General features: G+C 43.1%; 2 protein-coding genes across 3 annotated transcripts; both read right to left on the bottom strand.

Moving 5' to 3' along the window:
- Positions 1 to 2,278: 2,278 nt before the first annotated feature.
- LOC106612727 (transmembrane protease serine 4-like) lies at positions 2,279 to 21,027 on the bottom strand. 2 transcript variants are annotated; one of them, XM_014214185.2, is made up of 13 exons: positions 20,658 to 21,027; positions 10,198 to 10,252; positions 9,893 to 10,036; positions 9,353 to 9,505; positions 8,976 to 9,102; positions 8,718 to 8,837; positions 7,757 to 7,800; positions 5,419 to 5,581; positions 4,881 to 5,047; positions 4,365 to 4,460; positions 4,076 to 4,218; positions 3,715 to 3,864; positions 2,279 to 3,429 (listed from the first exon to the last, which is right to left on the bottom strand). In XM_014214185.2, exons 3-13 carry the CDS (start codon positions 10,002 to 10,004, stop codon positions 3,418 to 3,420), a joined length of 1,287 nt encoding a protein of 428 aa, XP_014069660.1. In that variant the 5' UTR covers positions 10,005 to 10,036; positions 10,198 to 10,252; positions 20,658 to 21,027; the 3' UTR covers positions 2,279 to 3,417. The 2 variants fall into 2 exon arrangements, with proteins under 2 accessions (XP_014069660.1, XP_014069659.1); XM_014214184.2 differs by lacking the exon at positions 20,658 to 21,027 and adding an exon at positions 16,737 to 17,358.
- Positions 21,028 to 47,335: 26,308 nt separating this feature from the next.
- Positions 47,336 to 51,451, bottom strand: LOC106612744 (uncharacterized). The gene is made up of 7 exons (XM_014214201.2): positions 51,110 to 51,451; positions 50,338 to 50,458; positions 49,945 to 50,120; positions 49,655 to 49,800; positions 49,333 to 49,501; positions 49,092 to 49,210; positions 47,336 to 48,730 (listed from the first exon to the last, which is right to left on the bottom strand). The coding sequence occupies exons 1-7, from the start codon at positions 51,162 to 51,164 to the stop codon at positions 47,771 to 47,773; spliced, it is 1,746 nt and encodes a 581-aa protein (XP_014069676.1). The 5' UTR covers positions 51,165 to 51,451; the 3' UTR covers positions 47,336 to 47,770.
- Between the last annotated feature and the right edge of the window lie 9,497 nt (positions 51,452 to 60,948).

The raw sequence follows: 60,948 nt of genomic DNA, 5'->3' as shown, positions 1-60,948 counted from the left end.
AAAACCAGAAACACACAGAGTCATGCACACACACACACACACACACACACACACACACACACACACACACTCACTCACTCACTCACTCACTCACTCACTCACTCACTCACTCACTCACTCACTCACTCACTCACTCACTCACTCACTCACTCACTCACACACACACAATATTGGTTCCACATGAAGTCTGTGAACCGTTACTCCTTTCACATTGGAGGAAAAGCACCAAAGCCTGCCTCTGGGAGAAAAGCAATACTGTTCAGTTGATCCTTGTCTGTCAGTGTCTTTATATTATAATAATAATATGCCTCTGTGGATGTATTCAGAAGGATCATGTCGATGAAGAAAATGAGGCTAGTTACTGTGTTTGTATCTTGTTTTTAGCAGATTTATTTTCCCTTCTGTAACTTTAATCAGATCTGAGAATGTCCAGAAATACCATCGGTATTTCATGTGTTGTGTGTTACTAAGTACAGAGTTATCGTTCACAGTTTCAGTATCTCTAGAAGAACACTGTCTGTTCAAGCCCCTCAGTATGTTCAGTTCCGCAAGCTCTGCGCTCGACTAGCCATGTCTGAGTTGAGATCCACAAGCTCTGAGCTTGACAGTGCATGCCTGAGCTGTGGGGTGCAGCAGTGAGCATGCCCAATGTAGTGCTGCTCTAGAGGCAGTCGCATAGCCGCAGTGATGCATTGTGGATCGCATGTTATGATAGACTAAAAGCTGCAATCAGCTCAAGTCTGCATCAGCGTGGCAGATCCACATGACTCACCCTGAGAGCCAATGTCTCAGGCAACACAGACTAACAGCATGGTTGGTAGTATTATGAGTACTGTTATAGCACAGTCTTATTAAGCAGCATTTGATACACTCTCATCACACTTGCACAACCTTGAAATTAAACAAATTATGTTATATGATTATTCTGCAGCTCAAAAAAGAACACTCCAATTTCTAACAAAGCATTGTAGATTACATTGCCACAAGGTATATTTATCCAATATAAAGATCGACAATGACAGTCAGGGGACAGAAATAGAAATATATCCACTCAGTCCTAACATTGTCTGCTTCGTATATAGTAGATGTAATAATCATCTGATTTGATACTAATATGGGTTTCCTGCGGCCCACTGCCGGAGCGACTCCTACTCACACTGCCAAGCCAAGAGTTTGTGAAGTCTGCTCTCTGCTTGCCACATTCCAAATGCAGTGAACACCCCCTGCTCCAACCTGCAGCATACTGTACAGAACAGTACAGTACAGGCATTTTAAAACTCCTTTTCTATAGGCTATGTTGTGCACTGTTTGAGCCCACCAAGGCCAAGTGAAACAAAGCAAAAAAAGTATATATTTGAATCCTTCTTACGATGGGTGTGCATGTGCATTTGTAGCCAACTCAAGCTACCCACAGCACAGTTTACTCTATATTTAAATAGATTGGACTTTTACTCTGAGCTCACAGGTAGCCAGGTTACTGCCTGATAGAATCACAACACACACCTATAGGTGTACACAGTTTTTACCCATCATCCTCTACTCCAAGGAGCTGTCCAGGGTTCTGAGGAGGGGCTATTTTCACTCCCTCGCTGGCCTCACCCACGGCGTTACTGTCTGTGGGTAGTAGTCACTAGACGGCCAGGCTTGGATGGACTCAAGTGGCAATATCATCCTAACTGATGACTAAGTACAGTACATTTGCTATTTGTTATTGGGATTAAAGAGTGCTGTACTTCCATAATGTCTTGCTAAATTGTAACGACCACTGTCAAGCCCAAGCTGAGAATGAGGGCTAACGTGGCTCGTGCTGAAGAAAACAGCTCGCCCTCTTACCCACCAAACATACTCACCCACTTACTGTGAGGCAGTCAATGACTGACCCAACTCAACTCCCTCGGTCTCCAACACGATGCTTCGTTTAACTATAAAGTGAATGTGCAACTCCCCTTACTATGTCTCTGTACTAATGTCCCACATTCTCCCCTCTCATAACTATGCACCTCAATCGTTTTTTCTCTGGATTGTAGAAAACAAGTATATATATATATATATATATATATATATATATATATATATATATATATATATATATATGAAATAAAGGTTTGCATAAAAGGAGTTATTGTAGTATTTGTGTCTGTTTGTTGCTGAGGCTGTGGAGTAACTTTACTGTCACTACTGTCTTTAACTTCCCCATATAGCCAACTGGATGACTCAGGCTTGCACATCATGAATACAGGGTTTAGGCATTACAATCAGACACTTCCGAGACATCCGATTACTCAAAGTTCATCCCAATCTGATCATTTATTTAACACAGGCATCCCTTTATAAAACATACCAACAACACGTGCAATACAGACATTCTGATCTTACACAACAACTTCTGCGTAGTATACAATATGTACAGCTATACAAAGAAACGAAATGTTCACAACGTCAAAAAAAAAAGCACACACGTCATTAATCAGAACCTTGCACATGTGCATATCGTAGGGATTATTCCAGTTGCACACTGGAAATCTATTGGCACATCGTGAAGAGGTCTGACCACCTGAAAGTGCACAAGTGAATCCATGATGGGATTTACAGCACGGTATTTCGAGGAGACTAATGGCCCCTCCATTGACATATAATATGAAGAGAGGTTCACGTCACGTCACAGCGCGATACTCATTTAACATTTGGTAAAAATGCCACTTTAAACTGCATGGCACATATACTTTATGGACGTATATTTTCATGGAGACATTTCACCCATGGACAGTTGGGTGAACATGTTGAACACTGTGGAATGCGTTTCGATACTCACGTAAAGACGTGGTCACATTACCACGTTACATTTATAAACGTGGTCAGGCACAGTGTGCATGGCTGTCTTCTCGCAACCTCATTGACATAAAAGACAGCAGAGGCCCTTGGTGAGAGTTCTGTCTCAAGCGCTCAGCCATGTGAAAAACCCAGGCTTCGACCCAAACGGCCCCCTATTCCCTTGATAGTGCACCACTTTCACCCGCAGGGTTCTGATCAAAAGTCGTGCACTATAAAAGGCAATAGGGTGCCATTTGGGACGCGGGCCCAGACCGACTGTCGTCTTAAGCGACCGTTTTACATTGCCACGTCAGTGGTCCCTGACATACCTAAAAATGGCACAAGCCACACCGTGAATAACCTGTTATAGTAAAGAAGGAGTGCTGTGTGTGTCCGTGTGTGTTTGCGTCCGTGCACTTTTGTGCCTATCTTAGTGTGCGGGCATGTGTGTGCGTGTTAGTTTGAGTTATGTATTGTTGTAGGGGTTTTAAATTGCACTTTGAAGAGGATTCCTCTTCAATTCCCATAACAGAGCTCTATGTAGATCCGCCGAAATCCATTCGAATAGCCCAACCCAATAGGGCATTTTGGTCACGGTTTGAGGCTTCAAGGGTTTTTCTAGAACAATAAAGTACACATGGTCAAACCATTATATAGTGTAAAACACACTATTATTAGTCTTAGTTTTCAGGGCAGCGACATACAACATCTAGACATTACATAGAACAAAGTGCAAAGAAACACTATTAAAATGCACTAGCTCCTTGCCTCTCCTGTGTGAGCAGACATACATACATACATACATACATACATACATACATACATACATACATACATACATACATACATACATACATACATACATACATACATACATACATACATACATACATACATACATACCTCCAGGACAGTGTGGATCCAGTTGAGCATATCGTCCACGTTACAGTAGACCCCTGGTTTACCCTCTCTGCCACAGCCGATCCCCCAGCTCACCACCCCCACCAGCTGCCATTGTTCTGACAGGTACACAAGAGGACCACCACTGTCTCCCTACAACACATGACCCAACAATGGCATTAGGTACACCGGAATTACGCACTATACACCTATGGCAACTGCCAAAGTTGAGGGTGGATACTCGATAGAGTGTCATAAGGTCTTCCCGTTTGTTTTCTTAAGGACGAGTCGTTGAACGTGTTCACGCCAAAATCTATCTTAGTTTCTCTTCTGTTTTTCTCAAAGCAAACATTCCACTTCGTACCTGACATGCGTCCACTTTGCCCTTCAGGTAACCAGCGCAAAGCATCCTGGGAGTAATTGAGGAACCGTAGACAGTGAGACTGGAGCACTGATCACTGTCTATAAGGGGAAGGGTAGCCTTCTGGAGGACAGGAGACACTTGCCCTGAGAGAGAAAAGGTGACAGTGGGATGAGAAGGAGAAGAGGAGAAAGTGACTATTAACATGTGAGAATAATTTTGAGTATATGTGCTTGTTGGACAGAGATGAAGAGGGTGAGAGAAAGGCAAGTTTTGTTTGCTGTATGCTCACCCTTCTCCTCCCGGTAGCCCCAGCCTGTCACCGTCATAGTGTCTCCTGACTTCAGGCCCAGGTTATTAGGGGGCAAACACACGGGCCGACGAGAGTCTGGTGGAGGAAACAGAACTTTATTGACATGTACTTCTTCATAAATAAATCACAGCCTACTCTCATTACAATCTAAATATACAGTAATTCCCTCCAGGGATGTCCCATGTTGCAAGACTCATTGAAATTGACAGTTTGATAAATTGGCCACTAGAGGTCAGAATCTACCATGAATGCGTTCACGCTTCCTTGAATCAAACTGTTTTGACAAGTAGATATTTCCATATCATTATGTAGTGCTTTAGCATTCATTTTTGAGAGTGCTGAGAAATGTTCTTCATGGTAAGTCAATTCAAAACCAGAATAGGTGGATGTGGGGCTTTTGTTATGTCTAGCCTTTGAGAAACCTGGAACTGTCCAGCAAATTCAGTACCACAGTCTGTGCGTTGCTAAAATGTCACGTTGGGGGAAGTGACATACTTCCTACAGTGATGGGTTTGGTCAGCCTCATCATGGCCAGGTCGTAGTCATTGCGGGCTGCGTTGTAGTGTCCGTTCAGTATGATCCTGTCTACATACGAGCCTCCCATGGTGCCCATGTAGGTCCTTCCAGACACCACCTGCCAGCGACTCAGCTCCTTCTTGCTACTGTAGGACCAGGAGAGGGAAGAGGTACAGGGGTTAGCAGCAGGACCTCTGTCTCTAGATGTTTAAGCATAGTATACGATTGCATACTTTATGGGAGGTACACATTGGATGGTCAGAGTTAAATCGTTTGTCTGGTTAAGCCAGCTGTAGATATCCAGAGTAGATACACACACATTCTACAGTGTATATGATTTTACATTTTTGTAATTTAGCAGACAGCAATTAGGGTTAAGTGCCTTGCTCAAGAGCACATCAACACATTTTTCACCTAGTTGGCTCGGGGATTCGAACCAGCAACTTTCCAGTTACTGGCCCAACGCTCTTAACCGCTAGGCTACCCACCCCCCTGTTGGATGTCCAGTGGTACTGACCCAGAGAAGCAGTGCGCTGCTGTGACGACCCAGCGTGGTGACACCAGTGACCCTCCACAGGTGTGTTGTCCGTTCTGCTGCAGGCTCACCTGCCACGGCCACTCTTCTATAGACGCATCCACCCCCCCCACGATACGGTCAGATCGACCCCGCTCTCCACAGTCTGACACACACAGGGGAAAGACAGTTTAGTCCACTGAAGAGTTTTGTTAAGTACTAAAGGTAGCATCACAGGAGTTGCCTTGTACGCGAAGGTAGTTTGACGAGTAAATGTAGAATTAGCAGTGGGGTATAACGCAAATTAGAACTTTGGCAGTTAGCATTACTACCTGTCAGTTAAGTAACACACTCAATCTAGCACTGACCCTTTACAAAGTGGCTTGTTGCCTGGATCCTGTCATGTTTGCCTGCACTCTCCATCACTGTCAGAGATGGAGATTGTAGTCCGAACCTGTCTGTCTGTCTCTGTGTCTCAGTCTTTCTGTCTCGATCTCTTGTATAACTCAACTCCTAGAGAACTTGGATGATGCATATCACTCAAGTCTTTTCCCAATGACCAGTCGGGGGGAAAGAGTGGGGGAGTCCAGTAGAGTGGGAGAGGGAGGTGACAGAAGGTGCATTCGGAAAGTATTACGACCCCTTGACTTTTTCCACATTTTGTTACGTTACAGCCTTATTCTAAAATGGATGAAATAGTTTATTTTCCTCATCAATCTACACACAATATTCCATAATGACGAAGCAAAAACAGTTTTTTTTACAAATGTATTACAAATAATAAACAGAAATATCACATTTACAGAAGTATTCAGCCCCTTTACTCAGTACTTTGTTGAAACACCTTCTTGGGTATGACGCTACAAGCTTGGCACACCTGTATTTGGGGAGTTCCTCCCATTCTTCTCTGCATATTGATCGGGTTCAAGTCCGGGCTCTGGCTGGGCCACTCGAGGACATTCAGAGACTTGTCCTGAAGCCACTCCTGCGTTGTCTTGGCTGTGTGCTTATGGTTGTTGTCCTGTTGGATGGTGAACCTTTGCTCCAGTCTGAGGTCCTGAGAGCTCTGGACCAGGTTTTCATCAAGGATCTCTCTGTACTTTGTGCAGTTCATCTTTTCCTCGATCCTGACTAGTCTCCCAGTCCCGCAGCTGAAAAACATCCCCACAGCATAATGCTGCCACCGCCATGCTTCACCGTAGGAATGGTGTCAGGTTTCCTCCAGACGTGTCGCTTGGCATTCAGTCCAGAGTTCAATCTTGGTTTCATCAGACCAGAGAATCTTGCTTTTCCATGTTCTGAGAGTCCTTTAGGTGCCTTCTGGCAAACTCCAAGCGGGATGTGGTGTGCCTTTTACTGAGGAGTGGCTTCCATCTGGTCACTCTACCATAAAGGCCTGATTGGTGAAATGCTGCAGAGATTGTTGTCCTACTGGAAGTTTCTCCCATCTCCACAGAGGAACTCTGGAGCTCTGTCAGAGTGACCATCGACTTCTTGGTGATCTCTCTGACCAAGACCCTTCTCCCCTGATTTCTCAGTTTGTCCAGGCGGCCAGCTCCAGGAAGAGTGTTGGTGGTTCCGTTTCTGTTCCATTTAAGAATGATGGAGCCCACTGTGTTCTTGGGGACCTTCAATGCTGCAGAAATTCCATGGTACCCTTTCCCAGATCTGTGCCTCGACACAATCTATGGACAATTCCTTCAACCTCATGGCTTAGGTTTTGCTCTGACATGCACTGTCAACTGTGGGACCTTATATAGACAGGTGTGTGCCTTTCCAAATCATGTCCAATCAATTGAATTTACCACAAGTGGACTCCAATCAAGTTGTAGAAACATCTCAAGGATGATCAATGGAAACAGGATGCACCTGAACTCCATTTTCAGTCTCATAGCAAAGGGTCTGAATACTTATGTAAATAAGGTATTTGTTTTTTATTTTTAATAAATGTGCAATAATGTCTACAAACCTGTTTTCTCTTTGTTGTTATGGAGTATTGTGTGTAGATTGTTGAGGAATTATTTCATTCAATCCATTTTAGAATATTGCTGTAACGCAGGGGTGGTCAACTCCAGTTCTCGAGGGCCTGAGAGGTGTCACTTTTTCTCCATCCCTAGCAAACACAGCTGATTAATCAAATTGCATTCTAAACTGAAAATCATGACTAGGTGATTATTGGAGTCAGGTGTGTGAGCTGGGGCAAAACTATGACACCAATCAGGCCCTCGAGGACTGGAATTGCCCACCCTTGCTCTAAAGTAACATAAAGCCAAGGGGTCTGACTACTTTCCGAATGCACTGCAGTGTGAGGCTGGGTATCAGAGGCAGAGGCAAGGCTTACCGGAGCAGGTCAGGGAGATCACGGATCCTGAGTTACACACCTGGCTGGAATCAAACAGAGAGGGGAATTCAACACACAGTACATACACACATCACATGTGGTATGCATAGAAACACATTCAAAACGCAATTACCAAATGTCATAGGTAGACAGTCAGATTCCAGAGTTAATCTTCAGTGTTGGTTTAGTGTCAGTCTGACATAACATACTCGTTCTTCTTGTTTCCTCTAATTACGGAAACAAGGATGGGGAAAGAACAGAAACTCCTAAATTGTTTGTGTCAGAAAACAGAGAGTATTGCACAGTCAGAGACACACATCGAGAGAGAGAGAGAGAGAGAGAGAGAGAGAGAGAGAGAGAGAGAGAGAGAGAGAGAGAGAGAGAATGACTGTAACGTGTACGCTGGGAGTCGTAGAGGGAGTATACGTAACAATGACGCAGTTGTACGCATCACAAGTAGAGAGAGACAAGAAAAGGAATCAGAAGGAAAGAAGAGGACCTGTTTTTCCAGTTCCTTTGGCTGTTTTAGAGTAAACAGACAGGGTGGTGTAACACTGCATAGTGAACAGTGTAACAGTGATGCAGGCATAGCTGCATGGTCAATATAGTCATTTACTTTTATTTAACCTTTATTTTACAAGGCAGTTCAATAAAGAACAAATGACTGTTTACAATTGTGGTCTGGCGAAAATAAGCCAAGTACCATAAGAGAAGTACAGACAGAAGTACCCAAAGTGGGGAACATTAATTTAGACCTGTTTCAATTCTCCATTTACTGCCCTGATGAAGATAATTATCCAACCGTATTTGATACCAAGGAACTGTGTGTATTTTAACTGATCCGTTCTCCTTTCTGTTGAAACTTAATCTCATAGCTGGAAAGTGTCCGAGTGAGCGCCAGAACACAGTAGAGTCACACCACGGTAACAGGCTGAATTACGACCCATCTTCTAATGCTTACCGGTCAATGACAGTCTGGTAAATGGGGGTGGTTTCGGCTGCGACCCTGACCCCTGAGAACGGTCCTGTCTTCAGGGACGAGGACAAGTTCCGCACTGAGATGGTACTACTGACGGGTTTACTGTGGGAACGAGTGGAGACGGAGAGACATTTTAAAGACATTGAAGAGAAACGGAATATGTAAAGGGGGAAACTGTAGCTAAGTTGCCCAGTGATCAGTGGTGAGTGGGTGAGTTAGGGAGGGAGGGAGGAGACCCACTAGGTGTAGCCCAGCTGCTGACAGGCTTTCTCTGTGTGCTGCTGGGTCCAGTCCTCACTACACACACTCCTCCATCCTGTCCCGGCACTGTAGATCTGGAGAATACTCTGCTTAGAGACCAGACGCACTGCACAGAGAGAGAAAGAGAAGAGAGAGAGAGAGAGAGAGAGAGAGAATTAGAATGAGAGGAAACATATAGAAGTGACACAGAGACAGATGTATAAAGATGTATAGATGGATTGGTGTGTGTGAGTACCTGTCCGTGTGTGTGTGTGTGTGTGTGTGTGTGTGTGTGTGTGTGTGTGTGTGTGTGTGTGTGGTTTGTACACATATGCATGCTTGTGTGTTTGTGCATGTGTATGTGTGTGTGTGTTTACCTGGAAAGGTAGTGTTGACCGTCATGTTGGTCACACAGGTGAGCTCGTCTTCTCCTCCTGAACAGTCCGCCTTCCCATCACACGCTTTGTCCAGGGGAATGAACTTCACCGACCGGGAGCAGAAGAAGTACTTACTGTTGATCAGCTGCGTGACTAGGGACAGAAAGGAAGGGGGGATGAAAGGAGAAGAGAGTACAGAAGACAGAGAAAGGTTCTAAAAATGTATTGTTTGGCGACTGAAATTAAACATTCACAAAAGTTTTGTGGAATCAAATTGCATAATGTTGCTACAGTTTGATTGTGAATCACTGAGCATTTGCACAGGGGGGATAAGTACTAGCATGTCTTGTGTTAGCGAAGGTTAGGAGAGGGTGCAGAGATGGTTGAGCGTCCCAAACGGCACCCTATTCCCTACATATTGCACTACTTTTGACTGCGCTACTCTTGATCCCTATGGGCGCTGTTCAAAAGTGGTTCACTATGTAGGGAATAGGGCGCCGTTTGGGATGCAGATATGATGGGTGTTGAAGCTGGACTCACTGAAGTAGCCAGCCGTGACCAGGATCCCCAGCACTACCAGTACCATCAACACGGTGATCAGGACCCTCTTCCTCGACGAGGACTTCCCTTTCTGGGAGTTCGGAGCCGTCATTGGTTTTCTTTTTCGACCAGGCCGCACTACAACTGAGAGAGAGGAAGATAGAGACAGAGCAATCAGCATTTTGTAGCCATTTCAAACATAGACACGTGCAACTAAAGCATAATTGGACAGTATGACATTGCATATTATTCAATACTTGTGCAATATCATTTCAAAATGTATCAATTCCACAACAATGGCTTACCTTGTTGTCTAGGATTTAATGGCCTATTGCTTTCTTCAGCGAGCCAGGTGTCAGTCTGGAGAGAGAGAGAGAGAGAGGAGAGTGAATGAGACAAAGGGGATCTGACTGTGCTCAGTGCAGAATGTGTGACAGTGTGCAAGAGTGTGAGGTTCTAGGGTCGAGAGAAGGGGAGGAATGACAGATTGGATCAGGAGCACACGCACGAAACACAGAGTGCCTCCCATCACAAAGTTGTGTTTGACTGTCACTCCTAGTGCTGTGGGCACAATTCCAAGGCCCGGTCCGACACAGAGACAGAGATAGTCATATGACAAAGGCTCAGGTGTGGTTCTCTGCTCTGTATGTCGTTGCTTTACGATGTTCAATTCCACTCCGTTTAAGGACAATAGATCTTAAATGGTGGAGCAGGTTATATACACAGTACTATGATGAGTCAAGCTATACATTACTTAATTCAAGTTATGTAATTGACAGCTCTGCCCCAGCTTTACAAATATATTGTGTTATAAAATATATACTTAGTTAACTGTTCTCTATATGCCATTGTGTTCATGATTATAGAATCGTTCAGTTGTACAGCAACGCAAGTACCTGCCATCATAACTGTCATGAGTCATAAGTCATTGCCTCGGTGGATGAAACCTGCTGACTGGTGAAACAACCGTCACGACCCGAAAGCAACAACATCCCAAAAGACCAATGACTAGCCTCTCAAGCAGTCTGTTAGGTATCTACAGTACTGGCTGTTTTGTCCGATCTCTCCAACTGGCAGCACAAATACTGTACAAATCTGTCACCAGACTAATACACTATGTGTACAGTCTACGGCCTGTCACCTGGTCTTTCCTGACACGCTGAGCAACTGTGAACCCAAGTCCTGCTGAGACTGAGGCTGTCCTAATATGGACGCCCCCATACAATACACCATCCCGCAGATATGGAGGGTCATACTGTACGGAGGGACAAGGAAGGTGGTTGCTATAGGGAGGGCTTTTAGTGGCTGGGTAAACACAGTGCTTAACTGCTGCTGTTCTTCTGTATTTAAAGTTCTGTGCTTTTGTTTACAGATTTTACCATTAAACCCCAAATCCAAAAATACTTATTTTAGTTTTTCTAGTTTTTTTATCGGTACTGTGGCTTGCGAAAGTATTCACTCCCCTTGGCATTTTTTCTTATTTTGTTGCCTTACAACCTGGAATTACAATTTTTGGGGGGGTTGTATCATTTGATTTACACAACATGCCTACCAGTTTGAAGATGCAAAATATTTTTATTGAGAAACAAACAATAAGACAAAAAAAATACGGAAAACTTGAGCGTGCATAACTATTCACTCCCCCAAAGTAAATACTTTGTAGAGCCACATTTTGCAGCAATTACAGCTGCAAGTCTCTTGGGGTATGTCTCTATAAGCTTGGCACATCTAGCCACTGGGATTTTTGCCTGTTCTTCAAGGCAAAACTGCTCCAGCTCCTTCAAGTTGGATGGGTTCTGCTGGTGTACAGCAACCTTTAAGTTATACCACAGATTCTCAATAGGATTGAGGTCTGGGCTTTGACTTGGCCATTCCAAGACATTTAAATGTTTCCCCTTAAACCACTCGAGTGTTGCTTTAGCAGTATGCTTAGTGTCATTGTCCTGCTGGAAGGTGAACCTCCGTCCCAGTCTCAAATCTCTGGAAGAGTGAAACAGGTTTCCCTCAAGAATTTCCCTGTATTTAGCGCCATCCATCATTCCTTCAATTCTGACCAGTTTCCCAGTCCCTGCCGATGAAAAACATCCCCACAACATGCTTCACTATGGGGATGATGTTCTTGGGGTGATGAGAGGTGTTGGGTTTGCTCCAGACATAGCATTTTCCTTGATGGCTAAAAAGCTCACTTTTAGTCTCTTCTGACCAGAGTACTGTCTTCCATATACATGCCTTTGGCGAACACCAAACATGTTTGCTTATTTTTTTCTTGCCACTCTTCCGTAAAGCCCAGCTCTGTGGAGTTTATGGCTTAAAGTGGTCCTATGGAAAGAAACTCCAGTCTCCGCTGTGGAGCTTTGCAGCTCCTTCAGGGTTGTCTTTGGTTTCTTTGTTGCCTCTCTGAATAATGCCCTCCTTGCCTGGTCCATGAGTTTTGGTGGGCAGTCCTCTCTTGGCAGGTTTGTTGTGGTGCCGTGTTCTTTCCATTTTTTAATGATTTAATGGTGCTCCGTGGGATGTTCAAAGTTTCAGACATTTTTTTATAACCCAACCCTGATCTGTACTTTTCCACAACTTTGTCCCTGACCTGTTTGGAGAGCTCCTTGGTCTTCATGGTGCCGCTTGCTTGGTGGTGCCTCTTGCGTAGTGTTGTTGCAGACTCTGGAGCCTTTCAGAACAGGTGTATATATAAATATATACTGAGATCATGTGAGAGATCATGTGACACTTAGATTGCACACAGGTGGACTTTATTTGACTAATTATGTGACTATTGAAGGTAATTGGTTGCATCAGTTCTTCTTTAGGGGCTTCATAGCAAAGGGGGTGAATACATATGCACGCACCACTTTTCCGTTTTTAATTTTTTCAGCATTTTTTGAAACTAGTAATTTTTTTCATTTCACTTCACCAATTTGGACTATTTTGTATATGTCCATTCCATGAAATCCAAATAAAAAATACATTTAAATTACAGGTTGTAATGAAACAAAATAGAAAAAATGCCAAGGGGTGAATACTTTTGTGCTGTATGTGTTGACATCAAGCAGCAAGGTAGTGAGCCATTCTCAAGTGGTATTAATATACAGTGTCCCCTATTTAAACAAATCAGTTTCCAGTGAAATCCCATCATTTGCATCAAGTCTTCCTGTCTATTCTCCATGGAGACTGGTCTAAAATTGGAAACTAAAACAGAGGGATTTACCAACAGAGGAGAAGAACAGCAAAGCAACCACAACTTAGGAGAAAAAGAGCAGTCAGATATACATTGCGTTCAGAAACATTACAGCCTTATTCTGAAATGGATTAAATTGTTTTTCCCCCCTTCTCAATCTACAAACCCATAATGACAAAGCAAAAACAGTTTTTTAGAAATGTTTGCAAATGTATTACAAATAAAAACTGAAATATTACATTTACAACATAAGTATACAGACAGTTTACTCAGTACTTTGAAACACCTTTGGCAGCGATTGCAGTCTTGAGTCTTCTAGGGTATGACGCTACAAGCTTGCCACACCTGTATTTGGGGAGTTTCTCCCATTCGTCTCTGCAGACATACTCAAGCTATGTCTGGTTAGATGGGGAGTGTCGCTGCAAAGCTATTTTCAGGTCTTTCCAGAGATGTTTGATCGGGTTCAAATCCGGGTTCTGGCTGGGCCACTCAAGGACATTCAGAGACTTGTCCAGAAGCCACTCCTGCGTTGTCTTGGCTGTGTGCTTAGGGTTGTTGTCCTGTTGGAAAATGAACCTTCGCCCCGGTCTGAGGTCCTGTGAGCTCTGGACCAGGTTTTCATCAAAGATCCCTCTGTACTTTGCTCCATTCATTTTTCACTCGATCCTGACTAGTCTCCCAGTCCTGACTGCTAAAAAACATCCCCACAGCATGATGCTGCCACCACCATGCTTCATAGAGATGGTGCCAATTTTCCTCCAATCTTGATTTCATCACACCAGAGAATATTGTTTCTCATGGTCTGAGAGTCCTTTAGGTGCCTTCTGGCAAACTCCAAGCAGGCTGTCCTGTGCCTTTAACTGAGGAGTGGCTTCCGTTTCTGCTGAAGAGATGGTTGTCCTACTGGAAGGTTCTCCCATCTCCACAGAGGAACTCTGGAGCTTTTTCATTGTGACCATCGCGTTCTTGGTCTCTTCTCTGACCAAGGCCCTTCTCCTCCAATTGCTCAGTTTGGCCGGGTGGCCAGCTCCAGGAAGAGTCTTGTCGGTTCCAAACTTCATTTAGAATGATGGAGGCCACTGTGTTCTTGGGTACATTCAATGCTGCAGACAATTTTTGGTACCCTTCCCCAGATCTGTGCCACGACACAATCCTGTCTCGGAGCTCTACGGACAATTCCTTTGACCACATGGCTTGGTTTTTGCTCTGACATGCACTGTAAACTTTGGGACCTTAAATAGACAGGTTTGTGCTTTTTCAAATCATGTCCAATCAATTGAATTGACCACAGGTGGACTCCAATGAAGTTGTAGAAACATCTCAAGGATGATCAATGGAAACAGGATGCACCTGAGCTCAATATAGAGTCCCACAGCAAAGGGTCTGAATACTTGTGTAAGTAAAGTATTTCTGTTTTAAATGTTTTATACATTTGCAACTCCTCATTTCTAAAAACCTGTTTTTGTTTTGTCATTACGGGGTATTGTGTGTAGTTTGGTGGGATTATGATTATTTTTTTATCCATTTTAGAATAAGGCTGTAGCGTAACAAAGTGGGGGGGGGGGGGGTGCTTGACACAAAGGCTATGTGTGTCAGAGAGGCGGACACACTGTACCTGACTGTAAGCGTCCTATGGCAAAGCCTCAAATGAAGTAACTGCTAGACATGGGTTTGCATTCAGTTTGCCTTGGAGTGCTTCCACATGTAACACAACAGTGAGACCAGAGATACAAAAGTTTACCTAAAAAGCTAATTTCATGTTGATATTTGATTCATTTACTGTATAACCTTCCATTATATAAAATAATTTGGATGGCTACAGGGTATGATACCAGTATTTCACTAAGGAAAATGCTTGCTCATTTAGGAAAAGTGTTGAAAGACAACGGCAGATAAGTGAAAGAGATCGGTCCCATAAGATTAGCATTAAACACAACACGGATTGCATGCCTGTGCACACAGACAATATGTAAATGTTTATTTGAATGACACACTCACACGCACAGAGACGTGTGAGTGTGTCATTCAAAATCCTTTATGATTTGCATGAGTCATAGAGCCGCTGCTGGTTGGTGGAACTCTCCACGTAGATGTACTGTAAACATAAACTAATCTAGGTGAACATCAGCAGGCTATGTGACCAGGAAATATGGTTACAAAGAGCAAGCAGAAAGGAGAGAAAGAAAGAATGGACGGTAGACTACAGAGGTGGGAGAAGAGGAGGGTGAGCCAGTTCAACTTGACATGTGACTATACACATCTTGGAGCTGACAGCTGACTGCCCAGTACCAAACTTAACAGAAATGCCTGCAATGTTTCATCAAATGTGACCAGCAATATACAGTACATAGCAAACTATTGAAAACATAGACTCCTAGTGATTTGTAGACCACATATAAACTAGAGATCACTAACTGCTGGCCCTTCTCCATTAATTTACTCAATGTGTATCTTGAAGGATCGCCTACTTTGCAACAAGATATCTAAAAGTATAACCCAAACCTGAATCACACAATCTGCTGTATGTCAATGATGAACTCATTGCACAAATTCAATTTGACAAACAGTTGGCATACACTTACAAGGTGTGGTGGAATAAAATCCCAGAGAGAGAAATATGCAGAGCGAGACAGAGACACAGAGTGAGAGAGAGAGAGAGAGAAGAAAGAAAGAAAGAAAGAAAGAAAGAAAGAAAGAAAGAAAGAAAGAAAGAAAGAAAGAAAGAAAGAAAGAAAGAAAGAAAGAAAGAGAAATATGCAGAGACAGAGAAAGAGAGAGAGAAATATGCAGAGCAAGACAGGGATAAAGCGAGAGAGAGAAAGAGAGAGCGAGAGAGAGGATAAGTTAAACACATAGAAGAGACATGTAGACAGATGTAAGGAGATGTATATGCTTGTGAGTGAACAAGACAAAGGTGTGTTCAGGTAGTTTGGCCCATTTGGCCCATGCAGTAGATTAAACACTGGGACTAGACCCAGTTTGCATTTGAGGAAGCACCTTGGGAAGCAGAGCTGGGCCACAGAAGGTTTCACTGATAAAATCACTTGGCATGTTTCACCTTGGTGTATCAAAAAGTGCTCTCTCTCCTTTGTGGATTGTATTTTAAAGTGACAGAGCAAGAAAGGCCTTTAGAGAAGTTACTTGTGAGTTTTAATCTCCAGCAACAAACACACAGACACGTTCATGCACACTCATAGGCATACACACGCAAATGCACACCAGTTCCGTACACGAACTGATCACTGAACAGTCTTTCTGGCACCAAGGCACATCGTCTTCCCTACGTAATGCTGCAGGCTGACCACAAAAACTACAGACGTGTACAATCCCAAAAACCCTAATCTATGTCTATTTCATACATATAGATCTCACAAGAATCTAGACATTGTCAGAACAGTCGCCTCAAAATGAGGCTTTAAAACTTCAACATGGTAATACTTTAAAATGCAGTTGAGGATCGCTTAAACACACAGACCGTACATTTATATACAGGTACACATGGCCATGTTATCCCATATGTTTCGTTTTCTCTAAAGTCTCATCCCTGTGAACCTGTAAACCACTACTGTACGAGTCCACAGTGAGAGCTGAGTGACAGGTGATCAATACTACTCCACAGGCGATTAGCCTGATCCCCTATTTTCACAGACTGTAGTCTCCATCTCTACTCACACTCATGGTGCTGAAGTCCCCTCTCAGCTGGCCCAGACACACAGGTCACAGGGTACAGAGGATGCACTGTACTTCACTCTCTGGAGCAAGTAGAACTCCCTTCAACAGAGTCTCCCTTCCCTTCGTCTTGTGCCTTCTCTCCCTCTTCCTCTACAGTTTTACCTCTCACAACTCTGTGCCGGTCCGTATGGTTATTCTCTCTTCCTTCCTTCCTTCTCTCTCTCTCTCTCTCTCTCTCTTTCTATCTTTCTCTCTCGCCCTCTCGAAACCCTGTTCTTTGTCCCTCAATTCACAGGCAGTGAAACTTGATCTGTCCTGCAGGCTGCCTAACTTGCCCTGCTGCTGGAAAAGTATGGTGCTGTGTTAGCGACTGCCGGTGTGTTTCTGTGCGTATCCGTGCTGCTGAAATCCATAGGGATCTGTTGTGAGTGACCCAGCCAATGCTCGCTAAACAACATCAAACCATTATCTGTAATAGGACACCTTATGCCCTCCTCTCTCTACATGTGTACTTCCTCTATCTCTCTCCTCACGCAAACTACCTCGACTGATCTGGTGGCTCTATCTCTCTCTTTTTCTGTTCTTCTATCTCTCGTCCATGAATGTATGAAAAAAATGCATACACACAAATAAGCACAGACACACAGGAACAGACATACACAGACGGACAAACACAGACACGCATACACACGTGCACGCACACATTCAAACACAAACACCTGATGTGTGTAGTGAGTGGCCTTCAGGTCAGGGCGTGGGCCAGTCCTGTCATGTTGTTTTGACTGAATAATTAGGAGTCTGTAGAATCAGTTGGAGTTCCAGTCCGACTTTGCTCTCTGAGCCAGAGGACATATGTCTCATAACCCAGAAATGCTTACGTGATCACAATCATACTTTGGGACAGAAACTTGTTTCTACTGTAACTCCCCTTTTTCAAAAACCCTCCTCACTAGGGGATTTGACAATCGTATTGCTAAAAGCTTGATACAATACCCCTCCACCCCTCAGGCTCAGTGTGGCACATGGGTGACATTTCTGGAAATGTTTTAATTGTGTCACTGGAGTAAATAATCTGTCCGTTTTTTTCTGGGTTCTCAATGTTTCCTTCCTTCCAGTCAATGGTCAACAATAGGTCCATTTTTTCTTTGATTTCAACTAACAGCTTGCATACTCTAACCCAATCACTTACTTCCCTGTGAGCCCGACTGTTTCCTCATTGAACAATGCTGAATTGCTAGGCAACATCGAGCAGTAACAAATGAACTCTGACTTCAAAACTGTGGCTTTGTGGTCATGCTATACAAAAGGATCAAGGAGTTATACCTAAGGTTTACAATGTACTCAAGGGATCAACACAGTCAAAACAGTCTATATAATGTGCAAATTGCCTGGTTTACTTTGCAGAACCTATGTGGTTTCGTGTTGTCCGAGAGGTTATGAGCAAGAGAGAGGGACAGATAGAGGGAAGAGAGAGCAAGAGTGAGGGACAGTGAGCAAGAGAGAGGGACAGATAGAGAGAGAGAGAGCGACAAAGAGAGGACAGGATAAAAGAGAATGGTCCTCTGTTGAGAACAGAAGCTGATTGTCATCCATGATGACCCACACTGTGACCCCTGGCCCTCTCATCACACTACTGTTTTCCACTTCTGAACAAGGAAGTAATGCAAGTGCAGAGCTTTCTATTGGTTTCAAAGTTCGTCCTCCGTTAATGAGCACAGCCAAACCAAAATATCTCCTGAGTATGACGTTAATATGTCAGCAATAGATAACAAAACGCTGTTCCACAGTACAGTACAATCGACGTGTCACCATGAACTGTTCATGTTATTTCTACCCAACTGTGATAAAAAGTTCAGACACTGAAATTAAGAGTCTGAATGGAGGGAGACAGAGACAGTGAGTGAGGGATGCAGAGCGAGAGAGAGTGTGAAGGAAGAGAGGGAAAAGAGGAATTTGAATCGTCTCTACAGCACTGACAGTATCTTAGTGTCGTACCAAAGATTATTTCACTGTCAAAAATATTCATTCAACATATAAGAGCTATCCAAACCAAATTAGCTGCTTGTGAGTGTTCCTCACCAGTGGATATTTGTATAGATAAATGACAACAGTCACAATTTTCATGAGGTCGATTCATGGGATTTGGACGGCATTTTACATGTACACTATGTATGCATAGTCTGCACCAAATTGTCTGGGATTGGTTAAATATTATCCAGACTGAACTAACGTTACCCTCAGGGCTCTATAGTTGTGTGGAGTGGTTTATTACGTTTGCTTTAGTGTCCCAATACCTAACCTTGAGTATCTCACAATCCCTATCTTTAAATCTTAGTGCAAGCTCAATCAAAATGGACATTGACCATCCTCTTGCTGAAGATAATTTTTATCATCGTTCTCTCCTGACCTGGCCTGGCTTTTGTTAAACAGACACACAAAACTTCATGAGGTTCTACAGCCATTGTTCACTCTCAACACTGTCATTTAGAAATAAAATAAAGCCTGCACAAGCAATGGTGCCCCGACATAATTGCATTACACTAAAATGCACAATAATGCACAGCCTGGTCTCATAGACTAGACGTAACATAGTAAATGTAAATCCGGGACACTCAAATTAGTATGATATGTTACGTTTGGTATGGTTACATGAGACGGAAGGTTACTTAATGCAAAAACAAAAGTAGGGTGGTTGGACAGGGTGAATAGGTAGGGTTATAAGTAAACATCTAACAACCCAAATGTTTTGTGTTCAAATCTCATCAAGGACAACTTTAGCATTTTAGATAATTACCACTTTTAGCTACTTTGTAACTAACCCTTCCCCTAAAGCCTGACCTTAACCATATAACCTAACTCCTAACCCTAACCTTAACCCTAACCTTAACATTAACCCCTAACCCCTAGCCTAGCTAACATTAGCCACCTAGCTAAAGTTAGCATTAGCCACCTAGCTAATGTCAGCCACACAAATTGGAATACGGAACATATCAAACATTTTGTAAATTCGTAAAGTTTTATATGAATTGAAATTCATAAAATATTGTAAGAATTGCAAATCGGAACATATCATATAAATTGTAATTTGTAACATATCGTACAAAATAGATGCACCATATGTACCATACGACACGTAACATATCACAATAATTGGAGTATCCTGGATTTCATTTTACTATGTTACGTCTACCCCTGAGTCCAGGTTGCAATACACAACAATACACAACACAACATTGCTTATTGAACCCCATAGAGTCTATTGATGTACCGATGCATCAATCTAAGTAACACAATAAAAATATCCCCATCAAAATCTGTCAGTTTATTACGTTACAAATATCTGCAATCTGTGGCAGCCTTCTGCATTTGCGTGGAAGGTGGCTGAGCTACAGCGGTGTTTGTCAGACCATGAGACATCCCAAAAATGTATCTTCTCACAAAAAACATCTGTAGTGTCCGAACGTTTTGGCCTACAGTTTATTAAGTCCATTCTATGGAAAGGGGGGACTGTCAATAACACGACCCCCACAAGTGTGAAGGTAACCGGTATTGTGTTAAAAAATTTATGGAAGTATGGAGGTAGTTCTATGCCTACCCCCTTTATTATATATATATATATATATATATATATATATATATATATATATATATATATATATAAAAACACTTCAAAACCTCATTCCACATGATTTATTTTTTGACTGTCTTTTATGAATGTGTTATTCAATGCATTTCTATGAGCTATGTATTTAATAAAATATTTAATAAAATACTTTTTGAAAAATATTTACATACCTACAATTCAAAATCAAATAGCTAAACGATCCATGGTATGACCATCTTTAAACAAGATCTTTAAACAAGATGGTCATTCCACGGCTTGGAATCTTAAGAATTAAATTATCAAAATGTGTCACTTACATGAGGTTAACCAGTTACTATTGCCTGTCAGTCTTTCACCCTCAGTCCTGATCAGGTGGTCTCTGGTTGTTGGAGTCAGTTTTTGCCTGGTTGTCTTTAGGGGTCCACCTGGATCCTTATAGTAAGACTGCAGAGGTAGAAGCTTTGAATATGCTTGCACTTCTCTACACCTTCTCTGTCCCTTTGACTACAACGTTGAATATAACATTTTACATGCCAGAATCTATCCTCTCTTCCTGCTTCCTTCCCTCTCTCTTTGTTTGTGTTGCTCAAGCCTGCCTACCTAGGGAGCAACCTTCATTTTATGTGATCCCACCTCTCTCTCGCTCTGTCTATCTCTGTGTATTTTTTATTTTTTTTGCTTGGGGGGTTGAGAATGAATCCAGGGAAACATATTCAGACTCGTTTCTGGTCAGTGCCCTCACTCTCACGTTACACACCACCTCTGTCTGTGTGCTGGAGGTATTGGATATAAGGAAACAGTTCAGGGAAAATACTCCTCTGTGATGACGATATAAAACGGAATTGGATTGATAACATTTAAAGTTGTCTAACATCAAGGTCAAAATAGATAACAGGCAGGTCATGCACGATTCTCCTACTCTCTGTGAAGCTTTTTCTTTGCCACCTCAAGGTATCCCCTCTATACACACCGGTGTAGGTGTATGTGGAAAACAGTCAGACCCCTACCCGATGCCAACACTATTTGTCAGTAACTATGGGCTCAGAGATAGGAACATAGTCTCAATAGTCTCATTCAACAGTTAGCAGTTCTGCGTAAATGCTGTGTGTCTACAGTGCCTTCAGCAAGTATTCACACCACTTGTCTTTTTACACATTATGTTGTGTTACAGACAGAATTTAAAATGTATTACATTTAGATTTTTTTGTCACTGGCCTAAATACAATACCGTATAATGTCAAAGTGGAATTCTGTCCCCACCCCCCAAAAAAATTATTAAAAATGAAAAGCTGAAATGTCTTGAGTCAATAAGTATTCAACCCCATTGTTATGGCAAGCCTAAATAAGTGCAGGAGTAAACATTTGCTTAACAAGCCACGTGATAAGTTGCATGGTGTCACACCGTGATCTGTTTGAACTGTCTTGTACTTACCTCCACCCCCCTCCAGTTGACGCACATTTTCCCTATTATCCACTGTGCATTTATACCTGTATTTTCTGTTTGTCTATTGCCAGTTTGTCTTGTCTGATCAAGCCTACCAGCGGTTTTCCCGCACTACTGGTTTTCATCTCTAGTCCCTGTTTTCTAGTTTTCCCAGTTTTGACCATTCTGCCCTGACCCTGAGCCTGCCTGCTGTTCTGTACCTTGTGACACTGCCCTGGATTACTGACCTCTATCTGCCCTGACCCTGAGCCTGCCTGCCGTTCTGTACCTTTCGGACTCTGCTCTGGATTACTGACCTCTGCTTGCCCTTGACCTGTCATTTGCCTGCCCCTGTTTTGGTAAAAACTGTCTGCATCTGGGTCTTATCCTGAGGTCTGATACATGGACTAACTCTGTGGTCAATAATAGTTTTTAACATGATTTTTGAAGGACTACCTCATCTCTGTACACCAAACATACAATTATCTGTAAGGTCCCTCAGTGAGGAAGTGCAATTCAAACACTGATTCAACCACAAAGACCAGGTTTTTTTTCTAATGCCTCGTATTGAAGGGCACCTACTGGTAGATGGGTTAAAAAAAATATATGTAAAAAATAAGACATTGAATGTCCCTTTGACCATGGTGACGTTGTTAATTACACTTTGGATGGTGTATCAATACACCCAGCCACTACAAAGATGCAGGCCTCCTTTCTAACTCAGTTGCCGGAAAGGAAGTAAACGGCTCAGGGATTTCACCATGGCAACTTTAAAACAGTTCTCAGAGTTTAATGTCTGTGATAGGAGAAAACTGAGGATCAAAAACATTGGAGTTACTCCACAATACTAACTTAATTGCAGTGGTGGAAAAAGTACCCAATTGTCATACTTGAGTAAAAGTAAAGATACCTTAATAGAAAATTACTCAAGTAAAAGTGAAAAGTCTCCCAGTAAAATAATAGAGTAAAAGTCTAAAAGTATTTCGTTTTAAATATACTTAAGTATCAAAAGTAAATGTAATTTCTAATATACTTAAGTATCAAAAGTAAAAGCATAAATCATTTTAAATTCCTTATATTAGAGGGGAACAAAATGGTGCCGTAGAGAGAACACGGTGTTTCAGCAAGCTCACGCGGTATTCGTAAATTTATATTCTTACATTAATCTCCTAGCTTGAAAAAGTGGTAGAATTGGCTAAATAAGTTACCCTACAATGAGTCTTGGCGACTATTTCTCAAAATCTCCGACAACATGCCCAACAGAGCTACTAAGAAGTCGACCAAAACCGCCATCCATGTAGATGTGCAGGAGGAGCTAGCTAATGTTAGCGAATCTAACAGCATTACAGATCCAGGCACAATAGACCTGGTGATTCAAAGGATGACGGATAACATTACTAAAGTGATCGATGTTAAGATAAGAACGGTCCTGGAAGCAATAGCAGGCCATTCAGCTGAACTACAGAGGGTTGTCAAACGTGTTGATGAGGCGGAAGGAAGAATTGCTACTGTGGAAACTTCAACTACATCCATGGACACTAAGATAAAAGCACTTGAGAAACAGGTGCGCGAAATGGCGGAGCACATTGACGACTTGGATAATCGAGGACGCAGATGCAATATACGTGTTGTGGGACTCCCGGAAAATTCTGAAGGGACACGTTCAGTAAAATTTTTTGAGGAATGGATCCCTGACTACCTACAAATGGACACTAAGGCTGGTCGGGTGAAGCTAGACAGAGCACATCGCTCTCAAGCACCGATACCCGGTCCTAATCAGCGCCCACGACCAGTGGTTATAAAGTTCCACAACTTTACCGACAAGCAGCGCGTCATGGATGCGGCTAGAAACATTGGTTCTGACGGTAGTCAACGTAAAGGTCCAAAGGTCTCATTCTTCAATGATTATTCCACAGCGGTTGTACGATGGCGCAAGGCGTTTGATGAGGTGAAGGCTCGACTCAAGAGAATGAAGATCGACTACGCACTGCTGTACCCGGCCACATTGAAGATTATGGTCAACGGATCGCCTAAAAAACTCTACACATCTGAAGAGGCTGCTGCGTTTATTGACTCTCTCGGGTAAATAACCTTAACCTCTTACATCTAGACATTCCGCTAGCGGAACACCGGCTCCAATATCCAATGATGGGCGTGGCGCGAAATACAAATTCCTCTAAAATCCGAAAACTTCAATTTTTCAAACATATGACTATTTTACAGCATTTTAAAGACAAGACTCTCGTTAATCTAACCACACTGTCCGATTTCAAAAAGGCTTTACAGCGAAAGCAAAACATTAGATTATGTCAGCAGAGTACCCAGCCAGAAATAATCAGACACCCATTTTTCAAGCTAGCATATAATGTCACAAAAACCCAGAAGATAGCTAAATGCAGCACTAACCTTTGATGATCTTCATCAGATGACACACCTAGGACATTATGTTATACAATACATGCATGTTTTGTTCAATCAAGTTTATATTTATATCAAAAAACAGCTTTTTTACATTAGCATGTGACGTTCAGAACTAGCATACCCCCCGCAAACTTCCGGGGAATTTACTAACAATTTACTAAATTACTCACGATAAACGTTCACAAAAAGCATAACAATTATTTTAAGAATTATAGATACAGAACTCCTCTATGCACTCGATATGTCCGATTTTAAAATAGCTTTTTGGTGAAAGCACATTTTGCAATATTCTAAGTACATAGCCCAGCCATCACGGGCTAGCTATTTAGACACCCGGCAAGTTTAGCCTTCACCAAAATCAGATTTACTATAAGAAAAATGTTATTACCTTTCCTGTTCTTCGTCAGAATGCACTACCAGGACTTCGACTTCAATAACAAATGTTGGTTTGGTCCCAAATAATCCATCGTTATATCCAAATAGCGGCGTTTTGTTTGTGCGTTCTAGACACTATCCGAAATGGTAAATCAGGGTCGCGCGCATGGCGCATTTCGTGACAAAAAAATTCTAAATATTCCATTACCGTACTTCGAAGCATGTCAACCGCTGTTTAAAATCAATTTTTATGCAATTTATCTCGTAAAAAAGCGATAATATTCCGACCGGGAATCTGCTTTTCGGTAAATAGAGGGAAAAACAGAAAGACGGGGGCGGCCAGTGCACGCGCCTAAGCCCTTTGTCCTCTGATAGACCACTTAGCAAAAGCGCTCGTGTGTTTCAGCCAGGGCTTTGAATTACGTCATTCAGCTTTTTTCCGGGCTCTGAGCGCCCATGGAAGCCGTAGGAAGTGTCACGTAACAGCAGAGATCCTTTGTAATGGATAGAGAGGCTATAGAAGGCCAAGAAATGGTCAGACAGGGTACTTCCTGTACAGAATCTTCTCAGGTTTTGGCCTGCCAAATGAGTTCTGTTATACTCACAGACACCATTCAAACAGTTTTAGAAACTTTGGTGTGTTTTCTATCCAAAGCTAATAATTATATGCATATTCTAGTTTCTGGGCAGGAGTAATAATCAGATTCAATCGGGTCCGTTTTTTATCCAGCCGTGAAAATACTGCCCCCTAGCCATAACAGGTTAAGCTGCACATCCGCAGCATTGGATAACGTCTTATTTTATTTTTAATCTGATCATGAAACGGTGGTGTAAGTTCTCATGTGCTCCTGTTCAGTAATATTCGTATCGTTATTATTTTTCTTGTTAAAGTAACTGCCGCCGTAGCTCAGACTGTGATATGCGTGAACCTATATTGGTGCCCAGGCTTGGTTTTAGGTGGAAGAGCCTCAATCTTCTTCTATTGATTTTAATTTCCACATATATAAAGCATGAGGCTATTGAGTGGCAATGCGGACTTAAGAGTCTACATTGGAAAGTTGAAATCCCCTGCATGTTAGCTAGTGGGAAAACCCCCTTTTGAATCTTTTCATGTTTAATTTTTGGGTTTAGTATAGTTCGAGTTCAGGGTTCATATCGTTTGTTTACGCTCAGTGAGATAGAGGAGAGTTCAACACATGGAAAAAGGTACCACCCCATTTTTACAGTAGGATTCAGTCTGGATATTGAATGGTCAAAGCGCAATGGCAGGTAACAGACTACGTGTATGTACATGGAACATTAGAGGGAGCCATAACCCCATTAAAAGGAAGAAGGTACTGTCCTTTTTGAAAAAAGAAAATATTGATATTGCCCTGTTACAAGAAACTCATTTGAATGATAAGGAGCATCTGAAATTACAACAAGGGGGGTTTGGTCAAGTGTTTTTCTCATCATTTACATCCAGAAGTAGAGGTGTAGCAATTCTTGTGAAAAAGAACCTACCACTTAACGTCTTGAAGTGTGTGAAAGATAAATTGGGTCGCTTTGTTATAATTAATGGTACTTTACAAGGGCAGGGCATTTCCATAATGAATATTTACTTCCCCCCTGCCCACCCTCCTGACTTCCTCACTAAGGTATTTCTAGACTTTTCAGAATTAAACTCAGACACTGCAGTGGTTGGAGGAGATTTTAATTGTTTGTTGAACCCCCTTATTGATAAGCTTCCCAGTGGTATAGCCTCACTCTCTCCTCAAGCTAAGTCACGTACAGCTATTTGTGATGATCTGGGGTATGCTGATGTTTGGAGAGCTTTTCATCCCTCCAACAGAGAGTTCACTTTTTTCTCTGCACCTCATGGTTGTCAGACTAGAATAGATTACTTTTTTATGCCCAGGACGTCACTGCAGTCAGTTTTATCCGCTAGGATAGGAAGCATAGTCATATCTGATCATGCGGAGGTGATCCTGGACATAAAACTCAGCGGGGCATTCAATCAGTCAAGACACTGGAGGTTGAATACAACCATTCTTAAAGACCATACATTCACATCATATTTTATTACAGAGTTTAAAGCATTTTTCTCTAACTCTCAATCAACAGATAACCCCTCACTCCTTTGGGAAACCTGTAAGGCGTACGCCAGGGGTCTGATTATGTCATACGCAGCCACTAATAGGCGGAAAAAGCGTGAAAAGCAAAAAACACTAGAGGGTGAATTAGGAACTAAAGAGAAGGACTACATTGAAACTCCCACTCTTGCCCTATTAAAGGAAATATCAGTCATTAGATCAACGTTGGACTCCCTCCTAACACAGGACGCTGAAAAGAAAATGAGATTTGTCAAGCAAAAGCTATATGAACATGGCGATAAGCCAGGAAAGTACTTGGCGTACCTAGCTAAAAAGAGAGCTGACTCACAGTCAATTGCGGCTATTACTGATTCTGATGGCAATCATTTATATGAAAATAAATTGATAAATGACTCATTTAAGAAATTTTATGCAAATCTTTATGCCTCAGAACTGCCAAATGACGCACCCAAGTTAATGGAGAACTTCTTTTCTAAGATTGAGCTCCCTACTATCTCCGAAGAACAGAGGTCTCTCCTTAATGCTCCTATTACTGAGGAAGAGATAATGTCCGCAATTAAGAATCTGCAAAATGGTAAGGCCCCAGGACCGGACGGGTTTTGTAGTGAGTTCTATAAAGAGTTCCATGGCCTGATCCTTGAGCCATTGCGTGATATGTTTAACAACTCATTTTCAAATGACCAGCTCCCCCAAACGCTGCGAGAAGCCAACATATCACTTATTCTCAAAAAGGGAAAATGTCCGGAGTCTTGTTCCCCGTACAGACCAATTTCCCTTCTGAATGTGGATAGAAAATTGCTTTCTAAAATTCTAGCCATAAGGTTAGAGGACTCACTGCCACTAATTGTGAAAGGAGACCAAACTGGCTTCATTAAGGGACGTAGGTCATGTAACAATGTCAGACGGCTTCTTAATGTAATTGAAGTCTTCCAACGAAGTGCTATGGATGGTCTTGTGCTCTCCCTAGATGCTGAGAAAGCATTTGATCGTGTGGAGTGGTCTTACCTATTCTTTGCTCTAAATAAATTTGGTCTGGGGGACAACTTTATAAAATGGGTGAAAGTTTTATATGATGATCCTCAGGCTGCTGTCCTTACTAATGGACTACGGTCAAATAGCTTCCCTATACACAGAGGTACCAGACAGGGCTGTCTTTTGTCTCCCCTCCTATTTGCACTTGTTATGGAACCACTGGCCGAGGCCATCAGGGTAACGCCTGCTATACAGGGGCTGCTCATTGGTGATGTTCACCATAAAATAAGCTTGTATGCTGATGATGTCCTGATATTAATTTCTAATCCCGAGACTTCAATCACATCTCTTATTAATATTATTGAGTTATTCAGCAAATTCTCAGGCTACAAGATTAACCTAACTAAATCAGAGGCTATGCCACTTGGTAACCTTCACTCTGTACCTAATACTTCTCCCCCCTTCCCTTTTAAATGGTCTCCCTCAGGTTTTACGTATCTGGGTATATTTGTAACTCCTAAATTCCAACAAATGTACAAAGCCAATTTTGTTCCCTTGTTCGACACAATAAGACAGGATCTGGAGCGCTGGAACTCTCTTCCGATTTCATGGTTGGGTAGAATATCCCTCTTGAAAATGAACATTTTACCTAGGCTACTCTACCCTATCCAAATGATCCCAGTATTACTCTCCAATAAGGTAATAAATAAATGGATGGCTAAGTTCCTTTATATGGAGTAAACGCAAGCCAAGACTTAAGATGGCAATATTGCAGCTGCCAAGTTCTATGGGTGGCTTGGATCTGCCCAATATCAGGTTCAATCAGTGGTGTGCCCACCTATGTTATATCTCAGACTGGATCACAAACGATGACTCCTCTATTTGGTTAGACATTGAGACTTCTCTTTCAAAATACCCTTTACAGGATCTTTTGTTTTTCACAAGTTTCAAGTCTGTAAAAGATCATTGTAACAACCCCATTACACTTAACACACTCAAAGTATGGAGGTCAGTTCAACGTTTCCTGGGAAGGTCCAAACTAACCTCTGCTCTTACCCCAATTCTTAACAACCCAGATTTCGCCCCAGGATTGCTGGATGCTGGCTTTAACGTTTGGCGTAGTAAGGGCATACGCAGACTAAATGACTTATTTGCGGATAAGATTTTATTGTCATTTGAGCAGATGGTCGAGAAATATCAACTCCCAAAGCAGGACTTTTTCCGTTTCCTACAAGTAAGACATTATATTCTGAAGAGCACCACCTTAATTGGCAACCCTGATATGTCTGTCATTGAAAGAATGCTTTTTTTCCCACAAAGGAAAATGTCTGTAAGTCTGTTTTATGATGCTTTAAGGTCCTTTTCCGCTGTCGATACACAGAGGGTGAAACAAGTGTGGGAGAAAGAACTGTCTGTTACTATTGACCAAGAGATGTGGGAGGACATCTGGAAATATGCAAAAACAATATCTATATGTAATCGTACTAGAGCAATTCAATTAAGAATAATACACAGATTGCATATATCCCCAAATCACAGACATGCTTTTAGCCCCTCTTCCACTTCTCCTCAATGTCTTAAATGTAAAACTGATACAGGCACCCTAACACATTGTTTATGGTCATGTACCAAAATACAAAGATATTGGTCTGGTGTTCTGCAAGAAATTGAAAAGATCCTAGGGGTCGATCTAGAATTGGACCCAGTCTCTCTACTGTTAGGTCTCCCTAGTAGGCATGTAACTTCTGTGGGTAAGAGGAGGCTTTACAACATCCTCACCTTCGCAGCGAGGAAAAACATAATTTTACAGTGGATTAGTGATAAGGTTCCCTCTATTAAAGATTAGCATAAGATACTGTTTGAATGGGTGCTGCTGGAATATCTGACATGTACATTGCATTCTAAGACAGATCAGTTCTACAGAGTATGGGAACCTTACCTAAATTACCTAGAACCTGAAGTGTCAGCTATTATGCTGCGAGGATTCTCTTAGAATGGTGATTTATGTATTTCAGAATTACCCTGTACGTTCCATGTGGGGAACTCAACTTCTTGGTTTAAACTGAGCTTTTTTTATTTATTTTTTATTTTTATTATTATTATTTTTTATATTTTTTATATCTCTGTTTATGTTTTTTTAAAATGTATGTATTGAGAGACGCAATGAGGGGGATGGGGTGAGAGAAGCGCTGAGCGGGGAGAGGGAAATGGTGTGTGTGTGTACGTGCGTGCATACATACGTATATGTGTAAGTGAGTGCTATTTTTTTTGCCTTGTCTTTGTTGTTGTATCTCTCAATATGGGTGAAAATTGTGAAACTCCAATAAAAAATACTGTTACAAAAAAATAAAATAATCCATATATTAAGCAAACCAGACGGCACAATTTTCTTGTTTTTACATTTACGGATAGACAGGGGCACGCTACAACACTCAGACATAATTTCCAATCAAAGCATTTGTTTTTAGTGAGTCCGGTAGATCAGAGGCAGTAGGCATGACCAGCGATGTTCTCTTGATAAGTGCATGAATGGGTGCATTTTTCTGTCCTGCTAAGCATTCAAAAGCATTACAAAAATATATGGAGTAAAAAATACATTATTTTCTCTTGGAATGTAATAGAGTAAAAGTTGTAAAAAATATAAATAGTAAAGTAAAGCACAGATACCCAAACAAACTACTTAAGTAGTACTTTAAAGTATTGTTACCTAAGTACTTCACACCACTGCCTAATTGACAGAGTGAAAAGAAGGAAGCCTATACAGAATAAAACACATTCCAAAACATGCATCCTGTTTGCAACAAGGCACTAAAGTAATACTGCAAAAAATGTGGCAAAGCAATTCACTTTTTGTCCTCAATACAAAGTGCAAATCCAATACAACACATTACAGAGTACCACTCTCCATATTTTCAAGCATAGTGGTGACTGCATCATGTTATGGGTATTGTTGTAATTGTCAAAGACTGGGGAGTTTTTCAGGATAAAAAAAATAAACATAATGGAGCTAAGCACAGGCAAAATCCTCGAAAAACCTGGTTCAGTCTATTTTCCACCAGACACTGGGAGACGAATTAACCTTTCAGCAGGACAATAACCTAAAACACAAGGCCAAATCTACACTGGGGTTGCTTACCAAGAAGAGTGAAAGTTCCTCAATGACCGAGTTACGGTTTTGACATGAATGATCAACTACCAATTTGACAGAGCTTGAAGAATTATGAAAGGAATAATGGGCAAGTGTTTCACAATCCAGTTGTGGAAAGCTCTTAGAGGATTACCCAGAAAGAGTCACAACTGTAGTTGCTGACTCAGTGGTGTGAATACTTATGTAAGTGAGATACTTCTGTATTACATTTTTAATACATTTGTAAAACAAATTGTGCTAAAAACATGTTTTCACTTTGTCATTATGAGGTAGTGTGTAGATGGGTGAGAGAGGAGAAAATATGTAATCCCTTTTGAATTCAGACTGTAACACAACAAAATGTGGAATAAGTCAAGGGTCATGAATACTTTCTCAAGGCACTGGATATCTCCTGGGCACTGAATGGGCTTGGGGCTTTGTGTGTAATCTATATTGTGTGTCTTTTGTGGTTGACGGGAACCAGTTTATTGAAATCATTCATTACACGACCTAGGTTTTGTGTGTCTTTCAACCCACCTTTCTCCATTATTATTGTATGTCATACTTATCACATTGTCTTACCAAAATGTCTCCTTCCTGGTGTGAGGTAAATCACTACTCTCCCTTACTGGCAGCCGTGCCTATCTTACCCAGAAATGAGCCATAAGGGGAAATGCTCCGATGACTAGCATGTAGCCTAAGAGTCTTCCTGAGGGGAACCGTTACCTCATTCTCAAGCTCATCTCTTCACCCTTCTATCCCTCTTCTTTCCATCTATCCTCCCACTGTGCTCAACTGAGCAGCTCTGATTAGCAGAGGCAGCTGTTATGAACAGTGGTTGTAAAGGATAATACAGCTCCACAAAGGCAATAAACATGAATTCATTTTCAACTCTTTCCGATGATGTTGTGCAAGGATTACTCAATCGTTTGGGCCATGCTCAAGAAAAGATTTGATGATCACACAGCATTGGGGCTAATTCTCGAAAGCTTCATGTGTTTGGTGAGTCAGGGTTTGTGACACAAAGGTTCCATGGAGACAACTCAGACAGGAGAAAGGAAGACAGGAAATTAACTGAGAGAGGATTTTTTGGTTGAATTGTTTGGGTACAAATAAAAATAAATAAAAAAGCTCATAAACACGTGTATGAAGAGTATCTGAGAACCCCAAAATGCATGTGTGTAGGTGTTCAGCATAGGAACTTGGCAATGAGGGGTTAAAGCCCTCTCCTCTTTGGGAAAACCTTCTTACATTACAGGGGTATGAGGGCAATCTCTCCTTTCTCCCCTTCGTGGCTTTGAAAGAAAATTACAGGAATGTGGAAACTCCCTCTAGCCCAGGCCTACGCCAATGCAATGCTTCAACTGTGTGGAGCGTAGTGAACAAGTGCACACTTCAGGACAAAGGAGATATTGACGATTGAGATGCAACAATGGAAATTCCAACATCAAATCACGGATGCACAACGTGCAGTATCACAATCAGCCAGCAGGTGTCTCCCTTACGTGGACTGTGAGTAAGGTGGCAGCGGCACCGAATAGGTCGTACTCTTCGGCGAATATGTCGTATGTGAGAGAGAAGGACCAAGGCGCAGCGGGATTGTGGATGCTCATGTTTTAATTCAAAAAAAGGAGTAAAGCATCCACTGGAAAAACAATGCACATGACAGGAACAGTCTTACAGGCATACAAAAACGCAGTGCAAGAACAATTCCCCCACAACCCCAAAGACAAACACACACAGCTATATAGGACTTCCAATCAAAGGCAACTATACACACCTGCCTTCAATTGGAAGTCCCAATCACCAACACAACATTCAACAAACACAAACCACCTGCCACATCCTGACCAAGACTAAGAAATACGCCCTCTGCTGGTCAGGACGTGACAGTACCCCCCCCTCAAGGTCCGGGATGCACCTAAAAAAGAAAAACACAAGAAAATCCCCAATACCCTAACAAAACCAACAAACAATAACCCCTAAACAAAAAAGGGAGGGAAGGGAGGGTGGCTGCCGTCACCGACGGCACTGTGCTACACCCCCCCTCCCAACCCACCTATATTCTGGAGGTGGCTCCGGTTCTGGCAGCTCGGGGCAGTCTGGCCACTCTTGCAGCTCGGGGCAGTCTGGCCACTCTGGCAGCTCCGGGCAGTCTGGCCACTCTGGCAGCTCCGGGCAGTCTGGCCACTCTGGCAGTTCCGGGCAGTCTGGCCACTCTGGCAGTTCCGGGCAGTCTGGCCACGCTGGCAGTTCCGGGCAGTCTGGCCACGCTGGCAGTTCCGGGCAGTCTGGCCACGCTGGCAGTTCCGGGCTGTCGGGCCACGCTGGCAGCTCCGGGCAGTCTGGCCACGCTGGCAGCTCCGGGCAGTCTGGCCACTCTGGCAGCTCCGGGCAGTCTGGCCACTCTGGCAGTTCCGGGCAGTCTGGCCACTCTGGCAGTTCCGGGCAGTCTGGCCACTCTGGCAGTTCCGGGCAGTCTGGCCACTCTGGCAGTTCCGGGCAGTCTGGCCACGCTGGCAGTTCCGGGCTGTCGGGCCACGCTGGCAGCTCCGGGCAGTCTGGCCACGCTGGCAGCTCCGGGCTGTCTGGCCACTCTGGCAGCTCCGGGCAGTCTGGCCACTCTGGCAGCTTCCTAGCGGGCAGTTCTGGCCACTCTGGCAGTTCCGGGCAGTCTGGCCACTCTGGCAGTTCCGGGCAGTCTGGCCACTCTGGCAGTTCCGGGCAGTCTGGCCACTCTGGCAGTTCCGGGCAGTCTGGCCACTCTGGCAGTTCCGGGCAGTCTGGCCACTCTGGCAGTTCCGGGCAGTCTGGCCACGCTGGCAGTTCCGGGCTGTCGGGCCACTCTGGCAGCTCCTGGCAGTCGGGCCACTCTGGCAGCTTCTGACTAGCGGGCGGTTCTGGCGGGTCCTGACTAGCAGGGGGCTCTGGCGACGTACGACTGGCGGGCAGCTCTGGCGACTTACGACTGGCGGGCAGCTCTGGTGACTCCTGACTGGCAGGCAGCTCTGGCGACGTACGACTGGCGGGCAGCTCTGGCGACTTACGACTGGCGGGCAGCTCTGGTGACTGTTGACTGGCGGGCAGCTCTGGCGACTGTTGACTGGCGGGCAGCTCTGGCAACTGTTGACTGGCGGGCAGCTCTGGCAACTGTTGACTGGCGGGCAGCTCTGGCGACTTTCGACTGGCGGGCAGCTCTGGTGACTGTTGACTGGCGGGCAGCTCTGGCGACTGTTGACTGGCGGGCAGCTCTGGCAACTGTTGACTGGCGGGCAGCTCTGGCAACTGTTGACTGGCGGGCAGCTCTGGCGACTGTTGACTGGCGGGCAGCTCTGGCGACTGTTGACTGGCGGGCAGCTCTGGCGACTGTTGACTGGCGGTCAGCTCTGGCTACTGCTGACTGGCGGGCAGCTCTGGTGAATGACTGGCGGGCAGCTCTGGCGACTGTTGACTGGCGGGCAGCTCTGGCGACTGTTGACTGGCGGGCAGCTCTGGTGACTGTTGACTGGCGGGCAGCTCTGGTAACTGTTGACTGGCACTCCAGTCTTGCCCCGTCAAACAGCCCTTGTGCCCCCCCATAAAAAACATTGGGGGTGACTCTCGGTCTCCCTTACCCGTCGTGTTCCCCAGTCCTCGCCAGACTTCTTCCGCTGCTTGGTCCTGGTTTGGTGGTGAATTCTGTCACAGAAAATGTCGTACTCTTCGGCGAATATGTCGTATGTGAGAGAGAAGGACCAAGGCGCAGCGGGATTGTGGATGCTCATGTTTTAATAAAAAAAAAGGAGTAAAGCATCCACTGGAAAAACAATGCACATGACAGGAACAGTCTTACAGGCATACAAAAACGTAGTGCAAGAACAATTCCCCCACAACCCCAAAGACAAACACACACACCTATATAGGACTTCCAATCAAAGGCAACTATACACACCTGCCTTCAATTGGAAGTCCCAATCACCAACACAACATTCAACAAACACAAACCACCTGCCACATCCTGACCAAGACTAAGTAATACGCCCTCTGCTGGTCAGGACGTGACAGGCAGATACACAGCTGTTTGTCAAGCCTACCATTGAAGCCTCTTGTCAACAGTGTGAAATGAACAAACCGTAATGCTGCTCTACCCTTAAGGCAAATAGTATATGTGAAGAGGATGTCACTATGTTAAGAGAATACCTGCATGGGGAATTTTCAAGGCACATTGTAATGTTCAAATTACAGTAGGTAAGGTGTTTCTGGCCTGAGTCTGAAGGCTACTCACAGCTCTAAGATGACTGCAAAGCTTTTGCCATGTCAATACCTCTGTTTCAGTGATGAATTTGTGGTGCTCCTTTAAAAAAATACAAAATGTGTTTAAATGACTGCTAAAAGTGAACTGAACTTTTATAGTAAGATAATGAATGCCAGAGGCATTGCTTACCCATTCACTCTGTCCCAAGTATGAGAGCGAAAGAGAGGACACAGAGAAGAAGGGAGAGAGAATGTCTGAATGTGGTGCTAAATAAAGATAGTGAGGATTAGGTGATTAAATGTCACAGGGAATAAACGGCTAAAATAATAAAGATGGACCAGTTTCCATTGGGATCCTAGCTACGAGGAGCTGGGAACGTATTGAAATACACATGACAGAACATTAGAGACGATTCCAGGTCCAAACATCTAAGGACAATGATTTAATAAAGGACATATATGCCAAACGCGAATCAAGTGATTGACAGAACATTCACGAAAAGGAGAAGAGAGGAGAGGAGAGAGAGAGGGGTACATCCAAAATGAAAGCCTGGCAATTCAGCGATGGAGAAGAAAAACTAAGCCACTGCTTCTACTAAAGAAACATAATGGTTAAAATGTTGACTGTGGTGTGTGTTTACCTCCTTTACTACAGTATGTAGTGCCCTGTATATTCAACATTATTGGACACTGTTGGTGATTTACTGCTTTTGAGTCGCCAACTCCACAGATGTTTAGTAACACCTGTAGAGTAGCGGAGAGAACTTCCGCAGCACACGTCTTTGCCTCTTACCGAGCGATTCAGATTGTTGGCAAATTGTTCTTTATCGCTCGAGCACGGAAGCTTGAACTCTGTTTGCCAGGTCTCCGGGATTACACAGCCATTAGTCGAGCTGCTGCTAGTGTGTCTGCCACGCATTAGCCTTGAAAGCTACTCAAACATAAACAGGTACATAAACACTTAGCTTCCGTCGGCTGATGTAACTCCTCTGTAACTCTAGCTAATGTAACTCCTGATGTAAAAGTCAATCGGGGAAACACTGAGGGACTCCTGGGATGTACAACGAGTCAACACTGTTAGTGAAGTGTAACTCAGAGTGCGTCTTCGAGTCCTTCCCCATCTAGAGTTGTTGATGTGGAGATGATGAATTAGTTGGGTGGTTAATGTGTTACCTGTCCAGTGTTTCTCCTCTCAGACACTGATGGGAGCTACGAAGATGGTTGTGTTTGGTTTTCAATTTGCTGGTCTTCCCAACCAACTAATTCCAACCAGATTTAAATGAGACTGGGCTGTGTGTGTGTGTGTGTGTGTGTGTGTGTGTGTGTGTGTGTGTGTGTGTGTGTGTGTGTGTGTGTGTGTGTGTGTGTGTGTGTGTGTGTGTGTGTGTGTGTGTGTGTGTGTGTGCTCAGCATTTAGCAAATGATTGATTTACCCATTCAACTTCATCAGACAGCTAGTACTAAATCAATAAGAAAGCAGTTGATGATTTGGGTGGTCAGGAAAAAATGATCCATGACCTTGAATTTACCTTGTGATCGTTAGTATGTGACTAAGCAATAATGTACTGTTACTGACTGTGTTTGAATATAAAACTGTGTCTCCTGTGAATATACTGCAGTATGTCTCTGTAGAGGGGGCAGCAGTAACCTTGAGGTTAGAGAAGCGGGCCAGCGACCGGAGGATTTGCCGGTTCAAATCCCAGGGCTGACGGGGAGTGAGCTGGTAACAAGAGGGTTTCTGGCATCAATATCTCAGGTGCCACCTACCGCTAATGTTCCCTTGGAACTTAACCCCCTAACTCTTCATTGGGCGCTGCGCTGCGGTTGCCCTCTGCTCCAGCCTCTCTAGCCATGTGCACATATATCAAGGGATTGGATATAAAAAAGCAGAAGGCAAACGTTCGTCTCGTGCAGACCAATAAAGTTTCCCTTAAACTTACGTAGCATAACCTTTGTGTCCCTTGAGTGTGGCACTGTAGGCTGATGCAGAGTAACGGAGGAGCGTGTGTTTTAAAGCATGACCCCTAGGTACGTTCACATAAGATGGAGCATATCAGTTATCTCGATGTTTCCTAACGCTCTCTCTCTCTCTCTCTCTCACTCATATCTCACCACACAGACCTCAAACAACCCACTCCCTCTTCCGGCCCACGTGAAACAGAGTTAATACAAAAAAGGGAGTTCTTTTGAACTTTGTTGCAATACCACATTTTGTTTCCATCATAACACAAAACCAAATAATACATGTAATTACTATTCAGCCACCACGCTTTGTCATCTTTGGATGAAAACAAATGTGTGGGTTAGAGTGTCTCTATTGATAGTGGGAAAACATGGAGAGGTGTGAGACTAAGGGGTTGGTTGTGGAGGAAAGAGTGATGATGACGAAAAAGAGAATGGCGCCTTAGCTGCTCGTCAACAAGCGAACCACAGAAAGTCACATCTCCTTTCTTATAAGCTGGAAGTAACATTCCTCTAAAGTCTCATTTCAGGTCAGTTTGATAATTTATACATCAGGTTCTTTGTCTTTGTTTGTCTCACGTATCTGTCTCTCGGATATGTGTTTCCATACCAGTTCTGTTTTGGTATCAAGTGTATTTGTTAATGACAGATAACACTCATTTGTAAATGCATGTGTGACTGTGTGTGGGTAAAGCGATTAACATGTTGACGATATTTCTTTGAAGTCTCGGTTCCTTGTGTTGTTGAAATTTGTTTTGCAGATATTTCCCTCTCTGATATTAACTGGCTATCTTCCTCTAAGATCTTTTGGCCTGTCCCCTATGTGTGACAGAACAGAGATCGACTGGCTCAGAACATGTAAAGAACTTCATGGAACACTGGTAAGTGATGATCAGTGTTAACCTCTATGGGCTAGGTGGGACGCTAGCGTGCCACCCGTGGTGCACTCCATCAACAGCAGGTGCATTTCAAGAGCGGCAAATTTGAATCCAAATAAATGTCAAAATTCAAATTTTTCAAACATACAACTATTTTACACCCTTTGAAAGATAAACATCTCCTTAATCTAACCACGTTTTACGATTTCAAAAAGGTTTTACGGCGAAAGCATAAATTTAGAGTATGTTAGGACAGTACATTTACAAGAGTTGTGTGTAATGTTTTGTCAATTCAAAAACAGGGTCACCAAAACCATAAAACCAGCTAAAATGATGCACTAACCTTTTACAATCTCCATCAGATGACACTCCTAGGACATTATGTTAGACAATGCATGCATTTTTAGTTCTATCAAGTTCATATTTATATCCAAAAACAGCGTTTTACTATGGCATTGATGTTGAGGAAATCGTTTCCCTCCAATAACCGGCAGTCAAGTCAGCGTCACAAATTAAATAATTAAAATTAGAAAACATTGGTAAAATATTATATTGTCATTTAAAGAATTATAGATGTACATCTCTTGAACGCAATCAACTTGCCAGATTTAAAAATAACCTTACTGGGAAATCACACTTTGCAATAATCTGAGCACTGCGCCCAGAAAAATACGCGTTGCGATACATGTTGGGGAGATCTAAAATCGAAAATACTATGTAAATAATCCATTACCTTTGATTCTCTTCATCAGATGTCACTTCCAGGTATCACAGGTCCATAACGAATGTAGTTTTGTTCAAAAAAGCTCATCATTTATGTCCAAAAATCTCCGTCTTGTTAGCACATGATCTAAGCCAGCCGGACTTCTCGTCATGAACGAGGGGAAAAAATATATTTACGTTCGTTCAAACATGTCAAACGTTGTATAGCATAAATCATTAGGGCCTTTTTTAACCAGAACATGAATAATATTCAAGGTGGACAAATGCATACTCTTTTATAACGTATTGGAACGAGGGTACCCAACATGAACTCGCGCCAGGTGTCTAATGGGACATCATCGTTCCATGGCTCTTGTTCGGTCAGATCTCCCTCCAGAAGACTCAAAACACTTTGTAAAGGCTGGTGACATCTAGTGAAGCAATAGGAAGTGCCAAAATATTCCTCAGCCCCTGTGTTTTTCAATGGGATAGGTTTAAAGGCAATACAACACATCAGGTATCCACTTCCTGTCAGAAAATGTCTCAGGGTTTTGCCTGCCAAATGAGTTCTGTTATACTCACAGACACCATTCAAACAGTTTTAGAAAATGTAGGGTGTTTTCTATCCATATGTAATAAGTATATGCATATTCTAGTTACTGGGTAGGAGTGGTAACCAGATTAAATCGGGTATGTTTTTTTATCCAGCCGTGTCAATACTGCCCCCTAGCCCTAACAGGTTTTAATATAGTCACAGGAGGCAGATCCTCAGTTTGCTCTGATGAAGGAGATGGTCTCTGATATTGTAACGGCTGTCGTGAGAGAGAGTAGACCAAGGTGCAGCGGTGTTAGTGTTCATCATTGAATATTTAATAGACGAAAGAACACTATATAAAAATAAGAAAACCAACAGCCAAACAGTCCTGTCAGGTGCCAAACACTAACAGAAACAATTACCCACAAAACCCCAATGGAAAAACAGGCACTTATGTGTGACTCCCAATCAGCAACAACACTCTACAGCTGTGCCTGATTGGAAGCCACACGGCCAAAATCAATAAAACAAACCAACATAGAAAAATGCACATAGAACGCCCACCCAATGTAACACCCTGGCCTAACCAAAATAAAGAACAAAAACCCCTCTCTATGGCCAGGGCGTTACAGTATTCCCCCCCCCCAAGGTGCGGACTCCGACCACAAAACCTGACTCTGAAGGGGATGGTCCGGGTGGGCCTTCTTACGGCGGCGGCTCAGGTGCGGGACGTGGCCTCTGCTCCACCCTCGGCGTCGCCCTCTTAGTTGGCGCACCTGGCCGCGCCGAAGGTCTGGTGGGCGACCCTGGTTGCGCCCGGCTGGCGGGCGGTGATGGTCGTGCCCGGCTGGCGGGCGGCGATGGCTGCGCCCGGCTGGCGGGCGTCCCTGGCTGCGCCTGGCTGGCGGGTGTCCCTGGCGGCTCCTGCGGCACTGACCCAGGATTCACCAGGCTGAGGAGACATGTAAGAGACTGCTCTGGACAGGCGGGCGGCTCTGGCGGCTCCGGACAGGCGGGCGGCTCTGGCGGCTCCGGACAGGCGGGCGGCTCTGGCGGCTCCTGACTGGCGGGCGGCTCTGGCGGCTCCTGACTGGCGGGCGGCTCTGGCGGCTCCTGACTGGCGGGCGGCTCTGGCGGCTCCGGACAGGCAGGCGGCTCTGGCGGCTCCGGACTGGCGGGCGGCTCTGGTGGCTCCGGACTGGCGGGCGGCTCTGGCGGCTCCGGAATGGTGGGCGGCTCTGGCGGCTCCGGACTGGCGGGCGGCTCTGGCGGCTCCGGACTGGCGGGCAGCTCTGGCGGCTCTGGACTGGCAAGACCCACTGGAGGCCTAGTCCTAGGAGGCGGCACAGGAGAGACCAGGATGGGGAGACCCACTGGAGGCCTGGTCCATGGAGACGGCACAGGCGAGACCAGGATGGGGAGACCCACTGGAGGCCTGGTCCATGGAGGCGACACAGGAGAGACCAGGATGGGGAGACCCACTGGAGGCCTGGTCCGTGGAGCAGGCACAGGACTGACCAGGATGGGGAGACCCACTGGAGGCCTGGTTCGTGGAGGCGGCACAGGATTCACCAGGCTGGAGAGACATGCAGGAGGCCTGGTTCTGGGCGCAGGCACAGGATAGACCGGGTCCTGAAGACGCACTGGAGGTCTAGAGCGCACGGCCTGCACAACTCGTCCTGGCTCGATGCCCAATCTCCCCCGGCAGATGTTAGGAGCTGGGATGTAACGCACCGGGCTCTCCACGCGTACTGGGGACACCGTGCGCTTTACTGCATAACACGGTGCCTGACCAGTACTACGTTGCCTCCTGTAAGCACGGGGAGCTGGCTCAGGTCTCCAACCTGACTCTGCCACACTCCCCGTGTGCCCCCCCAAAAAAATTGGGGCTGCCTCTCGGGCTCTACCTGGCAGGTTGTCACAGTGGTCCAGCAATTGCTCCCATGTCCAGTCAACCCTTGACTCCAACACACACCTCCAGCGACCAGGATGCCATCTCCTCCCGAGCGCGCTGCTTCCTATAGTCCTCCTTGACTTCCATCTGCCCTCTTCTCCACTGCTTGGTCTTTTTGTGGTGGGTAATTCTGTAACGGCTGTCGTGAGAGAGAGTAGACCAAGGTGCAGTGGTGTTAGTGTTCATCATTGAATATTTAATAGACGAAAGAACACTATACAAAAATAAGAAAACCGACAGCCAAACAGTCCTGTCAGGTGCAAAACACTAACAGAAACAATTACCCACAAAACCCCAATGGAAAAACAGGCACTTATGTGTGACTCCCAATTAGCAACAACACTCTACAGCTGTGCCTGATTGGAAGCCACACGGCCAAAATCAATGAAACAAACCAACATAGAAAAATGCACATAGAACGCCCACCCAATGTAACACCCTGGCCTAACCAAAATAAAGAACAAAAACCCCTCTCTATGGCCAGGGCGTTACAGATATACAGCAACTTTGCATGGAAAATATTGCAGACATCCAGCGAAAAATCATATCGCCATTAGCATAACAAAATTTAATAATTTCTTTTTTTCAATTTTTTTTTCAAATTATATCGTTTTATAGATACACCTCTCCTGAATCGAACCACGTTGTCAGATTTCAAAAAGGCTTTACAGCAAAAGCAAAACATTAGATTATGTTAGAGGAGTATATCGTAAAAGTAGCCACATAGCCATTTTCCGACCAACCACATGCATCACAAATAACCAAAAAACAGCTAAATGCAGCACTAACCTTTGACAATCTTCATCAGATGACACACCTAGGACATCATGTTACACAATACATGCATTCTTTGCTCGATAAAGTTCATATTTATATATAAAAACAGCATTTTACATCGGTGCGTAACGTTGACTAACTATTTTCCCTCAAATGCATCCGATGAAACAGAGCTACAATTTACTAAATTACTATTCGAAAACATTTTTTAAATGTAATATTGTCATTCTAAGATTTATAGATGAATATCTCTTGAAAGCACCTGTAATGCCAGATTTAAAAATAACTTTACTGGGTAATCACACTTTGCGATAAAAGGGGATGCGATACTCAGAACAATAGGCTAGCCATCTTGGAACAATCGCATATCACATCTAGTCTTGTATACTATTGTCAATAATCCCTTACCTTTGGTTGTCTTCATCAGAAAGCACTTCCAGGAATCCCAGGTCCACAACAAATGTATTTTCGTTTGAAAAAATGACTCCTTTATGTTCCAAGAGCTTGTTCTTGTTAGCGCGTCTGAAGGCTGATCCAAATGCTTCGTCGGCCACGGGAAAGCCATTTCGAGAAAATGCTTTTTTTTCCCATTTAGGTTCGTTCAAACATGTCAAACGTTGTATAACATAAATCTTCAGGGCGTTTTTCAACAAGAGAGCCAATAAGATTCGAGGGGGACGATTGCATTGTGTTTCAAAACATTTCGAAAGGGGAGGGTAACCAGGGGCGCCGGCGTCATAATGGTGATGGCCCTCTCCGTGTGACCACGTTCCACAGCGTCTCATTCATTCAGTTTTAACAGTAGAAGGCTCAAACCAATTTGTGAAGACTGGGGACATCTAGTGGAAGCAATAGGAAGTGCTCAATGAACCATAGCTCACGGTGTGATTAATAGGCAACGTGATGAAGTTGAGTTCGCAATTCAGAATTCCACTTCCTGTTTCCATCTGTCTCGGGGTTTTGACTGCCATATGAGTTCTGTTATACTCACAGACACCATTCAAACAGTTTTAGAAACTTTAGGGTGATTTCTATCCACAAGTATTAATTATATGCATATCCTACCTTCTGAGTTTGAGTAGGAGGCCGTTTAAAATGGGCACGAATTTAAAAAAAAAAAACGCTTTAGCGCCCCCTATCCTAGGGGAACGCCAAGAGGTTAATCTGTGGTTGAGATCGTGTTGGAGTGACATTCCTGCGATGGTGAGAGTTTAAGGCGGTGTTTACCATAACAGGTGACACTGCAGATATACCGGTGATATATCAGGTAATCTAAGGAGGAGATTTAAAAAAAAATCTCTGCTCCCTTTTAGAGCAGACAATAGTTCCTCACCCTTATGGCTGCTGTGCAGGTCACAGATAGCCCTGGTGGTTTGCCTATAGGCCTTATGGTTCTCAGTATGTGGAAAACAATAAGAGAGAAATTATTCCATGTGTTTGATACATGTGAAATGACAGCCAATATTCATTATGTGAAAACTACATTGATTCTGATAATGTCAAGTGTCTTTTTTGGGGGGGTGGGGGGTCATGCTCTTGATTTTAGTGAGAAAGTGAAAATACCTGTACAATATTCTGATCTTTTCTATTTCAATAAAACTAGGTTATAATGTGTAAATGGTATTGCATGAAACTGTATGTTGGTTAATGAATATAGCTGCAGTTGTCTGCTTATCATTTGATAAGGTGTTCCCCTGATAAAAAACTTTATGAGTAGTGTCAGAGACTGAAAGAGGAAGTGGCTATCTATTTTGGCCCCTGTCTAACTGCTAATCTAGTTTAGAATCTAGTTTGGGAAACCACTAATCTAGCTAAGAATTTCCCCGGTATCACAATTGGCCCAGGGTCGTCCGGGTTTGGCCGTGGTAGGCCGTCAATGTGAATAAGAATTTGTTCTTAACTGACTTGCCTAGTTAATTAAAATCATTTTTTAAATTATTAACCCCATTCACATACTGTATGTCTGTTTAACCCCATTCACATACTGGATGTCTGTTTAACCCCATTCACATACTGGATGTCTGTTTAAACCAATTCACATACTGTATGTCTGTTAAACCCCATTCACATACTGGATGTCTGTTTAAACCCCATTCACATACTGGATGTCTGCTTAAATCTCATTCACATACTTGATGTCTATTTAACCCCATTCACATACTGGATGTCTGTTTAACCCCATTCACATACTGTATGTCTGTTTAACCCCATTCACATACTGGATGTCTGTTTAACCCCATTCACATACTGGATGTCTGTTTAAACCAATTCACATACTGTATGTCTGTTAAACCCCATTCACATACTGGATGTCTGTTTAAACCTCATTCACATACTGGATGTCTCTTTAAACCTATGCACATACTGTATGTCTGTTTAACCCCATTCACATACTGGATGTCTGTTTAACCCGATGCACATACTGTATGTCTGTTTAACCCCATTCACATACTGGATGTCTGTTTAACCCCATTCACATACTGTATGTCTGTTTAACCCTATTCACATACTGTATGTCTGTTTAACCCCATTCACATACTGTATGTCTGTTAAACCCCATTCACATACTGTATGTCTGTTTAAACCCATTAGCATACTGTATGTCTGTTTAACCCTATTCACATACTGTATGTCTGTTTAACCCCATTCACATACTGTATGTCTGTTTAACCCCATTCACATACTGTATGTCTGTTTAATCCCATTCACATACTGGATGTCTGTTTAACCCCATTCACATACTGTATGTCTGTTTAACCCCATTCACATACTGTATGTCTGTTTAACCCCATTCACATACCGTATGTCTGTTTAACCCCATTCACATACTGTATGTCTGTTTAACTCCATTCACATTCTGGATGTCTGTTTAACCCCATTCACATTCTGTATGTCTGTTTAACCCCATTCACATACTGTATGTCTGTTTAACCCCATTCACATACTGTATGTCTGTTTAACCCCATTCACATACTGGATGTCTGTTTAACCCCATTCACATACTCTATGAACGACATGGTGCTGGAGGAGATGGCTGCCTTATTACGGGCTCCCAACCAGTTGTGGAATTGTTTGTGTATCTTCGCGTTATTTTAATTTATTTCATACAGAATGTTTCTGCCACTGTCTCTTGCGACCGAGAAGTGCTTCTGGATATCATGACAACGATTACTCACCTCGTACTGGACAAAGATTTTTTTATTTAATGAGTCAGATGCAAATTTCAGACACCTGACAAGGCCCAAATCCCTGTCATTCGCATGAAGAAGAGACAGAGATATTGGGGACATAGGTTGGGGTGCCTTGTAAGGATCCGACGGCGAGTGAATAATCCCCATCTACCATCAGTCCTATTAGCCAACGTGCAATCGTTGGATAACAAAATGGATGAGCTCCGATCAAGACTATCCTACCAACGGGACATAAAAAACTGTAATATCTTATTTTTCACCGAGTTGTGGCTGAACGACTCCATGGATAACATACAACAGGCTGGGTTTTTGGTCCATCAGCAAGACAGAACAGATGCCTCCGGTAAAATAAGCGGTGGCGGTCTGTGTCTATTTGTAAATAACAGCTGGTGCACGAAATCAGAGGGAAAAAAACTCTAGACCACCTATACTCCACACACAGAGACGCGTACAATGCTGTCCCTCACCCTCCATTTGGCAAATCTGATCATAACTCCATTCTCCTAATTCCTGCTTACAAGCAAATGCTAAAGCAGGAAGTACCAGTGACTCACTCAATAAGGAAGTGGTCAGATGACGCAGATGCTAAGCTACAGGACAGTTTTTCTGGCACAGACTGGAATCTCTTCCGGGATTCTTCCGTCACTGGCTTCATCAATAAGTGCATCGATGATGTCGTCCCAACAGTGACCGTACGTACATACCCCAACGAGAAGCCATGGATTACAGACAACATCCGCACTGAGCTAAAGGGTAGAGCTGCCGCTTTCAAGGAGCGGGACTCTAACCCAGATGCTTATAACAGCATCAGCTGTTCCGGACGACTGTGTGATCGAGTCTGTAATACCAACATGTTTCAAGCAGACCACAATTGTAAATAAAATACCATGTTTCTTCACTCTAGTTAACTCTGAGGAGTCACTTAAAGCAGTCACTGACGTTGTCAACTGTTGTTGACAAAGCGATGTGCGGCAGGACGAAAACAGAGGTTGAGCTGCTTTTCAAAACGGCAGACAGCTGTCGCCTGCTGGCTGCTGCTGTTTGGTAGGTTTGAGCAGGAGATTTGAGTAGGAGACGGAAAGCCCCCTTTCTGACACCCCTTCACCCATTTCAACTGCCAAGAAGCGTTTCACCACAAGTGAAACAAGTGTGGGAGGAAAAAGGAGAGAAACCGTTCTGACTTGGTAGACGGGGTGGGTTATAATGACAATGCAAAGATGATCATTATAAAGGGCTCTCCATGCTCTCTGTGAATACACGTTTTACAAGTTAGAATGTTCAGATATTTATCAATGTTATTCGGACTTCTCTGATGGGTTTTCTACAGAAAATGCACACATTTTACCACATAACCCCCCACTATAAGAAGCCAACACTGTGTGCACCATAAATTAGAGGGTTCTTTCTAACGGGTGGTTTATAGGTCAATTATTACTAATAACTGCAGCTACTGAAAGCCGAACAGAGTGTCGTTTGGCATGTAGTCCACTGACGTTAGCTGTGAAAATGTTATTAATGTGTTAATCTGAAGTAATGTTCTATTTTGTCTTGTAGTCTTTTTCTGAGTAAGGATCTGAAATTTGTATTTATTTATCTCAGTATGGAAAGATCATACATACAGTATGTGAATGGGGTTAAACAGACAGTATGTGAATGGGGTTAAACAGACATACAGTGTGTGAATGGGGTTAAACAGACATACAGTATGTGAATTGGTTTAAACAGACATACGGTATGTGAATGGGTTTAAACAGACATACAGTATGTGAATGGGTTTAAACAGAAATTTAAAAAATGTATTTGACCTTTATTTAACTAGGCAAGTCAGTTAAGAACAAATTCTTATTTTCAATGACGGCCTAGGAACAGTGGGTTAACTGCCTTGTTCAGGGACAGAACGACAGATTTGTACCTTGTCAGCTCGGGGATTTGAACTTGCAACCTTTCCGTGTGTGAATGGGGTTAAACAGACATACAGGATTGGTTTAAAACAGACATCCAGTTTCTGAATGGGGTATAACAGACATACAGTATGTGAATTGGTTTAAACAGACATACAGCAAATAAAATAACATTTTATTTGTCACATGCACCGAATACAACAGGTGTAGGTAGACCTTACAGTGAAATGCTTACTGACAAGCCCTTAACCAATAATGCAGTTTTAAGAAAAAAGTGTTAAGAAAGTGTTAACTAAAATTACATTTTTAAATGAAGATGAAAAACAGTATACAAATAAAAAATTATTAAGGAGCAACAATAAAATAACAGTAGCGAGGCTAAATACAGGGGGTACCGGTTAGTCTGGGTAGTTAAGGTAATATGTACATGTAGGTAGAGGTAGCAGAGAGAACAGTCAATGACTAAGGTGGCTGGAGTCTTTGGCAATTTTTTGGGCCATCCTCTGACACCGCCTCGTATAGAGGTCCTGAATGGCAGGAAGCTTGGCCCCAGTGATGTACTGGGCCGTACGCTCTACCCTCTGTAGTGCCTTGCGGTCGGAGGCCGAGCAGTTTCCATACCAGGCGGTTATGCAACCAGTCAGGATGCTCTCGATGGTGCAGTTGTAGAACTTTTTGAGGATCTGAGGACCCATGCCAAAAGGCTCCAAAAATACTTAAATAGCCACAAATAGAATTAGGATTGCTGATCTTTACAGTTAGGAAAAGGAGTGTTTACTTGAAAGAGCATAAAAAGGGTTTGTAGACATATTGCATGACTCCCTACAGTCTAGAGTGCTAAACAAACCCTTCTGTGTGTCACAGTGTCCTCAGTTTGTGGACCTTGTCAATCAAATATCACTTCCAAATCACCCAGAGAAGGAAGCATAGTGTTCACACTGCAGTTCAGTCCTCCCTCCACGAGTGGCAACTCAGATAAAGCCACCAGGAGTGGGAAGGATTCCCCTATGCATGTAGGCAGGTAGGAAAAGGTTACTGAGTCCTCCAAGTTTACCAATGTGTCTATGTGGAGATTGTTATTTTTAAAGCTAGAGCTTGTAGAGTCCATCTCACATATGTCACCTGTGAGATTGCTGCAGTTTAGCTGCTCCTCTGTCAAACTAAACAGGGATACAGACTGTCCATCAACACTCCTCTCATTGTCTCTTCTTGTCTGGCACCAAACACATTGGCTTGTCCCTAAACAAACGCATTCTATGTGACCAGACCTGTATCCCACAACAGGATCAGCCATAACTGTTTCGCGTGAGATTTGTTGAAAACTCTGCTCTGTCTCAAAAACATGGGTGTCCACCGAAGAGGGACTCTGGCTCCGGTAGCCATCCCCTGTGACCATTTCCATCTCAGGCAAGATTCCACAGTCCTCCCCCTGTAGACTACCAGCACACCCTAACTGGCAGCCCAGCCCCACCCCACTGTCCTCTTTCAGGTTGATGTCTGTGTTCATCTTCCCATCCAGCAGGGGTGGCTCTCCAGTTCCACTCCTACTGCTGATGGCACTCTCTGGTGGTCCCAGGCTTCCACAGCCACTGTCTTCTTGCTTTGCCGGACTTCCTCCGTTTCCATTCCCAGAAATGTGTGATTCAGTGCAAGTCCCACTGTCCAGACCCGCTCTTCTGTCCTCTCCTTCTTCCTGCTCTCCCTTGCCTGCTGTAGTTGTCCTCTCGTCAGCCAACCAGACCATGGCATCAGTTCTTGCGATGTTAATGAACCAGCCTTTGTCTGTGACGATCTCCACTGGGTCATCTCCCACACAGAGAGGCTGCCAGCCGCTGCCTGGTGATTTCTGAGGTAAAAGAAGACAAAAAAAGGAAGTGATTGATAACAGAAAATAGAATGACAGTAGGCCCTTAGTTTATATGAAGACTTATTAAAATCCTGGGTTTTTTCCATCTGTGGAGTTGCAGGAAATTAATACACTGTATGTGGTAGAACAAAGCACCACTGAACTTCTCTACTGAAGCCATTTACTTCGTGTTCGTATTCTTATATTTGATTATTGTGATTATTTCTTATTGTTGTTTGATTATAGAGAAGGAACCTGCAAGTAAACATTTCGCTGAAGTGTCCTTTTCCTGAAGTGTCCTTTCCCAGGAGTGATAGACATAGTCAGTTCTGCATTAGTGAAACTGTTCAAAGAAACTTACCAGTGCAACAGGCACTTTCTCAGGACGCCTCAGGAAGTAGCAAAGGCAAAGGGACAGGATGACCAGGACCCCCATCACACTTAGGATGGAGAAGGACACCACAGCAAGGATATACCACTCTGATGAGAAACAGAACATGTTTTTAGCCGAATGAGTTTGAGGCAGTTAGGCCGGTGTATGACACATCAAAATGTTGAGCCATATATGGCCATGTAGGGCTGTGTAGTCTGAGTTGTATTACCTTGCTCCGGCAGAAGGAGGCACTGTTCAGGGGAGAGCTCACTGGTAAATTCTCCTCCATTGCCTGCGACTTTGAGGCTGACACAGTACTCCTGTCCCCAGTCAAGAGACGTAAACCGAACCTCCGCCTTATCCTCGTCATCTTCATCCTTCAAATGCTGGATGACGGTCTGCAAGCCAATAAATGAAAAGGTCAGTCAATACAGTAACATGAATAGATGAACTAGGATGAACCGCACGTCATAATAAATGTTATTACATTAGAAGTACCGTTGCTGGTATGTTTTAAAACTAAGTATGATCAGTGTCTTACTGTCCTTTACCTTGTGGCCCTGCCCTTTTCCCTGTAGGTAGATAGTGTAAGTCAGGCCAAATGGGAAGATCTTTTTTAGTAATGGCTTCCTGTGAACACTGACTGTTACTGAACTGGAGGTGGCCAACAGCGTACTGGAGGGATGCTGCAGTTTACCTGGGAGAACAGGGGTAGAGGAGAAAGGTAAGCGATGGACGAGCTTCTGGCAGTGTGTCACTATAACCTAGAAAGAAATGAGCACATTTCTGAAAGCAATACCTATTCAACTCAGCCACTAAAACTTTGCTGTACTTGACTTACTTTCTCTGGGGTTGAACTTCTTCGACCGTGACCATGCAGAGATGCTGTTCTCAGTGACCAGTTGAACCCGGACCTTGTAGACCATGAAGAAGTCATCGATAAGGTAAGACAGGTCACAATATGTCAGCTCGGTCCTGTCACAGCTGGTCACGTTGGTCCAATTAATATTGACATACCTGAGGAAAGACACATGAACGTAGCTAGATGAAAAAATAGTATTTTCTTCAGATATGAGGAGAAGGTGGTATGGAGGAATGATTGAAAAGGAGAAAGGTGATTGTGCGGATCGGGAGGACTCTAAGATGGATGCACGCTGAAGTGAGGTAGCTAAGTGACACGTCTGAGAATGAAAGGATGAGTGAATTAGTCGGACGTAAGGAGTATGGGGTATACCTGGCCATCTGCACCTGGTACTGAGCCAGTGGCGGGGCCCCTTCAGGGGGGTCCCAGAGCAATGTCACCTCTCCGTCCCATATGTCCACCGTCAGATTGACTGGCATCAGTAGGTCTTTACCTGTCACAATTATAACATTCCAAATGTTAAGGAATATCCAGGCATTTTTTTTATGAGATTTTGAAAGTACAAAACATTTATAGGAAGCCCGGGTGTACAAAAGAGCAATAAGTTGTTGGCGGGTTTCCCAAAAAGGACTGTGCTTCATCAGCGGTATTCTAAACCAGTTTTTCTATGAAATGTCGCAATGTGTTTATTATTAATACATCGCCCAATTAGAACTATATCATAGGATGCCAATTGAACGACACATTTTGTCTGTTGACTCAAGTTAACTAGATTAACATTGACTAATAATTTAATTATCAATCACAATCAGAACTTAGTTTGTTGTTTACGTAAATGGGCATTGCACTGTTAAATCAATGTGTGTCTAGAAACATGTTCCATTTTGATAGGAAGGACACGTACACACTGAAATAATGTACAACATGCTGCCTCAAACACTTTTGAAAGCCAGAATTAGATGTACATTTCAAAGTGCAATATTAAAGAAGATACATTATTTTTAAGAAATATGTGTGTATGTATATCTATATATATATATATATATATGCTGCATACGTAATGTTCTTACATTTAGAGAGTCTATTAAGAGAACTAAACAGCCTTTACCAACCATTTAAAATTCCTTATTAAAGCTTCCATTACCTGACACATAGTCTGAGATGATCATAAGAATGGAAATCCAAAAGGTCCAATCCATGTCCACAATGTATGTTTTGGTTCTCAGATAACCAGGGTCATACTGTAGATGATGTCAGCACACGTCTGGCGTCCCTCATCACCTCAGCCTTCTCTCTGACTACAGGAGACGGGAAGGCTCAGTTGGACTCCTACGTTATGATATGAGAGGCTTTACTCAAGCTACAGTTAATAGTTGAAGTTGACTCCCATGTTCTTGTTGATCTGTGTGACGGTGGGAGGAGGACGTGTGTTTATTTCCCCGTATGACCACACAGCCCTCTCTCTCTCGCGTTCTCGCTCAGCTGACAACGGCTTCCTGTTCTGACTGTAGCATGGCACTTCCCTCCTCTCGCTCTTCGCCCCCTTTCTGATTTGTCTCTCCCTTCCTCCTTTCTGACAGCCACCTCTCTTTCCATCTCTCCTCATAGAACAAGGGGGTTTAAATCAGCAGTATGTCTCAATGTTCAATTCATGTGAAAAATGTGAAATTGATTTAGCAAGTGTTAGCCATGAACGTCGCCCACCCAGTTTATTTCTCAATCACTGGAATAATGGATTCAGAAAGGAGCTCCAAAATATATCTGTCGGTTCCATGACTGTCCATCTCAATACTGCAGAAGTATGCAGAATGGGAATTTTTTTCCCCCTGGGGCCCAGAGTTTTTCCTTCTCTGTTAACCTAACCAGGAAACCTCTGGACCCTATAACATTGATTAATCAATTGTAAAATGGTTTCATATGGGCTATGATGGGAGCAGATTTTCCTAATCAGGTCACACGGTTTTTTTAAACTCCTGAAAAAAACTCCTGGCCCTGGGGACGAAACCCATGTCAAACTGCAGCTACCTTATATTTGTTCATATTAATTATATTTAGACTATTTTAAGAGGGGGATTTCCTGAAACAGACACAGAGACAACAACTGATAGAAAAACAGAACTCACAGGGCTGAGCTTTATGCATGTTTGCATGATGCAGGCCTATGCAACTTTAGGCCTTATAAAACATTTACTCACATTTGTCATCACTATTATGTTGATTCATTCATTCCAGTTCATCATTTTGGATTAAAAACTTATATAAGTTTGAATATAAACCAAATTTGATCACGTTCACATTTTCTCCTGACACACAAATGGGCTATAAATACATACCTTTACCAGTTTGTTAACCCAGACCAGAAGGACTGGGCGCGTAGGATGTAACATTATGCAGCTGCTCTTAGTAACCTACGGTTGATCAGACTGAAAAATAGTCTCGTTTTCATCCCATACAGCAAGTTAGATCTCTAATGTTTCGGTGTAGGCTAGTCTGCTGCAACATTTATGTCATTAGTTTTTCTTGGGTCTGTTCGAAGTGATTTTGTGTTATCTTTGCTAAATAAATACAGAAGGGAAGTGGAAAGCCTACTTGAGCACGAAAAAATGCGCTGGCCCACCTCTGTCTTTTATGTCACCTTTTAATGGATGATGCGATGGAAGCTATCAAATCATTCTGAATTGATTTCGGCATCCCATAAATCACAGTCTAAAGTTCCATATGTTCAGCAAGTAAAGCATCTTTACGTGCAATTACCTCTGCAAGATCCTTGTAGTTACCTTGTTAGAGGAACTTTCCTTCTCGTCGTGTCCTTTAAAAGCCAGTTCTTGCATGCCCAAAAATGCAGTGGTGTTGATAAAAATGATACAATTAATGATTAATTCAACCTGAAACTCATTGGCCTTGCCTAATTTTCTGTGATGAACATGTAAAAGAACACAATTTCATTGAGTGCACACTGTGCACCCCCTACACATTTATATTACATATGTGGATGTTCGGGTCCACTGGTAATAAAAGTGTGGAAATGTGTGTGTGTGAAAATTTACATTTTTACAGAAAAGCAGTGTGTTTCTTTATGCACAAAATGGGTCTCGTCGAGTCTCAACAAGCCTGTTCGGGCAGTCATGCCCTCTCTGGCCCTTAATCTGAGGACGAAGAACACAACCACAGTTCTGTGCATTTCCATTGAAAGCGATTTGAGAGGTGCTACTTGGGTTGATTACGCTCTCTCTCAGGGGGTGTAGTATTCCCTAAGCCCACATGGTGGGGCCCTTATGCAATAAAACTTTACCTGATGCATTTGAACATGTAAAAATCAAGGTGGGTTTTTTGGACAATTTGTCCGCTCTTGGAGCTGTGTCCCCTCAAGGGGCCCAAACTGTCCTTAGACCTATCCACTCATCACCCCAACAACACTGCTGCATGCAGTCATACACCAAAACGTTCATAGCGGTTAATTTCACACCATTATGGTTTTACTTCTTCAAACAAGGAAATTCTTTGGGCCCGTCAGGGGATTTCAGTTTCTACACGCTAACACTTATCACTTCTGTTTTCTAGTCATGCTTTTGATTCTGAGAAATCAGTTTCTGTCTTCTGTACATTATCAGAAAACACAGACCTCAAATCCTCTCTCTGACGATAGCCTGTGTGATCTCGTTCTCCGTAGCAAAAAATACCTTTAGACAGGTTAACATTCGCAAGACCGCGGGGCCAGACGGAATACCAGGATGCATACTCAGAGCATGCGCTGACCAGCTGGTGGGTGTCTTTACTGACATTTTCAACCTATCCCTGACCCGGTCTGTAATACAAACTTGTTTCAAGCAGACCACCATAGTACCTGTGCCCAAGAACGCCAAGGTAACCTGCCTAAATGAGAATCGTCTCAAAGCACTCACATCTATAGCCATGAAATGCTTAAAAGTCTGGTCATGGCTCACCATAATCCTAGACACCCTGGACCCACTCCAATTCACAACGCAGCATTCAATACCACAGTCCCCTCCAAGTTCATCACCAGCCTCTGGACGCTGGGACTGAACACCTCCCTCTGCAACTGGATCCGGGAGAAGATTTGTCATGGGCCCTCTGATCCTCAAAAAGTTCTACAGCTGCACCATTGAGAGCATCTTGACTGGCTGCATCAAATCAAATCAAATTGTATTGGTCACATACACATATTTAGCAGATGTTGTTGCAGGTGTAGTGAAATGCTTGTGTTCCTAGCTCCTGAGTGGCGCAGTGGTCTAAGGCACTGCATCTCATTGCTCGAGGTATCACTCCAGATCCTGGTTTGATTCCAGGCTGTATCACAACCGGCTGTGATTGGGAGTCCCATAGGGCGCTGCACAATTGGCCCAGCGTCGTCCGGGTTAGGGTTTGGCCGGGCTAGGCCGTCATTGTACATAAGAATTTGTTCTTATCTGACTTGCCTAGATAAATAAAGGTTAAATAAAAAAACAGTGCAGTAGGATCTAACAATTCACAACAATACACACAAATCTAAAAGAATGGATCTAAGACTGCTCGGCCTCTAACCGCAAGGTGCTACAGAGGGCAGTGTGTACGGCGCAGTTCATCATTGGGGTTGAGTTCCCTGCCGTCAGGACCTCTTTACCAGGCGGTGTAAGAGGAAGGCCCCAAAAATTGTCAAAGACTCCAGACACAAAGTCCATTGATGATTCTCTCTGCTACCACATGGCAAGCGGTACCAGTGCACCAAGTGTGAAACCAACAGGACCCTGAACAGCTTCACTTCCTGGTTGACTTTTTCTCAGGTTTTTGCCTGCCATATGAGTTCTGTTATACTCACAGACACCATTCAAACTATTAATAATATGCATATTCTCGTTTCTGGGCAAGAGTAGTAACCAGTTTAAATCGGGTACGTTTTTTCATCCGGCCGTGAAAATACTGCCCCCTATGCATATCAGGTTTTAAACAGCCATCACTAACATTGAGTGGCTGCTGCCAACATGCTGACTCAACTCAAGCCACTTTAATAATGGGAAAGTGTATGTAATCAATTTATCACTGGCCACTTTATATTACATTTACATTTACATTTAAGTCATTTAGCAGACGCTCTTATCCAGAGCGACTTATTATTTATATTAGATCGTGTTTACATAACCTACATTATTCATCTCATATGTATATACTGTACGCCATACCATCTACTGCATCTTGCCATCCTGATGTAATGTATCACTAGCCACCTTAAACAATGCTGCTTTATATGTTTTCATACCCTACAATACTCATCTCATATGTATGCCGTTCGGCCATCACTCATTTATATATTTTTATGTACATATTCGTATTCATTCCTTTACACTTGTGTGTACAAGGTAGTTGTGGAATTGGTAGATTACTTGTTAGATATTACTGCATGGTCGGAACTAGAAGCACAAGCATTTCGCTACACTTGCATTAACACCTGCTAACCATGTGTATGTGACAAATACATTTGATTTGATTTGATTTGAAGATGCTTTACTTGCTGAACATATGGAACTTTAGACTGTGATTTATGGGATGCCGAAATCAATTCAGAATGATTTGATAGCTTCCATCGCATCATCCATTAAAAGGTGACATAAAAGACAGAGGTGGGCCAGCGCATTTTTTCGTGCTCAAGTAGGCTTTCCACCTCCCTTCTGTATTTATTTAGCAAAGATGATAACACAAAATCACTCTGAACAGACAATGACATACAACAAACTAATGAACAGACAACAAACTAATGACATAAATGTTGCAGCAGCCAAGTCTACACCGAAACATTAGAGATCTAACTTGCTGTATGGGATGAAAACAAACACATTTTTCAGTCTGATCAACTGTAGGCTACTGATAAGAGCAGCTGCATAATGTTACATCCTACGCCCCCAGTCCATCTGGTCTGGGTTTACATATTGGTAATGGTATGTATTTATTGTCCATTTGTGTGTCAGGAGAAAATGTGAACATGATCAAATTTGGTTTATATTCAAACTTATATACGTTTTTAATCCAAAATTATTAACTGGAATGAATGAATCAACATAATAGTGATGACAGATGTGAGTAAATGTTTTATAAGGCCTACAGTTACATATAGGCTGCATAACGCAAACATGCATAAAGCTCAGCCCTGTGAGTTCTATTTTCTATCAGTTGTTGTGTCTGTGTAGAGGAAATCCCCCTCTTAATATTATCGTCAGATATGTGAATGATCAGGGCTTTATTCAGGAATGTTTCTTGGGATACTTTGATCTGTCAAGTGGGCGAGAAGGCAAAGTCTGTGTTTCACTTTGTGAATTCTGAGATGTCTGAGGTTAACTCGTTGGATAAACTCGTTGCCCAAACCGACGATGATGCAGCTGTAATGGAATGTATCTGCTATTTGTATTTACAGCTAAGTCCCCTCTTGTTCCCTGATTAAGAGGTGATGACTACTCCACTCCACTACCATTGTCAACTTTCTCCTGACATGAACTGAAGCCACGTCTCATGTGCCCGCTCATCCACTGGCACATTCAATGTTTCTCCTCCAAGCACTGAGTACCCCTATACATTTTCTCTCATTACTGTATGTAGAGTCAATCACATACACAATCACATTATTACATCAATGATTTTACTCGTTGCTTAGACTAACTCATTCTTACATCTTTTGTCTAACTGTGTAGTGTGTTGTGTGATTGTTTTTAGTCTTCCCAGTCAAATCTTGTCCTGTCCTCAGTGGAAGAGCTGAGCTCTTCTCTAACACCATCCATCCACGATGAGCCTGTCCTGCACTGAAGCCTACAGTATGAACACCTCAACCCCTGTCCTGCACTGAAGTCAAGCCTCTGAACACCTCAACTCATGCCTCATACCCTCATTCAATCCCTGCTGTGAACCCTTCCCAACACTGTGTAAGTAGCCCTCTCATTCCCATTCCCCATAATTTTGTACTACAAATGTCTTTATTAAATGCTTTAGGTTAAAATAATTAGACTTTAACCATTTTTGAAACACGCTTTGTTGTCTCCGTGCGTTCCGCGCCTATACCGTGGGTCTCCCATCCTCCTCAATTTTTCAAGTCACCAACCTCCACTGATGTACATACAGTACCCCCCCCTCCACATCGACTCAGTACTGGTACACCCTGTATAGAGCATGTTATTTTTACCCCTTATTGTTATGAGTTATTCACTGTGTATTTATTCCTCGTCAAAATGTATATTTTTTATTTAATTTTGTATCTTTATCTTTAACTCTGCATTGTTGGAAAAGGACCCGTAAGGAAGCATTTCACAAATCATGTGACCAATACAATTTCATTACATTTGATGATTCTAACCTCTACTGTCTCTCATGCTCTGTCAACTCTCCACTTCCTTTTTCTTGTAATTCAACATCGGTACTATTTCTCGATCTGTCTCTCAATTGGTTTCTCGTCTGAGAATGGACACCACTACACAAATGCAGCTCAGTTGAGTTGAGACAACAGTGGTCTCACCCGTAACAATGAGCTCTCCAGCGGAGAGCAGCAGATAGAGAGATAGCAGAATGGAGGTACCATGCACTATCACCCTCTAGTGGCGATAAGTCGGTAATGTAAGTTAATTGTCAAGCTGAGGGTCACGTTCGCAATCTACCGATATGCTTTTCAAGATGCACTCTCCTGGAAACATGCAAGAATGATGATATGTCTATGTCTAGTGAACAGACAGTATAAATGAACACATGTTCACTTTTGATGGCTATTACATTGGCCAACCGTTACCCATCCTCAAGGTCTGTGTTCATTGCCTTGTATTAACATACTGTACTATTAGATCACCTGTCACGTCCTGACCATAGAGAGCTCTTATTTTCTATGGTAGAGTAGGTCTGGGCGTGACTTGGGTTTTTTCTAGTTATTATTTTCTATGTGGGGTTCTAGTTTAGTTTTTCTATGTTTTGGTGATTGTGTATGATTCCCAATTAGAGGCAGCTAGTAATCATTGTCTCTAATTGGGGATCATACTTAAGTAGCATGTTTTCCACCTGTGGGTTATGGGATATTGTGTTTATGTGTAGTTGCATTGTCGTCACGTTTCATTTATTGTTTTTGTATGTTTCTTAGTTTCACTATTCATTAAAATTATGTGGAACGCTACTCACACTGCGCCTTTGTCCGATCATTATTCCAACGAACGGTCACCTCTGTAAATGCTGATTTGAAGTCTGCTTCATATTTTGCTGAAAGGCGTCATCATTTGCTTTGGTAAACTTGACCATAGATGATGGTTGGAAGCTCTTCTCTTAGTGGAGACATTCAGAATCGTTTGTTTATTTACCGGTGTCCGTCCTTTTCTGTTTGTTTCTGTTTGGAAGGGTTTAGAAGGAGGGGGTGTTTGATCTAATGAATATAAGCAACATTCTAGTCAGAGGATTTCAAGGTTGATTCTAAGATCATTTTACTTGACAAGTTGTGGGTGCGCACGCATGTATGGGTGGGCGTCTGCATGCCTGTGCTTTCTCTAGTATCTTCCTCATATCTTCTCCAAGATGGCATAGCAGTCAGACGTATTTTGTCCTCGTCTTGTCCTCGTCTTGTCGTGTCCTGTGTATATATATATATATTTACTTATTTTCTTCGCGTATCTTTTTATATATTTTTTTTCTAAAAACTCAACTTCAAAGCACTCTCCTGCAACTCGCCTCACCAATTAAAAAAAAAAAAAGTAGTATTCACCTCAAATCTGAAATCCACAACAGAAGCTAGCCAGAAGCTTGCGTTAGTATTCAGCTAACCACGGTTGGCGGTCATCAGCTATCATTTAGCTCGAATAGCTATCGCCAGTTTTGTACAACGCGAAGCAGACCAGAGCATACTGAACCTATTTTTCTCTCCATATCCCCGGATTTCTATCGCAAGCTCTGGACATGTACGCCTGGATCTTGCAGCTAGCTAGCTGCTATCCGAGTGACTATTGGCTAACGTCGGTCCCAGAGCAAACATAAATTATTCCCGGAGCTTGCCAGCTGAAGAGTTCCATCAGCCACTCCTGGGCAATAATCACCTATCCGGACCCGTTTTACTGCCGATGCGGAGCCCCACCGGGCCTTCACGACTGGACTACCGACGTTATCCGCCCGAAGGAGTTATCAAACTGGCCCCTCCGTCGCGACGTAACCTGAACACCCATCTGTGGCCCGCTAATCGTTATCTGTCTTGTCGGCTGCTATCTGAATAGGTCTATCGGACAATTTTCTCGAGCCACTATAACTATAACTATTTTGCCAATTGGATTGGTCCCCTCTACCACACGGAACCCCACTAATCTACAGCACGAGGTGGCTAAAAACAGAGCACCATCAATCTTCTGCCAGCTTGCTACCTATGGCCGGCTAGCTGTCTGAATCTCACTGGACCCTTTTAATCACTAGGCTAAGCATGCCTCTCCTTAATGTCAATATGCCTTGTCCATTGCTGTTCTGGTTAGTGTTTATTGGCTTATTTCACTGTAGAGCCTCTAGCCCTGCTCATTATACCTTATCCAACCTTTCAGTTCCACCACCCACACATGCTATGACATCACCTGGTTTCAATGATGTTTCTAGAGACAATATCTCTCTCATCATCACTCAATGCCTAGGTTTACCTCCACTGTATTCACATCCTACCATACCTTTGTCTGTACATTATACCTTGAAGCTATTTTATCGCCCCCAGAAACCTGCTCCTTTTACTCTCTATTTTACGTCATAGACGACCAATTCTCATAGCTTTTAGCCGTACCCTTATCCTACTCCTCCTCTGTTCCTCTGGTGATGTAGAGGTGAATCCAGGCCCTGCAGTGCCTAGCTCCACTCCTATTCCCCAGGCGCTCTCTTTGATGACTTCTGTAACCGTAATAGCCTTGGTTTCATGCATGTTAACCTGTTGGGTCTAGGGGGCAGCATTTGCACGTCTGGATAAAAAAAATGTACCCGATTTAATCTGGTTACTAATCCTACCCAGTAACTAGAATATGCATATACTTATTATATATGGATAGAAAACACTCTAAAGTTTCCAAAACTGTTTGAATGGTGTCTGTGAGTATAACAGAACTCATTTGGCAGGCAAAACCCTGAGACATTTTCTGACAGGAAGTGGATACCTGATGTGTTGTATTGACTTTAAACCTATCCCATTGAAAAACACAGGGGTTTAGGAATATTTTGGCACTTCCTATTGCTTCCACTAGATGTCACCAGCCTTTACAAAGTGTTTTGAGTCTTCTGGAGGGAGATCTGACCGAACAAGAGCCATGGAACGGTGATGTCCCATTAGACACCTGGCGCGCTACTTCATGTTGGGTACCCTCGTTCCAATACGTTATAAAAGAGTATGCATTCGTCCACCTTGAATATTATTCATGTTCTGGTTAAAAAGGCCCTAATGATTTATGCTATACAACGTTTGACATGTTTGAACGAACGGAAATATATTTTTTCCCCTCGTTCATGACGAGAAGTCCGGCTGGCTTACATCATGTGCTAACGAGACGGAGATTTTTGGACATAAATGATGAGCTTTTTTGAACAAAACTACATTCGTTATGGACCTGTGATACCTGGAAGTGACATCTGATGAAGAGAATCAAAGGTAATGGATTATTTACATAGTATTTTCGATTTTAGATCTCCCCAACATGACGTCTAGTCTGTATCGCAACGCGTATTTTTCTGGGCGCAGTGCTCAGATTATTGCAAAGTGTGATTTCCCAGTAAGGTTATTTTTAAATCTGGCAAGTTGATTGCGTTCAAGAGATGTAAATCTATAATTCTTTAAATGACAATATAATATTTTAACAATGTTTTCTAATTTTAATTATTTAATTTCTGACGCTGACTTGACTGCCGGTTATTGGAGGGAAACGATTTCCTCAACATCAATGCCATAGTAAAACGCTGTTTTTGGATATAAAAATGAACTTGATAGAACTAAAAATGCATGCATTGTCTAACATAATGTCC

This window comes from Salmo salar, chromosome ssa09, assembly GCF_905237065.1.
Source record: "Salmo salar chromosome ssa09, Ssal_v3.1, whole genome shotgun sequence".
Lineage (NCBI taxonomy): Eukaryota > Metazoa > Chordata > Actinopteri > Salmoniformes > Salmonidae > Salmo > Salmo salar.
This window is presented reverse-complemented; position numbering and strand designations above follow the sequence as displayed.

Excerpts from the sequence above, each read along its gene's own strand:
- LOC106612727 (XM_014214184.2), bottom strand. Across the intron at positions 10,037-10,197 it reads ATTAAATCCTAGACAACAAG|TTGTAGTGCGGCCTGGTCGA; the intron begins GTAAGCCATTGT and ends CCTCTCTCTCAG. Across the intron at positions 5,582-7,756 it reads GATCTCCCTGACCTGCTCCG|ACTGTGGAGAGCGGGGTCGA; the intron begins GTAAGCCTTGCC and ends TGTGTGTGTCAG.
- LOC106612744 (XM_014214201.2), bottom strand. The coding sequence starts at position 51,164 with ATGGATTGGACCTTTTGGATTTCCATTCTTATGATCATCTCAGACTAT. Across the intron at positions 50,121-50,337 it reads TACCAGGTGCAGATGGCCAG|GTATGTCAATATTAATTGGA; the intron begins GTATACCCCATA and ends GTCTTTCCTCAG. Across the intron at positions 49,502-49,654 it reads GAAAAGGGCAGGGCCACAAG|ACCGTCATCCAGCATTTGAA; the intron begins GTAAAGGACAGT and ends ATTGGCTTGCAG.